This window comes from Tachyglossus aculeatus, chromosome 5 (genome assembly GCF_015852505.1).
Source record: "Tachyglossus aculeatus isolate mTacAcu1 chromosome 5, mTacAcu1.pri, whole genome shotgun sequence".
In the NCBI taxonomy this organism is placed as follows: Eukaryota; Metazoa; Chordata; class Mammalia; order Monotremata; family Tachyglossidae; genus Tachyglossus; species Tachyglossus aculeatus.
In genome coordinates this window covers 74,538,460-74,608,715 of record NC_052070.1, presented here as the reverse complement: position 1 = coordinate 74,608,715, position 70,256 = coordinate 74,538,460, and the positions used below count along the sequence as shown (strand labels likewise).

Here is a 70,256-nt window from a genome sequence, read left to right as displayed (position 1 = left end):
ACCCTCTTTATCCCCATTTTACAGATGAGGCCCAGAGAAATTAAATGACTTGCCCAAGATCACTCAGCAGATATGTGGTGGAGCTGGGATTAGACGCCAGGTCCTTCTGACTCCCAGGCCTGTGCTCTATCCACTAAGCCATGCTGCTTCCCTCACAGAAACATGAGGCAGGGAAGAGTGGGAAGAAATTTGGCCTGAAAGTTTCCATGCATTTCACCCACTTCCACTGAGGGTGAGGCCTAGTTTTTGAAGAGTTTTCCAGTAGAAAATTTGCTCCTTGCCCAAATCTGCATTGGCTAAACCTTACAGTAAACCTCAACTTAATCTAATGAAAACTATGCCACACAGAAAGGACATCAGATACCTCTACAGCAACCTCCAAACCCACAAGAAACTCAGATCACCCAACAGGCTAGTCTAACTCCTAGCCCTGCTCTTCTCTGGTCAATAATCAATCAATCAATCAGTAGTATTTATTGAGTGCTTACTGTGAGCAGAGCACTGTACTAAGCACTTAGGAAAGTATAAACTAACAAGTGGGCAGCTTCCAGTGTCCTGGCACAAAGGCAATTGTGTGCCTCGGGAACCCCTACGCAACACTGGATGGAAGCAACTTGGCTTAGTGGACAGAACACAGGCCTGGTAGTCTAATCCCGGCTCTGTCACTTGTCTGATGTGTGACCCTGAGCAAGTCACTTCAATTCTCTGAGCTTCAGTTCTCTCATCTGTAAAATGGGGATTAAGACTGTGAGCCCCATGTGGGACAAGGACTGTGTCCAACCCAATTTGCTTGCATTCCCCCACAGCACATAGTACAGTGCCTGGCATAGTGCTTAACAAATACCACAATTATTATTATTATTATTATTATTATTATTATTATTATTATTATTATTATTAACACATTATTCAGCAGACTCCTGGGCCAATGCAAAGAACAATTGAGGATGCAATCTCATGGATGAATAAGCAATTGCACCACCTTGAATGAATGCTCAAGAGCCAAATTGCTACAGAAAGGGTTTTATCAGTGCCCCCTAACAAGCTGGACCAATGAGTTGGCTCGACATCATGAAATGTTTGCAACGTGCCCATGCAAACACCCCCACTTTGAGACCAGGCCTTCCTGGCCAGAACCAAAGTGGTGTTTAAAAAAAGACTTAGCCACCAGGACTATGCAGCCATGAATCCTAAAAGTAGGAAAGTCAGAATGGGATATGTATTTGAACTCCTGCTTCTGGACCTTTTTAGAACTTTGGAACATATAATTTGGAACCTTTGAAACTTTCCATAGAGAGAAGCAGTGTGGTTTAGTGAGAGAGCATGGGGCTGGGAGTCAGAGGACCTGGGTTCTAATCCCAGGTCTATATATTGCTTGCTGTGTGACCTTGGGCAAGCCACTTAAATTCTCTGTGCTTCAGTTTCTTCAACTGCAAAATGGGGATTAAATCCAGCTCCTTCCTACTTAGACTGTGAACCCCATGTGGGACAGGGACTGTCCAACCTGACAAACTTGTATCTACCCCAATGCTTAGAACAGTGTTTAACAAATACCATAATAACATGAAAGATTTTGAATTTTGTGTTGATTCCTAGATTGAAAATCCAATTTAGTAGCTATAATTTCATTTCCACTGTACAATTCCAAGTGCCCAGTATAGTGCTTTGCACTAAATTGATGCTTAATAAATACTAATGATGATGATGATGGTATTGTTGGTCCAAGTGCATTTTAGTGTCAGTGGGAAGCAATGTGGCCTAGTAGAAAGAACAAAGGCCTGAGAGTCAGAGGACTAGGGCTCTGATCCCAGCTCTGTCACTTTCCCTCTGGGTGACCTTGGCCAAGTCGCTTAAATTTTTGTGCCTTAGTTACCTCATCTGTAAAATGGGGATTAAGCTTGGGAGCCCATGTGAGACAGGGACTGTGTCCAACCTTATTAGCTTGTATCTACACCAGTGCTTAATACAGTCAGCCAGTCAAATGTATTTCTTGCGTTTTCTTTTCTTTCTTCCTTTTTTTTTATGGCACTTGCTAAGTGTTTACTATGTGCCAGACAATGTTCTAAGCACTGTGAATACAAGATAATCAGGTTGGACACAGTCTCTGTCCCACGTGGGACTCACAATCTTAATCCCCATTTTACAGATGAGGTAGCTGGGGTCCAGAGAAGTGAAGTGACTTGCCCAAGGTCACACAGCAGACAAGTGTCAGAGCTGGGATTAGAACCCAGGTCCTCCTGACTCCCAGGCCCATGTTCTATCCACTAGGCCTCGCTGCTTCTGTATTAAGCACTTTATTAAGCATTGGGAGAGTACAATATAACAATAAAAAGACACACTCTCTGCCCACAGTGGGTTTATAATACAGAGTTTACAGTCTAATACAATTCCCGGTGCCTAGTAGGTGCTTAACAAATACCACAAAAAGAAAGACTGGGCTGGAAGTGAGCCTAGGCTAATCTGGAGGACTCAGGTATGATTCCAAGGAGAGCTATTGGGCTGTAAAATGCTGGTAATAATAATAATGATAATAATGGCATTTGTTAAGCGCTTACTATGTGCCAAGCACTGTTCTAAGCACTGGGGTAGATGCAAAGTAATCAGGTTGTCCCACATGGGGCTCACAGTGTTAATCCCCATTTTACAGATGAAGTAACTGAGGCACAGAGAAGTTAAGTGACTTGCCCAAAGTTACACAGCTGACAAGTGGTGGAGCTGGGATTAGAACCCATGACCTCTGACTCCCAAGCCCATGCTCTTTCCACTAAACCACACTGTTTCCCTGATAAACCACACTGTTTCCCTGAATAGCAACACATCCCACAATCTAGGGGTCAGGCTTGTCCGTGCGTCACTATGGAGTATGCAAAGCCTGAAGCCACCAAGCCATGGGCATGAAGAGCAGGGCTGAGGGAGCTCAGGGATATCAGAAACTGATTCAAATCAACATAGTTTGGCCATGGGGTTACCCAATCCACCTCCACACTCTCAGAACCTGGAGTGTCAGTCAGCTGCACCTGACCTCATTGGTGCCCTGTTCCTCTGGTAGCGCCCTCCCTGCTCATCCAGTGATTTCAAACCTGAGGGATTGCCACTTGTAATCCTCTGGGAAAACTGTAGCATTGAGATGGAAAATTCAAGCCAACTCATTTAATCAATCACTATTCAATCAATGGAATTTACAGCGTGGAGTACTGTTCTAAGCACTCGAGAATACAATACGATTGGTAGACAAAATTCCTGCCCTCAATCTTTCAGTTCATCAATCAATGCTATTTATTGAGTACTATTATGTGCAGAGTACTGTACTAAACACTTGGAAGAGTAATAGTAATGACAATTATAGTATTTTTTAAGCATCTATTATGTGCCAGGTGCCGTACTAAACGCTGGGGTGAATATGAGCAATTTGAGTTGGAGACAGACCCTGTCCCACATAGGTCTCACAGTTTCAATCCCCATTTTACAGATGAGGTAACTGAGGCACAGAGAAGTGAAATGACTTGTCTAAGCCACACAGCAGACAAGTGGAGGAGCTGGGATTAGAACCCATGACCTTCTGAATACCAGGTCTGTGCTCTTCTGTTTCTCATGTATGTATGTATTGTATGGTATAATACAATACCATTGGTAGATATTATTCTTGCCCTCAATCAGTCAATTAATCAATCAATTGTATTTACTGCACACTTACTGTGTGCAAAGCACTGTATTAAGCACTTGGAAGAGTACAATACAATTGTGTTGGTAGTCATGATACTTGTCCTCAGTCAATCAATTCATCAATCAATGGTGTTTACTACGTGCTTACTGTGTGCAGAGCACTGTAATAAGTGCTTGGAAAAGTACAGTATGGTAGAGTACTGCAGAGTCCAGTGGATGTTCTCTGAAACCATGCTACAGTGTATCCTTTGGAGAGTTAGACCTGATTCTGATTCCAAATGTGTTCATCAGTTCTCTGTTGGGAGTCACTACATAAACATACAGGCCCTGGACCCTCCAAACATTTCAGTCTTTTCTGTCTGAGCTCAAAGAAACACACTTGAAGTCTTAGCAGAAAGATTTTAATTAGAACCACAATTTAGTTAAATATTTATTTAATTCTGTGGCAGTAATTATTTTGGGGGAAAATCCAATAAATCAAGACTGGAGACTTGGCAGGAAAGCAGCAACCTGTAGCCATTTGCTGGGGGCAATTCCAGAGAAATTTCCTGAATGGTTTAATTGAGCTAGACATTATTAATAACTCCAAATCAGGCCCATTATATAGTCTCTACATTTTCCTTTGCTTAATTTGCTTGATGTGCTTAATATGGCAGCAAGACTATCTATTTTCATAAAAATCAGGGATGGTACCTTTTGTTACTATGCTTGAGGGAAGCAGTGTGGCCTAGTGGATAGAGTATGAGCCTGGGAGTCAGAAGGATCTGGGTGCAAATCCTGTCTCCACCACTTGTCTACTGTGAGACTTTGGATCTTTTCACTTCTCTGTGTCTCCATTACCTCATCTGTAAAATGGGGACTGTGAGCCCCACCTGGGATGGAGACTGTGTCCAACCTGATTAGCTTGTATCTTCCCCAGCACTTAGTGCAATGTCCGGCACATAGTAAGTGCTTAACAAATACCATAAAAAAATGGGAAATGCCAAGATTTTCAATTAATCCATCATTTGATTCTATTTACTGAGTGCCTACTGTGTGTAGAACACTGTTCTTAGCGCTTGGGAGAGTACAATAAAGCAAAATTGATAGACATGTTCCTGCCCACAGTGAGCTTTTTACTGAAGAAATATTGCTCTTATTTAGCCTTTTGCCTAAATACATTTATCAACAGTTACTCCCTATCATGCATAATTTTGTACTGGGGCAAGTTTTACCATCTTATTCTCAAGGGCCTGATTTTGTTTTAGACAATGTATAGATATTTACACATACTATAAATAGAAGCAGTTTTAGGCCCACAGAGCACAACGGTAAGATTCTGGTAGGTTCAGACCCCACGCTGTGACCCCTATGATGTAAATGTTCACAACAATCCCAAATCCACATGCTGTTTCCTCCCAAAAGCAGTGGAATTTATATGGACAGATTATTCACACTCCCTCCAATGCAGCACCGCCATCATGAAATCCTTCTGGGGAAGCCATCTCAGTTCACTAGGGATTTTCATTCCATTATGAGTATGGATCTACACAAGCTAAATATCTGGATAAATGAAGCTTAAGAATACACTTGGCCATGTCTCCTATGGGCAGAATGAAATGGAACACAGGTAGCTCTGCACTGGAATTTACATCGAGGGCAGTGAGCCCCAGCCAGGCTGACTGCAAATTTTTATGATGGCATTTATTAAGCGCTTACTATGTGCAAAGCACTGTTCTAAGCGCTGGAGAGGTTACAAGGTGATCAGGTTGTCCCACGGAGGGCTCACAGTCTTAATCCCCATTTTACAGATGAGGTAACTGAGGCACAGAGAAGTGAAGTGACTTGCCCAAAGTCACAAAGCTGACAATTGGCGGAGTCGGGATTTGAACCCATGACCTCTGACTCCAAAGCCCGGGCTCTTTCCCCTGAGCCACGCTGCTTCTCTCAAGCAGCTGCAAATTATGATCATATGGTCAGATCCACCAATAAATTCGATCAGAGCTTGCTTTTTCTAAGTGTCAATTACTGACTAGGGTGAGTGGCACCAAGACCTATGAAGACAGAGACAAGGCATGTCCAGATAATCCAGGCTCCTATGTCTACACTTTGGCCTCACTTATGTGGCTCTTTCAGGTGGGTGAGTTTGTCCGGGGCCATGGGCAGCTGGCCTCCTGTTGAACCTCTGTTCCCTGCGATCCTGACGATGTCAGTTTGCAAGCTGCTTTTCATAAGCGGTGTAGAACACAGTTCTTTCCAGAACTTCAGACTGCAGTTTTTGCTCCTAATGTTGGGTTCAGCTGCTTTTATGATTGGATTCAGTTTTGTGATCAGCCCAAGTAATGGGCATGGCCCAAACTCACCAATCTGAACATCAATTAGGGTATGGGACAGTGGCACAGTCAGAGAGCTAGGTTGGGTTCTTCCTGGGATCTCATCTAAATGAATCCTTCTGGTCACATCAATCAATCAATCAATAGTATCCACTGAGTGCTTATTAGGGGCAGGGCACCGTACTGAAATTCACCCCATTTCCCCTTGTTCCATCCTGAAAAATTCAGAATTCAACAAAATGACCTTTGGGTTTCAAAAGGAAACCCTGCACAAGGCTATAAAATTCATGTGCTGTATGCAACAGACAGAAATAAGCAGGCTTCAGAGTTATTTTGGGAGTAACGGAAGCTAATTAATTTGTTATTTATTAACATACACTCCAGAAGAGTCCCAAAACCATCACAGCAAATCCATAATGCTTCACACTTTTCACTGGCAAGAAAGTATGATGGATATCTTCAGTTTATTGGTTAAATGTTTTAACACATGAAAAATGTTTATCTTGAAAGGGATACACAGGAATTTTTTTATGGTATTGGTTAAGTAGTTTCTATGTGCCAGGCACTGTGCTAAGTACTGGGGTAGATACAAGATAATCAGGTCCAAGAAGCAGCATGTCTCAGTGGAAAGAGCCCAGGCTTTGGAGTCAGAGGTCATGTGTTCAAATCCTGGCTCCACCAATTGTCAGCTGTGTGACTTTGGGCAAGTCACTTCACTTCTCTGGGCCTCAGTTCCCTCATCTGTAAAATGGGGATGAAGACTGTGAGCCCCCCATGGGACAACCTGACAACCCCAGTGTTTAGAACAGTGCTTTGCACATAGTAAGCTCTTAATAAATGCCATCATTATTATCATTATTATTAAGTCTCACATGGGGCTCATCTGTGAGCCACAATGAGCCCCATTTTACAGAAGGGGTAATTGAGGCCCAGAGAAATTAAGTGACTTGTCCAAGGTTACAGAGCAGACAAGTGTCAGAGCTAGGGTTAGAACCCAAGTCCTTCTGACTCCCAGTCCTGTGCTCTGTCCACTGGGAAACACTGCTTCTCATTCACAATAATTCACAAAGCATTGCCATTTCAGTGAGTTTGTCCATTAAGAAAACAGAAAAATCATCAAGTACACTAAACTAAAGCAACTCTTAAAATGTGATGAATTGGTGCAGCCCCGGAATGTAGGCTCTGCATGGCAGGAGCATATGGGTTGTGCATAACCTTGAAACCTGGGACTGCAAGGGAACATGGAAGGTCATCTCATTCATCCCCCAGCCTTCAGGCAGGACCACGGCTAAGTGACCCCGGGCCAAGACATCACTCTCCTTTTTAAAGACCCTTCTCCTTTCTCAGAGAAGGAGTCATCCAGGGTACTGTTTAGTCACACATATCAGGGAATTTCACTTGAACAAGCACAGAGAATTCAGCCTCCAAGCTATCTTTCAGCATTTAAATCTTTCTGATCATAGAAGTCTTTCTGGGCACAGCAGGAACTCAGGGTCCTGTAACTTACTTCCCCTCTTCCCTCCCCACATTAAGGAAGGGACTGAGGCCAAGTCAGCCCCCTCTCTATTCATATCTTCTCCCCAGGGGCTTTCCCACTGTGGGGGCACGGCAGGGCAGGGCAGGGCAGATTCCAGGCTCCCTGACTCCATCCCTCTGGCCTGGGTTCTGAGACCGCGGAGCTGGGTTTGCACAGCAAAAAGGGAGGGAAGGGAACACAATTTGACTTATTGAACTTATAACAGTCTCCCAGCTCCTCTGGGTCCTTCTTCTTAAAGGACAACATCCTAATGACGCCATCTTCCCATCTTCTTTTGAAATCTACTTCCTATATCTGTGCCACTGATCACACCCTTTCATTCCTTTATTAAAAACATTTTCCCCTTCCCTAACCACCATCTTCAACTGCTCACTCTCAGAGGCTCCTTTCCCTCTGCTTTCAAACTTGTTCATGAATTCCTTATCCTCAAAATACTGGTCTTGACCCCTACCCTCCTTTTACTGCCTCATCTCCTTCCTACCATACTTTACTTAACTCCTCAAGCAAGTTGTTTACACTTACTGCCTCCACCTCCTCTCTTCCAGCTCTCTCCTCACCTCTTGGTTTCTGTTCGGTCAGACTCAGCTTCTTATAGTTGTACAATTTAATTTTTTAGCTGTGGGTAAGGAAGTTGCCTCATTTGCATATTACTTTAAGCTAGTCCTGGAGCTTTTTTCAGGTGTGATGACAAAACAATTACAGCATGAAAAGTGAATTTGCCATGGAGTCCCACAGTAACAGATGTGTAGGGGTTCTGGATGCCCCCGCTTATTCAGTTTCCTGGTGGCAGTTTCCTCCTATCCTGCCACTCTCTATTCATCCCTTCTAGACTGTGAGCCTACTTTTGGGTAGGGACCGTCTCTATATGTTGCCGATTTGTACTTCCCAAGTGCTTAGTACAGTGCTCTGCACACAGTAAGCTCTCAATAAATACGATTGAAATGAATCCTCCTTTTGGGATTTGTGTGGTTGCAACCAAGGCAATCCCTAGACTGAAAGTGTTTCTGGGTCTCCTGTTCCTTTCCCTATCCTGCCACAGGTTCTCCAACATAGCTGGATGATTCCTTTCTTGACTTTGGCTCTGAGGTCTGGGCTGTTGTCTGGAGGGCAGCATCTGGAAGCCCAAGCCGCCAGCACTCACAAAACGTGTGCTTCTAGAAGGCCATGCCCAGGGCTTCTAGAAACCATTGAGCAAGGCTGAGGACCCAATCCAGCTGGTCCCAGATGGCCCTCTCAGAACAGTGCTGCCCTTGGAAACAGAGCAGGACACAGACCGTCTCCTCACTCCACCCGACATCACAGGCAGGCTTTAAGCAACTTTGTCACCTCTCCCTCCCCTACCAGGACCAGTGCCTGGTTCACTGTTGAGCAGTGGCTTTTGGAACAGGAAAGGGTCCCCTCTAGGTCACTGTGTCCAGCCTCCTGCCATCATCCACACCTGAACGTGGATATCTACCCTGTTTCAAAAGATGTTCCTTCAAGTTGATGGTTCTTGTCCACTCAGGACCATTCATTCATTCATTCAATTGTATTTATTGAGCCCTCACTGTGTACAGAGCACTGTACTAAGCACTTGAGAGAGTCTTCTATTTCAAATGCTTTCGAGTCATTTCTGAGCCATAGTGACTCCATGGACACATGCTCTCCAGGCACATTCCCTGCCCGCAGTGAGCTCCTCTGTTAGAACAACTGGTGATTTGGGTGCTCACTGGGAGCTAAGCGGTGCTCACTGGGAACTAAGCTGGGAGGATGAATCAGTTAACTGCAGCCCAGCCCACAAGCCGGTTGCTCCAGCTGGACCTGGGCGGCTGCTGCTGGCCAGAGGAGATCAAGGAGGGGCTCCTGTTTTGACTCCACCGGTCCCTGGGCAGAGCTGACATGGGGGAAGGAGAGGCCAAGGGAACAGAAAGAGTTGTTTATTTTGACTCTGAGTCAACATTCACCAAAAGTATACAGTGCATTTAAGGACCGATTAGAATGGATTCCATGTTGGAAATCAGAACGACCGGCAAGAAAAATGGGCTGGCAAAAGAAGAGTGAGCTTTTTGAGGCTGTTTCCCAACCACCCACTTCCACCTATTGATCTCACTGCTGTTTTTCTCTGCCTTCCTCTCATCCTTCATGGGTTATGCAAGCCCGGCACTGACGAGGTCAGACTTAATAGCACACAGGCACTGAGCTTTAATAAGCCCAAGAAGCAAATGCGAAGGTCATTTCCTTGCAGTCTAAATAAACAGCGAATAGAGACAGAAGAGGCTGAGAGGTGTCCCTGACAGAGAAAAATAAATACTTCCTGTTCCCAGCTGGCTCTGGAGATAAGGAGCCACTGTGAGGAGATGGTTCTATATTTCACATCCCAGATGCGTGGCGGCAGGGAGACCTGTCTTCCAGACCACCCCTTGGAAGGGCATTTGTCTCAAAGGCTGAACTCAGACACCACAAACCACCAGCTGTCTCAGAAAGCCCCTGTCAACAAGGTTCCATTTTTTATGGTATTTGTTAAGCGCTTACTAGTGTCAGACACTTTCCTAAGTTCTGGGGTAGATACAAGCAAATTAGGTTGGACACAGTCTGTATCCCACATGGGGCTCACAGTCTTAATTCCCATTTTATAGATAAGGTTACAGTGGTGGAGCTGTGATTAGAACTCAGGTCCTTCTGACTCCCAGGCCCGTGCTCTATCCACTATGCTGCTTCTCAAGGCCTTTCAGTGGTCTCTGCAGACTTGTATTTATATATAACTGGGGCTGTTCACCCCAGGAAGGAAGTTATCTCTGACTCTCAGAGGGAGAGTAGGGGAGGAATAAGGCACCACCACACCCAGCACTAGGAACAGAACCCCAAATCCTGCCTTCCACAGGCCTGGTGCTGTCTCCCCCAGCTCCCCTCTTGGAGAGTGGGGTGTAGTAGAAAGAATGTAAACCTGAAATCAGGAGACTTGGGATCCAGTCTTGGATCAGCCACTTGTCTGCTGTGTGACCTTAGACAAGTCACTTAACTGCTCTGTGTCTCAGTTTCCTCAACTGTAGAATGGGGTTTAAAAACCTGTTCTCCCTCCCCCTCAAACTGTGAGCCCTAGCTGGTAAAGGGACTGTACCCGATCCGTTTACTTTGCATCTACCCCAGCACTGGGCACATAGTAGATGCTTAAACAATACCACGAGTGTTATTACTACTATTATCAGCTCCAAACCCAACTTTGAATCCTAAGAGTTGTTAAATGGGAATGGATGCTGAAAAGGAAACAACCTCCTCTGAGAGATGAAAAGTCTGCACAGAGACCACGCTCTTGCCTTTGTCCCCTACTCCCTGTTCATAGGGACAGGGACTTCCCCACTCAAGAGCGAGGCAGAGAGCCGGGCGCTGGGGTCTGCCCATCTTTCCAGTCCATGGAGGAAGATATCAGGGCCTAGGAGGCCTTGGGTTGTATTGAAGGACGGAGAGAGACCTCTCCTGGACAAGCAGGGCAGCTGCAGGTTTGCGATGGGGTCCCTCCTGGGCCTACTTGCTCCTGGTCCATTTAAGGAGTCTCTGGCTGCTGTTCACTGACTCTGACTCCCCCAGAGTCCAGAGCCCAGAAAAGATTTCCGGGGGAGCCCTGGCAAGGAGCAACAGTCAGGAGTGGGAAAAGTAGTCTTCTGCACCCGAGGAGAAGCTCTGTGGTGTCTGCAGCGGCAGTGAGTTAGCAAAGTCAACTCTGCTCAGCTCCTGTGAGATGGGAAGACTCTTCCTTTGGTTTGGCTTTATCAATCAATCATATTTATTGAGTACTTACTATGTGCAGACCACTGTACCAAGCGCTTGAGAGAGTACGATATAACAATGAACAGAGTTGGTAGATATGTTCCCTGTCCATGACCAGCTTAAAGTGCACTTGGGGCACTTAAAAGGCACTTAGATCTATGACCTTTGGGCATTTGATATTGGCCCCACCCCAACCCCACAGCCCTAATGTACATATCTTTAAATTATATATTATAAATTACTTATATTAAAGTCTGTCTCCCCCTCTAGACTGCAAGCTTGTTGTGCACAGGGAACATCTCAACTAACTCTTTTGTACTGTACACTCCCAAGTGAATAGTATTGCTCTGAACATAGTAAGTGCTCAGTAAGTACCACTGATAGATTTATTGAGTGCTTCTGCCCACTCAAGCGGCTACAAGCAGATTGGCAGACCTTTCTCAAGCCAAGAATGGGCTATTAAAGGGGGCTTTTTCCACAGGGAGGGGTGGTGAGGAAGAGTAGAAAGAGGAGAGGAGAAGATGGAAGGGAGCAGGGGGGAGAGGAAACATGGGGGGCGGGAAAGGAAGGAGCACAGGAGGAGAGGAAAGGGAGGGAAGGAGGAAGGGAGGAGGTGGTGACCATTTGTTCTGTTTTATACTGGAGAGGCTTTCAGCCACTCTGTCTCATGGTCAGCATGGATGCAGCACTGGGCATCCTATGTCTGGTATTTTTATTTTCAAAGCCCAGTCTTCCTCCCCCTCAGCTCCTGTCACTGAGTTCCATGACTTGGAAGCAATGCTCAGGTTCACAGGGTCCTGGGAGGAGAACACAAGGACACTGGAGCCAGAGTAGGGAGGCAGAAGGCCTCCACTAGAAATGGGCTAAGTTCATGTGGCCTTGGACAGACTTCCACGAATTGATGTGTCTGTCATCATCACATTTCCCTGCCGGGTCCAGGCGGGCTAACCTGGGGAGGTCAGAGGGTTGGGGGAAGCAGTAAGGAGGAGAGCGGCTAGTGGGAAGGAAAGGAAGAGTAGCAGGAAGTGAAGGGAGGGGGATGGAGGGAATGAGGGCCTAGTTGGGGAAGACCTTTTGGAGAACATGTGCCTTCAATAAGGCTTTGAGTAGGGGGAGAGTGATCACCTGTTGGATATTAAGAGGGAGAGCATTTCAGGCTGGAGGCAGTAGGTGGGTGAGAAGTTAGTCATGAGATAGATGAGATTGAGGTATAATGAGTAGGTTGGCAGTAGAGGAGCAACGTATGAAGGTTGGGCTGTAGTAGGAAATCAGGAAGGAACAAAGGTGATTGAGTGCTTTTAAGCTGATGGTAAGGAGATTGGTTTTATGTGGAGGTGGATGGGCTGGAGGTCTTAAGTTGGGGAATGTGGACTGAACAATTTTGTAGAAGAATAATCTGGGTAGCAGAGTGATGTATGGACTGGAGTCAGGAGAGGCAGGGGGCAGGGAGGTCAGCAAGGAGGCTGTTACAGTATCAAGGCTGGACAGGATAAGAGCTTGGATTAACATGGTAGCAGTTTGGATGGAGAGGAAAGGACAGATTTTAGTGATGTTGTGAAGGTTGAATCGACAGAATTTGATGACAGATTGAATATGTGGGTTGAAAGATAGAGATGAATCTAGGATAACAAAGGTTACATGCTTGTGAGACAGAGAGGATAGTGGTGCTGTTTACAGTGACAGGAAAGTTATGGAAGGACAGGGTTTGAGTGGAAAGATAAGGAGCTCCGCTTTGGACATGTTATGTTTGTGGTGATGGTGGTTCTGCACATAGTAAGAGTTCAGTGAATACAAATGAATGAGTGAATACCCAAGTTGAGGTGTTCTGAAGGGAGCAGGAAATGCAATACTGCAGAAAAGGATAGAGATCAGGGCTGGAGATGTAGATTTGGTACTCATCTGCATAGAAGTGGTAGTTGAAGCATTGGGAGCAAGTGAGTTCTCCAAGGGAGTGGGTGTAGAAGGGGACCCAGACCTCAGTCTTGAGGGGCACCCAGTTAGGGGGTGAGAGGCAGAGGAGGAGCCTAAGAAAGAGACTGAGAATGGGAAGCCAGAGAGAAAGGAGAACTAGAAGAGGACAGGTGCATAGTCCATTTTCTCCTTCACTGGAAGTTTGCAAACTAGCCTTGGTGTGGATAACTGGGGTCTGGATATCCACCTTTACATGCTATTAGAGAAAGGCTATTGCTGAGGAGAGGGCCCATAGTTCACACTCAATGGTAGACTAAGGTAGAAAGGACATAAAAAACTTTATTGTAAAAATGGAAGCCTGCTGAGAATGCATTAGGGAAAACATCATGGCACTCATTTTAGCAGAATAAAGATCTCAAATTAATCAGTTTCTGAAACCTAAAGAGAAGCCAGTTAAGCAGGTAGATGAGATTGCTATAAATCAGGAACTCTGAGGGGAGCGAAGCCTTTTCCTTCTGCAGGAGAGCTCTGTTGCCACACTTCTCATTGGAGAGTTTTTCAGCAAGGTATTGTGCATCTCCACTCATGTGTTGGATCAGAGAGGCATGGGGAGCCTGGAAGCTAAGGCCTTTGAACTATTTTCTGGCATTGCCATCTTAATTAAAATGAAAGAGAACAGAGCAAAGGACTTGGTACCCAATGGCCAAAGCCATTTCTATTGAGTAGATTTTATTCTTTGTTTTCAGCAATAGGCCTCAAGCATTTATGAAAAGTTGGGGTTTGCTAGGATAATAATAATAATAACAATTATGGTATTTGTTCAGCGCTTACTATGTGTCTAGTACTGTTCTATGCACTGGGGTAGATGCAAGGTAATCATGTTTTCCCAAATGGGGCTCACAGTCTTAATCCCCATTTTACAGATGAGGTAACTGAGGCACAGATAAGTTAAGTGGCTTGCCCAAAGTCACACAGCACAAATGGTGGAGCCAGGATTAGAACCCATGTCCTCTGACTCCCAAGCCCATGCTCTTTCCACTAAGCCATGCTAATTTTAGGCACAACAGTTCTAGGCTGCATCAGAGATGGATTTTTCTTTTTGACTCAACTAGAGTTGTTGTGCTATCTTGGGTCAGTTACTTCACCTCCCTGATCCTGCATTCCCTCTGCTTATAAAATACATATGTCCTCACAGAGACGTAGTAGGGCTGATGCTAGATGAAAATGCGCCTTGCAACAAGCTGCTCCTTGTGGTTTGAAGGTATCGCTCTCCAGGTGGAGAGGAAGGGGATGAAGTGGCCTAGGGCAAGAGCAGGTGAAATGAGGTCAGGTGACATGCCAGGGGAATTTGCCCTGGGCAAGGGAGTATTGTTGGTGTCTGGGCTCTAAAGCAACTTGGAATTAAGCAAACTGTTGTTAGAACAGAAGATGAGGAAGACTCATTCTGGCAGAACAGAAGCTGGGGTGAACCTCAATGCTCAGGGTGGACACACACCCGCACACACACACACACACATCATGCACAAGGGGTACTCTGGGAAAGTGTGGTGTGAGGAGGTTCTTACTGTGATGACTGTCTGGAGCTGATGGTTGACAATAGATTACAAATCAGTGAGGGGAGACAGAGCACTTTACAAGACAAGATGCCCTGATCTTTTTGTGTGTGTGTGGTGTTTAAGTACATACTATGTGCCAAGCACTGTACTAAGCACGGGGGTAGGTAAAAGATAATCAGTTTGGATACAGTCCCTGTCCCACATGGGGCTCACAGTCTTATTCCCCATTTTTCAGATGAGGTAACTATGGCACAGAGAAGTTAGGAGACTTGTCCAAGGTCACACACAGACAAGTGGTAGAGCTGGGATTAGAACCTAGGTCCTTCTCCCAGGCCTGTGCTTTATCCACTAGGCCAGATGGCTTCTCTTGTATTGACCCCAAGCTTTAGCAAAGTGCTGGGATCTGGGCTGGGTCTGGATCTGGAGGGAGAGGATCTGAGCATTGGACTGGGCCTGGAGGAAGAGGTTCTGGGCCTTGGTCTGTATCTGAAGGGAGATTATGTGGGTCTGGGACTTGGCCTGTAGGAAGAGCACCTGGGCCTGGAGCTGAGAACTGCTCCTGACTCAGCAAGGGTTGGAGAGGCACAGCCCACCAGGCTGCAAAAGGAGAAGGTCCTGAGTGGATTTCCAGATTCCTGCTGAGCCCCCACAGGGCCTGGACAGAGAACCTGGAGCTGCCCCGATGCACGTCTCCCCAGGTAGGTCCTGACGAACACCTCTGGTTTGCAGTTCCTCGCTACGGGTACCTCTTTGCAGAATAAGGGCTGGGTGCCCAAGAACCCAGCGATGGGCATATGGAACTGTCCCAGACTGCCAGGGCCCTCTGGATCCTCAAGGGAGATGGGGCATTTGCCTGACTGGAGCTGGAACTTGGACAGGAAAGGCCTGGGGCCAGAATGGAGGCAGCAGAGGGATTGCTGCAGATCTGTCTCTAGGGTGACGCCTGCGAAGAGCATGAACTCCAGTGGCTGGTTAGTCCCTAGGAAGCCATTCTCTCCACTCGGGGCTGTCCGCTGACCAATCTTCTGGGCTGTATGTGCAGCTAGACAGAGACCGAATCAGGAGTGGAATGGAGCTCTGGGGAAAGGGGGAGAAGACCCAGGGGAAGCCAGCAGGGTCAGCCTGAGAAGAGAGAGTGATGAACATTCCCACTGGGATCACCATGTCCCAGGCATAGGGAGCTCACTGAGTCTCTCTGAAATATGCTCTAGCAGAGCACAGAGCCTCTCAGTGCCCCAGGTCACGTCAACACAGTAAGTGCTCTGCACACAGTAAGTGCTCAATAAATACAACCGACTGACTCCCGAAGATTTCCAAGCACCTTACAGGCAAGATCTTCCAAATCCTCATTTTGTTTGCAGAGGGAGGGGCCTGTTTCTTTCGTGTGTGTCCCCCGCTCTCCCAAGTCCAGTGCCCCATACGCAGGAAACTTTCAGCAATACTGCGGTGGCCAGGATGACTGCTCTCCCTCCACTCCAAATGGACCCTCTGAACTAGAAAGCTGGTTGTGAGGAGTGGGTCCCAGACATAGGGGCTGGACCCGAGGCACATCCAAGCAGCAGCAATGGCACAACAAACAAACCTTTCCTCTGGGAATGATCTTTAGTGTCTTCCTCCTCGAGTTAGCAAGACCAAGTGGGATCGAGGCATCTTGGTTTCCTGATTGTCACAAGCAGGAGTCCACCTGGAAAAGTCCATTTCTCTTCGCCAAGGCTGTGGGGCCTTGGGTTGCCCAGCAGAAAGGCCCAGGCTGGTGGATAGGTGCTCTGAGATCTGTCTGAAGCTGCGTCAGGGGCCTGGAGCCACCCGAGTGAGGATTGGAGCTTCTGGAATCCAGGATAACCTCTGGAATGCTTTGGAGGTTGAAGAAGATTTGAGACAAATGCTGGCTCCACTCTTTCTTTTTGAGGGGATGCTGACCATTTTCAGTCCAAGGGAAGGTGTACGGGTCCCTATATTCTTTTCTGTGGACCTGAGAACACCTGTTCCAGCTCCTGAATCTGGACCTGAGGTTCATTCAACCATTCCAAGTTAGGAATGAATCGCAGGGTCCAAGGGACACAGGACTAGAAGGGCAGGGGAAGGGGTAAGACAGTGAACAGAGTGTGAGGGGAGAGAGATTAGGGAGAGAAGCCTAAATGAAACCGAAGGCCTTATTGGTACCCTTGAGGTTATAGGTCAGAGCAGTTACAACCAGCAAGGCTGCCCTTCTCTCAGGGAGTCCTATCCTGCTGGCTGCAGAGGACTCTTGGCTGCCTGGCACGGATCTACACTTGACAACCAGCTCTGCTCTCTTGGTGTCATGGAAAGACAAATGCTCAAAATCTTTTTCTAAGGGGTTCAGCCTTGAACCTCGAGGCATTTATTCCAAGTATTAATTAGGCCTGGTAAAAGTCTGATTGGTCCTTTGCAACTGCTATGAAGGTCAATAGAGAGAAGGTGGTGCCCGCCCCTCCGCTGAGGGAACAGGCTGCTCCACCTGGGGCTTCAGGATTGGTCCAGTCCAGGCATGTGTAGTATGATCTCTCCCTTAAAACAGAGGATTACTAAAGAGAAAAAACAACAAAAAACAAGAGTAAAACTTCTAGAGCCATGGGGCAAGGGACTACCAGCCATTCAACTTTACTCCAATGTGGCTTTGATGGGACAAGAAAGTGGGATCAGTCTCACTTTTTCTTTTTTTTTTAATGGTACTTGTTCATAAAAGTGCTTACTAGTTACTGTACTAAGCACTGGGGTAGATACAAGGTAATCAGTTTGGACACAGTCCCTGTCCCACATGGGGCTCACAGTCTAAGTAGGAGGAAATAGGATTTAATCTCCATTTTATAGATGAGGAAACTGAGGCACAGATAAATTAAGTGACTTGTTCAAGGTCACACAGCAGGCAAGATGCGGAGCTGGGGTTCAGTGCCCTTCTCAGTGGAGAGGGCTGAGCGTATGGAAATCTCCCTGGGTGGGCTGAGGGAGGGGATAAGAACATAAGTGAATAAAAGCAGACCCTAGCTCAGCTCACTCAGATGTGGGATTTAGTACCTATTTATGATGAGGGAGTTCCCTGTCTGCAGTTGCTAAATTTAAATCCAACTGGAGATAGAAGACACAGTAGAGAGGTTAGGGAATAGCACATACTCTAGGTGCTAAAAGCAGATCCAGTAATAACACCATGGGGCTTCAACAGTCTAGAGCAAAATCCAGGCCCTTTCTGCCCCTTGGCATTCCTGGCCAGCTGCCTCTAGGCCAGCGTTTTCCTCTCTTGGAAAGCCAACCCACCTCTCCCTGTAGAAAATGGGGCTCCTGAAGGCCAGGGTTATGCCAGAATTCATCAAAGAGTGGGCTGCCTTAGAACATAATGAGTTTGTTGGGCTTCCTGGGTCATGGGGTCGGTGAATATCCAACTCAGAATGGGGAAGAATGGGGAAGCAAATTTTCCATAGCCATATAAGCAAAAAAATGGCTCAGCTGGGAATGGATCCTCGAAGTCACGGCTGCATCTCTGGCCCAGGGTTCACTCTCTATTATCCCCTGTTCCTAGCTGGGCTGGTCCCAAGGGGTGTCTGCCACGCTGGCTCCCCTCCCACTCTCTTGGGTGGACCCACGGGGCCAGTGGTCTGGTATCATGGACTGGGTGAAATAGGCTCCTTCCCCAGCCTGGTATTCTTGGATGGTGGCAGAGTGGAGGGCCAGGGCCTCTGCCTCAGAAGGTCTTCTTGACTGGTGAAGTTTGATGGTACTGGGGGTGGAGCTTTGACCCACCATGGGCGGAGGGAAGATGCTCTCTCTCACTTCTGCACTTAGAGCAGGTTCACAAGGGAGAAGAGTCATCAGGAGCTCTGGGGAGCTTCTCAGACCCTGGGGCTGTGTTGATGCAGTTGACAGATTTAGGGATTCTGGAGGTTTCCAGTGAGGGCAGAGAGGAGCCAGCAGTCGCTTCACTGGAAAATATCATCAGGGGATTCCAGCCAGGAGCATCAGAAGCAGAGAAGGTGTGAGCTGGGGAAGCGGCAAGGTGGACCCTTGGGGTGTGCGTGACCAGTCCACTCACCACCGTGTCATCATCGGTGTCCTCGGAACTGCTGATCACCACAATAGGATCTGCAATAGAAGTGGGCCGTCAGGTGGGAGGGCCAGAGGGGAACTTGCGTGTGTGTGTCTGTGTGCACTCGTGCACATGCACCTGTGAGTAGGAGGAATAATTGTGGGATTCAATGGGTTTTGACTCAAGGACACCTTGGTGGAGGGAGAAAGCCTGGGTCGAACTTGGGGAGCTCTGTACTGTTAGGGGACATTGGGATCAACTTGCTGCTTGGACTGGGTGTGAGCCCCTGGGCCAATCTAGAAGGGAGTCTAGGGCTTCTACCAGGGAGCACTGCTTTGCCTGAGCAGTTGTGCAGTTGTCACATTTAACTGAGTTATATGGCTGCATTATACTTTCCCAAGTGCATAGTACAGTGCTCTGCACACAGTAAGGGCTCAATAAATACAATTGACTGATTGGTCTTTGCAGACAATCACTATTGTGACCACATAGGGCTTTGCACTTTGTGGGTGCTCAATATTAAGCAAAGGATGGCAGGACACAAGGCTCCATACTGAATGTAGGTTGGCCAATGACAGCAGGTGTACCCATGAGATAGAAACTGTGTCAACCTGGACATGTAGTATATTGTGAAGGATGAAGACTGTATTTTGTAGAAAACTTCTACACCTAAAGCGCCTCATTGAGGGGAGAGGTGTGAGGACTCCAGACTCATCCCGTCCTTACTCGCTCCAGAATCTTTGCATTTTCCTCTCAGGTCCTTTTAAACACAGGTAATAGTAATGAGAATAATGGCATTTATTAAGCACTTACTATGTGCAAAGCACTGTTCTAAGCACTGGGGAGGTTACAAGGTGATCAGGTTGTCCCACGGGGGGCTCACAGTATTAATCCCCATTTTATAGATGAGGTAACCGAGGCACAGAGAAGTTAAGTGACTTGCCCAAAGTCACACAGCTGACAATTGGTGGAGCCAGGATTTGAACCCATGAGCTCTAACTCCAAATCTGGTGTTCTTTCCACTGAGCCATTCTGTATCTCCTGAGCCACGCAGGTATTGCTTCTGAGCTGTGGGACTTAGCAGCAGGACCCAAGGGAGAGGCAGACTAAGTATTTAAAATAGAAATACTTGTCACAGAGGCATCTACTGCTGAATTCACACTGGACAGGGGAAACTAGACTAGGTGTCTGGCCAGAAACTAAGGGGAGGCTAAACAGGTGCCCTGCATTTTATGAAAATGTCTACTAGATGGTGACCTGTCCACAACTAGTACCCAGGTAAGAGGGTATAGAGGAGAAGACCTGCTCAGTTGGCCTTCAAAGGACCTGGGGCTCTAGGGCCCAGGTGGGCTAGAATTCTGAGGGTACTACTAAGTATGTGTGAGTTCTCAAGCCATGGGTCCTCCCGGCAATAATAATAATAATAATAATAATAATAATAATAATGGCATTTATTAAGCGCTTACTATGTGCAAGGCACTGTTCTAAGGCAACGCAAGGGGATCTGCCCCAGCCTGAGCACGGTGGCCCCACCGGGTGTCCTCCCTACCTGATTCAGAGAAGTCAGAGAGGTCTGTTCACCTGGAGACTGCACAAGGGAGCCCTGGCCTGGGCTGAGCGGGCTGTTCTGGCTCTGCCGGGGTATTGGCTGTGAGCTGCTGGGGCCAGGCTGCTCCAGGGAGTCTTCCTCCAGATCGTCATTAGTCGTTTTCCAATGTCTGTCCCCAGACTCCTCCTTGATGGCTTTCCTGGGGCCATGGAAGGAGATGCTGGTCTGCACTGCTTTTCTCTTTAGAGTGGATGAGCTAGATGGGGCCTGAGAAAGAGGAGCAAACACTTTATACAACAACAGCAATAACAAAAATGATGGTGATGGTATTTTTCAGTGCTTACTGTGTGGCACGCACTGTGCTAAGTGCTGGGGTAGATACAAAAGAATCGGATTGGACAGAGTCCCTGTCCACACAAGGGCTCACAGTCTAAGGGGGAGGAAGAACAGATGTTTTAACCCCATTTTACAGATAAGAACATTGAGGCACAGAGAGGTTAAGGGGTTTACTCATGGTGCCACAGCAGGCAAGTGGTGGCTGGATTAGAACCTTGGTCTCTTAGCTTCCAGTCCTACGCTCTTGCCACTAGGCTTTGCTACCTCCCAGAACCAAGGTTCTTTGTGTTATCCAGGACTTTGGCCATGATCTATGAGCTCAGAAAATGTCCTCTCTTCATTCTCAGAATCCCTCTGGTTGAGGGGAGTTGCCTCCTGTTGGACTGTGTGTGTGTGTGTGTGTGTGTGTGTGTGTGTGTGTGCATATGTGTGTGTGTTTTTCTGTATGTGGAGGGGGCTGGGGGTGGGGGAAACTAGTGGACAGAGATGGCCACGCCAACTCCTGACCTAGGAAATGGAAGCTTAGGAGAGAAGACAGGGGGCAGAGTTTGGTGGGAAGGTGTGACCAGACGTGGCTCTTACCAGTCTGTCATCCAAGCTGAAGGTGAACAAAGGTGTGGAATGGCCTTGAATCTTTGGCTTCCTGGACTCCTCATGCTGCAAGGTGACACATAGAAGAGACAGAAAAGGCCAAAAAAATGATACCAGAGCTAGCCCAAGGTGCCACCTGGTGGAGAGGGGGATGATTTCTGGGCTACAGCAACCCACGCCAAGTGCAATACAGCCAAAGGACCATGAAGCCCCAAATCAAGGAGCTCAGTGGTCCTGCCCTTTCCCCTGGACCAAACCATTGCCTGCCCTGGGGAAGGGGAAGAAAGACCTTAGCCAGGGCTTTCTCTTCCTTCTGTCCAGGGATGTTGGGACAATCGATGAGACAGTATTTGGGCAGGGTTTGGAGCTTTTCTACAAGGGGTGGGTGCTACAGCCCTTCAAGATCTTAATGTCGCTATCCATTACTAACAACTGACAGAGGTTCATGGGCATTTTCCCATACAGTGACAAACCCCTTAGTCCAACGATGAAAATAGGCACTGGCCCTCCAGTAAACCGGGACAGGCCCAAAAGGTATCAGACAGGTAACCTCTGTGGAACCAAACAAGCTCTACTCTTCCAGAATCAGACAGAGAACCTCCATGGAACCAAACACACTCTACTGTTCCTTTCTATTGACGTGTTAAATACCGTCACAGGCCTGGTTGGCTGGGTAAGCATGGGGAGCCTGGTGGCTGAAAGCAGACTCTTGGGGTATTTGCTTTTTTTTTTTTTAATGGTATTAAGCACTTGAGAAGCAGCATAGCCTAGTGGATAGAGCACAGGCCTGGGAGTCAGTTCTAGTCTCGGCTCTGCCATTAGTCTGCTGTGTGACCTTGGGCAAGTCATTTCATTTTTTTATGTCTCAGTTACCTCATCTGTTAAATGGGGATTAAAACTGTGTGCCCCATGAGGGACATGGACTGTTTCCAACCTGATTTCCTTGTACCTACTCCAGCGATTAGAACAGTGCCTGCTACATAGTAAGCACTTAACAAATAACATTTTTTAAAAAAGTGCTTACTATGTGCCAGGCACTGTATTAACCACTGGGGTAGGAAAGGAGGGCTTAGTCAGGGAAGGCCTCTTGGGGGTGATGTGCCTTCAATATGCTTTCAAGATGGGGAGAGTAATTGTCTGTTGGATATGCCGAGGGAGAGCATTTCAGGACAGAGGGAGGATGTGGGTGAAATGCTGGCGATGAGATAGACGAAACTGACGTACAGTGAGACGTACGTTAGATGTACATTAGCTTTAGAGGAGTGATATGTGTGGGCAGGGTTGTAGTAGGAGGGAGCAAGGTGACTGAGGGCTTGAAAGCCAATGATCTTCTTTGAGCACTTGGATCTGTGGCCTAAGGGCATTTGGTGTTTGCTCCACTCTCGGCCCCACAGCACTTATATACATAGCTATAAATTGTATATTACAAATTATTTATTTATATTAATGTCTGCGTCCCCAGCTCGACTGTAAGTTCAGTGAGGGCAGGGAATATATCTACCAACTCGGTTATACTTACTCTCCCAAGCACTTAGCACAGTGGTCTGCACATAGGAAGCACTCAGTAAATGCCACTGATGATGATGACAAAACTGTTGGAATTCCTTCTTGAGAGTAATGAATTTCAGGTCCAGTGTTTATCCAGATCCCCCAATTTCTTTGGGTCAAGCAATAACTGAGTAAAAGCCCTTTCCTCATCAGCCAGGGACCAATATGGCTGAGAGTCCCATTTCAGTGTGAAGCACTATGAACATGAAGGCAGCAGGGATCTGACAGAGAGACATGGTGTTGGGGAATCCTAAAGTCCCACCTCCACCTGGGACTAATAGTTCGGGCTTGAAGCATGTCTGGTGGGAGCTAGGAACTCTTCCAAAGTGCATGGTCCAAGTCCTGAACCAGAAAGTTAGAAGTTCTGGACTTTTCAAGGGCAGGATGCCACTAGGTAATGAGAACCCCTGTTGCTCCTAAACCCAGGGGTCATAAGGCAGTTTTTCTGGTTGCTTCTTATGGGAGTCCTGCCTCTCTGTCCCATATAGTGTGGTTGCTCTCTTGAGGGTTGGCCAAAACTGGCTTGTCCTGTAAAGCCCCCGTCCATTCACCCAACTATGGCCTGGTGGAAAGAGTATAGACCTGGGAGTCAGAGGACCTGGCTTCTAATCCTGGCTCTGTCATTTTTCTGCTGTTTGACCTTGGGCAAGTCACTTAACTTCTTTGGGCCTCAATTACCTCATCTGTAAAAATGGGGATTAAGACTATGAGCCCTGTGTGGGACAGGAGCTGTGTCCAAGTTGATTATCTTGTATCTACCCTAGTGCTTAGTACAGTGCCTGGCATACAGCAAGTGCTTAATAAGTACCATAATACTGCGGCCACTACCATCTTGGGGGGGAATTCTAATGTGACCTGTAGAACCCACCATGGTGCTTTGCTGACTGAATGTCTCATGCACTGACACTTTAGAGCCTTCAAGGAGAGATCAATCAATCAGTCATATTTATTGAGTATCTTCTGTGTGTAGAGCACTGTACTCAGTGCTCCGGTGAGCACAACTGAGATAGTGGTCACGATTCCTACCCTCAAGGAGCTTACAATCCAGTGACATAGACAGACACTAAAATAGATCACAGGTAGAAGGAAGCCACAGCATACAAACATACATATATAAGTGCCATGGGAGTGTGTGAGTACCCAGTGCTTAGATGATGCAGAAGCACTGAAGTGGAAGTTGGGGAAATGAGAAAGAGTAATCAGGGAAGGCCTCCCAGAGGAGATGTGATTTCAGAAGGGCTTTGACAATGGGGAAGCAGTGACCAGCCTGTTGTGGAAATGGAGGGAGTTCCAGGCAGAAAGAAGGATGTGAGCAACAGGTTGGAGGCAGGAGAGATGAGAACGAGGCTCAGAGAGTAGGTTGGAAGCATGCAAGCAAGGAGAGGAGAGGGGAGGAGTGAGGATAAGCAGGTGGGGGAGAGCCTTAAAGCCATTCATTCATTCAGTCAATTATATTTTTTGAGCGCTTACTGTGTGCGGAGTACTGTAGTAAGCGCTTGGAAAGTACAATCAGCAACAAAGAGAGACAATCCCTGCCCACACGGAGCTCACAGTCTAGAAGGGGAGAGACAGACATCAAAACAAACAGGCATTAATAGCATCAATATAAATAAAGAGAATTAAGGATATATATACACATCAAAACAAGTAAACAGGCATTAATATAAATAAATAGAATTATAGATCGGTACATATATACACAAGTGCTGCGGGGCCAGAGGGTGGGTAGAGCAAAGGGAGCAAGTTCGGGAAGTGTCGGGTAGGAGGAGCTGAGGAAAAGGGGCAGTTAGTCTGGGAAGGCCTCCTGGAGGAGGTGAGCCTTCAGTAAGGCTTTGAAGGGGTGGGGGAAAGTGTGATTGACCTGGAGTTTCTACTTGATTTATAGAGGAATGGGCAACCATTGGAGGTTTTTGAGGAATGGGGAGGGCTTTGCAGAATGATATAAAAAATGATCCAGGCAACAAAGTGAAGTATGGCCTGGAGATATGAGAAGCTGGAGGCAGGGAGGTCAGTGAAAAGGCTGACACAGTAGATGAGGCATTATATGATGAGAGCCTGGATCAGGATGGTGGCCATTTGGATGGAGTGAGGTCTTGTCAGGGGATTGGTGGGACTCTCAGCACCTTCCTGAGAGTTGAAGGCTGAAGCAGAAGACTGGTGTTGTCTCCCAATTTGACCTTGGATGGTGGACCTTGGACTAGGCTGGGCTTAGTTGTTCATGGTGCTCCTGAACTTGCTTGCTCTTGCTGGGCTTTGAAGCGTTAAAAGGAAGCAAACTCCTTGAAAAAATTCCTCCTTCACCTTGGAACTTAGAGCAAGTTCTTCTCCTACCCGAGCTGGGGGCTAGGCCAGAACAACTGGAGAGCAGAAACCCCAGAAGCCAGGGGTGCGTCACAGAAGGAGATCACTGGGGGATGGTGGGAGATAGGGGGATGATGGGAGATGGGGGCAAGTCCCCAGGGGAGGAACTGAGTTTCTTGGAAAAAAAGCAAGGGAAACAATTTCATCATACGCCTGATCCCCTCAAAACTGATTGTTGAATGAACAAAATAGTAGATAGAGCCCAGGCCTAGCCTGAGTTCTAATCCCAGTTCTGCCACTTGTCTGCTGTGTGACTTCGGGCAAGTCACTTAACATCTCTATGCCTCAGTTATCTCATCTGTAAAATGAGGATTAAAACTGTGAGCCCCAAGTGGGACAGGAACTGTTTCAACCTGATTATCTTGTATCTACCCCAGTGCTTAGTACAGTGCCTAGCACATAGAAAGCACTTAAAAATACAATTTAAAAAAGGCAACAGGGTGGAGCAGATTGTGGCCAGAGGAATCCCTTTCCCGGTTGCCTCATCAGAGCTCTAAACCTCAGACAGGAGCGGGGCCTGACCCAAGGGCTCCTCAACTGTTGGCTGCTTCAGAACCATGTAGGGAGAGGTTACCCAGTTACTCAGTTCCTCTTGCACCCGTTACCAGGCTGCTCCTGATGGCCTGGTGGACCTTTTCTGGAAAGGAGGAGGGGAAGGGCTGGTCAAATCACCTTCCCCTGGCAGCAGGACAGAACTGGCCCAGGGCACAGAGAGCCAGCCACCTCACTGGGGATGAAGCCCATGAGCTAGACTGTAAACTCACTGTCATCAGGGAATGTGTCTACTACAGTGTTATTTTGTACTCTCCTAAATGCTTAGTACAGCGCTCTGCACACAGTAAGTGCTCAATAAATACTATTAATTGATTGTTCTTAAAGGTAAAGGACTTCCTGGTTCTCGGATTCTGACAGGCCCAGAGACTAAATGACACTCATCAGGGCGGGCGGGCGATAGTTGAGGCTCATCCCATACTTTACGGTCAGGCTAGGGCAGTAGACTTTAGTTGGAGAAGCATGTTTTCACCTGGCCACAGGGTTCAGAGGGCCCTAACTGGAGGTGGAGGCTGCTGGGGTTGGGGATAGGAACAGGTGGGACCCGTGAGGGGTTTGTAAACAGAGCATAATTTCCACGGCCTAGTGAATTTTGAAATACACTAGCCAGCCTGTTCTAATTCTTATTCCTATCTCACCTTTCCCTATAGAATGGACCTTAACTAGCCCAGAGAGGCAAAGACATGATCCCTAAAAAGAAGATTTCACAACTTCTCAGAACAAGGCATTTCAGAATTTCACAACTCCAACAATCTCTAAATCCTTTCTTTAATAATAATAACAATAATAATAATAATAGTATTTGTTAAGCACTTACTATGTGCCTAGCACTGTTCTAAGCGCTGGGGGAGATACAAGGTAATCAGGTTGTCCCACGTGGGGCTCACAGTCTTAATCTCCATTTTACAGATGAGGTAACTGAGGCACAGAGAAGTCAAGTGCCTTGCCCAAAGTCACACAGCTGACAAGTGACAGAGCTGGGATTAGAACCCACAACTTCTGACTCCCAAGCCTGTGCTCTTTCCACTAGGCCACACTGTTCCTTTAACTTACCTTGACTTCCTCCTCCTGCACTAACCTGACACTCTTGCAATGCTTTTTCACATATCCTTTTCTTATTATTGTGAAGCAACAAGCAGGAAAATGTATATTTGCTTTTCTTGGAGCAATCCCTAACCTTTTGATCACCCAAGCTTCTTTCCTGCCCCCACCCCCGGACTCCTGGCTCCCCGCTCCAATTTCCCCAGACATTTCCAAGTTCAGAATCCCAGCTCACCAAGTTGCTGTCCGTGGTGATGACAGTAAGTCCCCCAGAGGCAGCATGATGAGTGCTATCTGGGTCAGCAGCATCTGCCAGGATGAAAAAGAAGAGGGTAAATAGGGGCTTGTTCTTGACAATAATGATGGTATTTATTTCTCGCTATGTGCCAAGCACTGTACTAAGGGCTGGGGTAGATACAGATCATCAGGTTCCACATGGGGCTCACAGTCAAAGTAGAAGGGAAAATGGAAATTAAATTCCCATTCCACACCTCCTGCCTCTGGCCTGGAACACCCTCCCTCCTCAAATCCAATAGACACTTACTCTCCCCTCTTTCAAAGCCTTATTAAAGGTGCATCTCCTCCAAGAGGCCTTCCCAGACTGAGCCTCCCTATCCTCTTCTCCCACTCCCTTCTGCATCACTTTGACGTGCTCCCTTTGTTCTTCTGCTGCTCCCTTTGTTCTCCCCCCCCCCCCCCACAGCTCCACAGCACATTATTTATTTGTATTAACATCTGTCTCCCTCTCTAGACTGTAAGCTCGTTGTGGGAAGGGAATGTGACTGTTATATTGTACTCTCCCAAGCGCTTAGTACAGTGCTCTGTACACAGGAAGTGCTCAATAAATACGATTGAATTAATGAATGAATGAAAGATGAAAGAACTGAGCCACAGAGAAGTGAAGTGATTTGCCCAAGGTCGCACAGCAGGTGAGTAGCAAAGCCGGGAATAGAACCCAGATCCTCTGACTCCCAGGTCCATGATCTTCCATTAGGCCACAGTGCCTCTCTTGCTCTTAAAAAATGGCTACCACTTGCAGTGATGTTTCTTGTGACTGTCCAAGAGTGAGACTGGGGAAGGAGCCCTGGATGGGAAGCTGGGAGCTGGATGGGTGCTGGTTTTAGACCCGTTTTGCTGGCCTTTGGGGAGTCTTGAGCAAGCCACTTAACTTACCTGGGCCAGATTTTTGTTTTTCTTTTTCAAATGGCATTTGTAAAGGGTTTACTAAGTGCCAGGCACTCTAAGCACTAAGATAGACATAAACTAATCAGGTTGCACACAGTCTGTGTCTCACATGGGATTCAGTCTCAATCCCCATTTTACAGATGAGGTAACTGGCACAGAGAAGTGAAGTGACCTACCCAAAGTCACACTGCAGACATGTCAGAACCAGAATTAGAACCCAGGTCCTTTTGATTCTCAAGCCCGTGCTCTACCCACTAGGCCACACTGCATCTCAATTGTCCCCTGTAACCTCCTGCAGGGCAGGAACCATTTCTATTCTAGGCTTGTGAGCCCCACTCTCCCTCCCCAGGAGTGCTCTGCCTTTGATGAATCCTCAATAAGTGGTGGACAGACGGGCCATTCGCTCTATTGTCATAGCTTGAAGAGAGGTGACCTGCTAACCCAAACCATTAATCAATCATTCCATGGTATTTATTGAGCATTCACTGTGGGTGGAATACTGTACTAAGTGCTTGGGGGACTACAATACAACAGAGTGGTAGACACATTCCCAGCCCTCAAGGGGCTTACAGTCTAGACAGGGAGACAGACATTAATATAAATAAATTATGGATAACTGTAGGGCTGAGGGTGAGTTGAATAAAGGGTGACAGAAGGGAGTGGAAGAAGAGGAAATGAGGACTTAAACGAGGAAGCCCTCTTGGAGGAGATGGGTTTTTAATAAGGTTTTGAAGGTGAGGAGAGTGAAAGACTCCTGTCTTACCTCTGTCCTCAGTGACGCGGGCAAAGAGGGCCTGCAGTTCAGCTTTACACTCTTCAAACTCCACCTGGACCGCTGGTCTCATATCCATGGGTATCTCTCTCTGGAGCCCCTCTAGGGCCTTTTGGATGAAAGGGTACATCTCCAGGACCTCCTGATCCGAGGCATAGAGCTGCATTTTCTCCACTATCAGCTCACCGGCCCGGATCCTCTTCAACACAGCATCTGTGTGTGCCAGCTTCCTCGCCATCTCCTCATAGCCAAGGCGATACTGTTGATCCACCATCTCCAGCAGCTCTCTCTCTTTGTCCTGGATCTGTTCTATCATCAGACGGACTTTGGAGCGGATCAGCTCCTGGGTCTCCAGCTGCACCTGACTCAGGCTGGCAGCTGCAGACTGGAGCTCCCTGTGGGCCACGTCGAAGAGATCCCTCTGGTTCCTCAGGGTCTGGGTCATCTTCACCAGCTCCTCCTGCTTCAGCTGGATCTCCACGCTGATGGCACAGTACTGGTCCTTGTGGGTGCTGTCCAGGAGAGCGCAAGAGCAGCAGATGGGCTTCGAGCATCCTCGGCAATAAATGCTGTTGAAACAAAGGTGGTTTCTCTCATGCCCAGCTGGCGATTTAGAACCGCGTTTCTCAAGCTGCGGGCCAGAGTCCCCAAGAGGATTGTGGGAGACTTCTGAGGAGGCTGCCATCACTGGGACTACAAAGGACTTAATGGCTAGTACCTATGTGGGATATCTGAAAGGGGTGGACCAGCCTCCTTTCCCCTGCCCAAGTCCCCATGCCACCCTACCCTTTTTTTGGAAGGGGAAGGGATGTAGAGATTAATATGGAGCATGAGGGGTGGTGGGAATCCTTGGAGGGGCTCAGGTCTGAGAAACCAAATGCCTGGCACAGGGTTCTACCCCTCAAGGGAGCTCACTAAATAGTTGTGAACTGAACTGCTGGCCTGGATTCTAGTATGGACTCTGGGCTTTCAAAGAAGGCCATGTGGCCTTCAGCTTTTGTCTGCAGCTGTCCCCAAGTGAAGGGCTGAGGCATATATGTGTTTGGGAACAGGGGGGTTGGGGGGGCTGGTCTGAAGGTTCAAGGCAATGCCGCTGCCCAGGGAAGCTGAGAATAGGCCCATGTCTCCTGGAGGCAGGAGCTCAAGGACAGTTACAAGAAAGAGTAGTCAAAGGACGCTCCAGCTATTAGCAGGCCCAGGGTGTCCCAAGTTGCCACTCTATTCAAGGCTATAGGCTCCGCACATATAGCAATGCCATAGAGCAACATGGTTTAATGGATAGAGCACAGTCCTGGAAGTCAGAAGAACTTGGGTTCTAATCCTGGCTCTGCCACTTGTCTGCTTTGTGACCTAGAGCAAATCACTTCACTTCTCAGTGTCTCAGGTACCTCATCTATAAAATGGGGATTAAGAAAGTTAGCCCCAGGTTGGACATGAACTGTGTCCAACCAGATTAGCTTCTATCTGTCCCAGTGCTTAGTACAGAGCCTGGCTCATAGTAAGAGCCTAACAAATTCCATAAAAAGGAAAGAAAGGAAAAAAAAAACCCTCCCATCAGGGGGACGCAGGGGCAGCCCCTCTACCTCGCTCTCCATGTTTGCTGCTACATTGTTAACCCCGAGGCCATTCTCCCATTACACTCCATGCTCCCCAAGGGCGGGGATGAGGGTCAGTCTTCCTCATGGGCCCCAGTCCACAATCCAGTCCTGGGCCCCTGGAGGGGCACCCTGCAAGATCCACTGACTAACGCGACCGCAACAGACAAGATCACCTGGTCAGGATGGGCACCGGGTGGGGGTTGGGACAGAACAGGTTGTTGGTCTTCCGGGTAGCCTCCAGGAAGTCCTTGGCTGACTCCCTCCTCAGATCCTCCATCTTCCGGGCCTCATGCTTCAGGAACCACTTGTGGGCCTCGAAGCACTTGCTGCAGATGAGCTGCTCGCACTCGAAACACCAGAAGTCAGCCGACTGCTTGCAGCAGTCACACACCGCCTCCTGGGTGCCAATGATCTTGCGGTAGACATCGATCCGGCGCTGCAGGCTCTCAAACAAGAGGTTGTTGGTCCCGAGCGGGAGGGTGGCGGAGCAGACGGGGCAACAGCTTTTGGGGCCATTTGCCTCCAGGCAACTGGAGCATAAGGTGTGCATGCAGGAAAGCAGCTTGGGGCAGGCGCCTTCGGTCTGGCAGTTGCTGCACCTCAGGAACTGGAACTCCTCTTCCATGACCTGGGGGGACCAATCAATCAATCAATCGTATTTATTGAGTGCTTACTGTGTGCAGAGCACTGTACTAAGTGCTTGGGAAGTACAAGTTGACGACATATAGAGCCAGTCCCTACCCAACAGCGGGCTCACAGTCTAGAAAGGGGAGACTGAGACAAAACCAAACATATTAACAAAATAAAATACATAGAATAGATATGTACAAGTAAAATAAATGAAGAAATAAATAGAGTAAAAAATATGTACAAACATATATACATATATACAGGTGCTGTGGGGAAGGGAAGGAGATAAGGGAAGGAGATAAGATGGGGGGAGAGGAAGGAGGGGGCTCAGTCTGGGAAGGCCTCCTGGAGGAGGAGAGCTCTCAGTAGGGCCTTGAAGGGAGGAAGAGAGCTAGCCTGGCAGATGGGCAGAGGGAGGGCATTCCAGGCCAGGGGGATGACATGGGCCGGGGGTCGACGGCGGGACAGGTGAGAACGAGGCATGGTGAGGAGATTAGCGGCAGAGGAGCGGAGGGTGCGGGCTGGGCTGTAGAAGGAGAGAAGGGAGGTGAGGTAGGAGGGGGCAAGGTGATGGAGAGCCTTGAAGCCGAGGCTGGGGAGTTTCTGCCTGATGTGCAGATTGATTGGTAGCCACTGGAGATTTTTGAGGACCAGAAAATCATGGAGCAGGGAGGGACCCTCAAGGTGTCGTCCTTGCCCAGTCTTTTGCCTCCAGGCAGGCCACCTCCTGACCACCCTAGGCAGACTGGTGCTAAAAATGTCCTATGGCAAAGATTCCCCCTACCCAAAAACTCTCCAAAGCCTAAGATCATAAAAGCTGTCCAATAGGCCATCCAGCCTGGTGATAATCAATCAATCGAATATACTGAGTGCTTCCTGCAGGCACAGCACTGTACTAAGTACTTTGGAGCGTATAAAGTAACAGAGGTGGTAGACACATCCCCTGCCCACAAGGGGTTTACAGTCTAGAAGGGGAGACAGACATCAATATAAGTAAATAAATTACAGAAATGTACATAAGTGCTGTAGGTGGTCGGAAGAACTTGAGAATGGGGATGCATCTTGATAACAATTCAAGTATTTATGGGTGGACCATCTGAAATCCCTAAAGTTTCACCTGAGTCCAATCCACAGTATTTACTGAATGCCTCTTCAATCAATCATATTTATTGAGTGTTCACTGTGTGCACAGTACTGTACTAAGCACTTGGGAGAGTACAATATAACAGAGATGGAAGACATGTTCCCAGCCCACAGTGATTTTACAGACTAGAGGGGGTGACAGACATTAATATAAATAAATTACAAGTATGTACATAAGTGAAGTGGGGCAGAGGGAAGGGTGAATAAGTGCCAAGTGCCGCTGTATGAAGCCCACGCTTAGAACAGTGCTTGGCACATAGTAAGCGCTTAACAAATACCATCATTATTATTACTATAGAGGTGAAAGACATAGTTTCTGCCCTCAGGAGCATTTGAGCTAAGGGGAAAGGTATGCAAACACAAACGAGTTTTATTTAGTGGGAAGAAAAAAAAGAGTAAGATGTCAACAGAATAGCAAAATGAAAGATGGGAAGAGGAACAAATACGTGTATAGGCACAGAATGTAAATATATATCTATATATACATGAAATGCTAAGGTTGGCTGAGAGTGCAAAGGGGGGATGTATCTTGGTGTCATCCTCGACTCCGCTCTCCCATTCACCCCTCACATCCAAGCCATCACCAAAACCTGCCGGTCTCAGCTGCGCAACATTGCCAAGATCTGCCCTTTCCTCTCCATCCATACCGCTACCCTGCTCATTCAAGCTCTCATCCTATCCCGTCTGGACTACTGCATCAGCCTTCTCTCTGATCTCCCATCCTCGTGTCTCTCTCCACTTCAATCCATACTTCATGCTGCTGCCCGGATTATCTTTGTCCAGAAACGCTCTGGGCATATTACTCCCCTCCTCAAAAATCTCCAGTGGCTACGAATCAATCTGCGCATCAGGCAGAAACTCCTCACCCTCGGCTTCAAGGCTCTCCATCACCTCGCCCCCTCCTACCTCACCTCCCTTCTCTCCTTCTACAGCCCAGCCCGCACCCTCCGCTCCTCCGCTGCTAATCTCACCGTACCTCGTTCTCGCCTGTCCCTCCATCGACCCCCAGCCCACGTCATCCCCCGGGCCTGGAATGCCCTCCCTCTGCCCATCCACCAAGCTAGCTCTCTTCCTCCCTTCAAGGCCCTGCTGAGAGCTCACCTCCTCCAAGAGGCCTTCCCAGACTGAGCCCCTTCCTTCCTCTCCCCCTCGTCCCCCTCTCCATCCCCCCATCTTACCTCCTTCCCTTCCCCACAGCACCTGTATATATGTATATATGTTTGTACATATTTATTACTCTATTTTTTATTTATTTTACTTGTACATATCTATTCTATTTATTTTATTTTGTTAGTATGTTTGGTTTTGTTCTCTGTCTCCCCCTTTTAGACTGTGAGCCCACTGTTGGATAGGGACTGTCTCTATATGTTGCCAATTTGTACTTCCCAAGCGCTTAGTACAGTGCTCTGCACATAGTAAGCGCTCAATAAATACGATTGATTGATTGATTGATTGATCTATATTAGATGGGAAATGTTGGGATTGTGTGATCTGTGGTGGTGGAGTTTAATCAGGGAAGGCTTCCTGGAGACAGGGGAGAGTTGTGGGCTGGCAGATTCAAAGGGGGAGTTTCAATCAGTCAATCAACCAATGTTTGTTTTCGATAAACTGTTGTGTGTAGAGCACTGTACTGAACACTTTAAAAAAACACTCCAATGGTATTTAAGTGCTTACTGCATGTACTAAGCGCTGGGGTAGATTCGAACTAATCAAGCTGGACCCAGTCCATGCCTCGCCTGGGGCTCACAATCTTAATCATCATTTTACAGATGGGATAACTGAGGCATAGACAGGCTAAGTGACTTGCCCATGATCACGCCGCAGACAAGTGGTGGAGCTGGGATTAAAACCCAGACTCTCTTAATCTCAGGCCCATGCTCTTTCCATTAGGCCACACTGCTTCCCAGAATTTGTAGGCATAACTCCCACCCTCAAAGACCTTTCAATCCAGTTGGGAGGGGGACAGACACAAAAATAAATTGTAAGTGGGAGGAAGCAATAGAATAAAATATGTACACAGGCACTAAAGGGGTACAGGATGGTATGAGTATATAAGTACCTAAGTGATGTGGAAGTACTGAAGTGGCAGTAGGGGGAAAAAAGGGTGGGAGAGATAGGAAATTAATCAGAGAAGACCTCCTGGAGGAAACGTGATTTTAGAAGGGCCTTGAAGATGGGATGGGCAGAGGTCTACTGGAAAGGGGGAGGGAGTTCCATGCAGAAAAAGCCTGAGCACGACAGCAGTGGTGAGAAACAGTGTAGGCTAATGGATAGAGCACGGGCCTCAGAGTCAGAGGACTTGCGTTCTAATCCTGGCTCTGTCATTTGTTTGCTGTGTGACCTTGCTCAAGTGACTTAACTTCCCTGTGCCTCAGTTACCTCTTCTGTAAAATGGAGATTAAGACTGTGAGACCTCTGTGGGACAGGGCCTGTGTCCAACCCGATTACCTTGTATCCACCTCAAGCACTTAGCACAGTGCCTAGCACAAAGTAAGCACTTAACAAATACCATAAAAAAGAAGTGATGAGAATGTGGTACAATGGGTGGATTAGCTTGAGGAAAGCATAGCATCAAGCTGGGGGAAGACAAGCAATGATAAGTAGTGGGGAAAGAGTTGATTGAGTGTCTTGAGTGCTGTTCGAAACATTTAACTCCCTCCTCAAACCCTCTGTCCCCCTACCTCTTCCATCTCTTGTCCCTAATGACCTGCCCAATAGATGTGATTTCCCTAAAATCTTCCCTGTTCTTCCACAGTCCCTCCCTCCTTCTGACCCTCCTTCAACTCTCCCATCTTTCACAGCAGTATCTCAAAAAATCTTCTGCCTTCTCCCAAATCCACCCCCTCTACCTGTGCATACCATCCCATCCCTTCACACCTTATCAAAACACTTGCCCTCTCCCTTCTTCCTTCCCTATTGTCACTGTCTTCAACTGTTTGCTCTCAAATGGCTTTTTCTCCACTGTTTCCCCTACCTTAAAAAACCCTCCCTTCACCCCCCAACTCCCTCCAGTTATGACCTTATCTTCCTCCTACCATTCCTTTTCAAGCTCCTTGAGAAAGTTGTCTACACCTGCTGTCTGAAGGTCCTCTCCTCCAATTCTCTCCTTGCCCCCCTCCAATCTGATTTCCATCACCTTCACTCCACAGAAACCACCCTCTCAAAGGTCACAAATGATCTCCTTCTTGTCGAATCAAATGGCCTTTACTCTATCTTACTCCTTTTTGATCCCTCACCTGCCTTGAACAGTGTTGACTACCCCATTCTCTTGGTAGCATTATCTAACCTCAGCTTCACTGACACTGTCCTCTCCTAGTTCTCCTCCTACCTCTCTGGCTGCTCATTCTCAGTCTCTTTCATGGGCTCCTCCTCTGCCTCCTTCCCCCTAACTGTGGGTGTCCCTCAAGGTTCAGTTCTAGGTCCCCTTCTAATCTCCATCTACACTCACTCCCTTGGAGAACTCATTTGCTCCCATGGCTTCAACTACCACCTCTCTGCAGATGATTCACAAATCTACATCTCCAGCCTTATTCTCTCTTCATACAAAAAGTGCTTCACACAGTACTCAGCACACAATAAGCCCTCAATAAATATGACTGATTGAATGATTGATTGTGAAGGATGAACTGAAAGGATTTGGTGACAGACTGAATATGGGAGTTGAGAGAGAGAGAGAGAGAGAGAGAGAGAGAGAGAGAGAGAGAGAGAGAGAGAGAAAGAAGGATAATGCCAAGGTTGTGGGCTTAGGAAATGTAGTGCTGTCTGTAGTATTGGGAAAGTGAGTTGGGAGGAGAGGATTTGGTAAGGAAGATATGTAACTCATTTTTGGACATCTTGAGTTCAAGGGGCTGGTAAAAGGTCCATGTAGCAATATCCTGGAGGAAAGAAGAGATGTGAGATTGCACAGAGAGAGGTTGGGGCTTGTGAGGTAGATTTGGGTGTTGTCTACAGAGACATGGTAGTTGAACCATTAAGTACAGTGAGTTTAGACTGAGAAGAAAAGGAAACTCAGAACTGAGTCTTGAGGAACACCCATAGTTAGGGTGTGGGGGACAAAGGAAGAGCCCACAAAAGAGACTGAGAACAAACCGCCACAGAAATAGAAAGAGAAACAGAAAAAGTTCAGTGTCCAAGGCAAGGTTCAAGGAGGATTAGGACAGAGTAGAATCTGTTAGATTTGCTGAAAAGAGGGGGAGGGAGGGAGGGGGAGAGAGAGAGAGAGAGAGAGAGAGAGAGAGAGAAGTGTTACAGTGGATTGAAGGGGAACATTAGATTGTAGAAGGTCATGGAGGGAGATGGACGAGAAGAAATGGAGTCAGTGGGCATAAACAACCAACCAAAAGGCTTGATCAGCAAAAGAAGGAGGGAGCTGGGGTGATAACTGGAGGGTACAGTGGAATCAAGATAGGGTTATTTTTAGGATAGGGGAGATGTGAGCATATTTGAAAATCAAGGGGAAGGAACCGTCAGGGAAGGAACCATCAGGGCATCAAAAGGTGTGTGTGTGGGGGGGGGGGGTGTGTGTGGGTGTGTGGGTGTGTGCGCGCGCGGGAAGGGGTCAGTAAGGGAGGGTAGAGGAGGCACAAAGTCTTTTGTAAGTTGTGAAGGGATGGGGCTGGAGGTGCAGTTGGTAGGGAGTAGATTTTAAAGGTGGGCAGGAGATCTCCTCAGAAGAGATGGCTTAGGAAAGGTGAGAAAGTGGATGGGGCAGGGGCTGGAGGGGGAACTGACAGGGAGTTGGGGCAGGGGAACGAGGGAAAGATTTTGGAGAGCTCATGCCTTGTGGTTTCAATTTTGTCTTAGCTATGGACTCTGGTGGGCTATCGGGATGGGCACCCCCCTCCTCTTCACCTTGCAGAGTCCTGGATCCCTACTGCCGCCGCCCCCGTCTTTCAAATGATGCACCTGGGGCTGTGGGCATGGGGAAATGAGGGAAGGGAAGAGAAGTGGGGGGAAAGGAAGATATAATCTCCTCTCCCCTTTCCTTCTTCCCTCTTCTCCTTTTTTCCTTTCCTTCTTCTTTGTCCCTTTTTCTCCTTCCTCCATTCTCAGGACTTCCCTGCCCCCTTCCCTCCTTTGTTTCCACAGTTCTCCTCTTTCCCAATCAGGCTGGTCCTGTGACTAGGCTGGTCCTGTGACTAGGCTGGTTCTATGACTATCACCAGTCTGGGCCCGCAACTTTATTGCTTTTTCTTTTTATCTCCCCACCACTGACACCACCTGGCCCTTCCTTGGCTTGCTGCCCCCAACCAGCTCCCAGGACTGACGATGCTGTGGGCCAGGCCAGAAGCGTCGGGATGAGGGACAGTGACGGTGGTTCCCTCCCACACCTTCTTTCTTGTCCAGGCTGGTTCCAGCTCCTGCTTTGGCAGTGCCAGGAGCCAGTGAGGGTTGCAACTCAAGGAAGGCATGGCAGGAGCAGAGAGACGGTTAGAAAATAAAGCAGTGTAGGCCAAGCTGGCCCAGCTGGGAACCACGAGGACAGGAGAGGAGAAGCAGGTACGAGGCCATCTCATCCTGGGAAGTCTCTCACGCAGGACTCATGACCACCAACTTACTGCAGAGCCTCTCCTAACCCCGAGCACGCTTCTGAAACGTGAAACTCTGAGACAGGAGCTGAGAAGGACTGCTGAAAATAAAAATACCAGGCAAGGAGTTCAGTGTCGTATCAGCCCTCACCATCCTACTCACAACTCTGTGAAGATTTTCTAGTCAGATCTGCCAATTATGAGGTCAAAATTATTAGGTAGATTGCATTTACCGTTTGTATGTACTCTAGTATTCTCGCCACAGATTCGGTTTGATTCTAATCAAACTTCCCCTAAACACACTTTATGGCACTATCACATGGTACCATTTGTGGGCGTATGGCCTATGGCTTCTGTGCCCTCACCTGCCACCCCAGGGTGGGCACCACTGTCCGAAACCAGCCCTCGGCACGAGGCACTTGAAGCTGGAAGTGTGTCTTGGGGACTTGGTGCTTAGTATAGTGCTTTGCACACTGTAAGTGCTCAATAAATATGATTGAATGATTGAATGACAGGGGTTTTCACACTCGCACCCATGCGGGGTTGTCATCTTCGAGCACGAAGGAAACCTATCTCTCTCTCTCTCTCTAATATACTTATGGGTATACATACACAGATGCAAACGAATCAACCTAAGGGAGCATGGTGTGCCAGGGCTGCAGCTGCACTGTGGGGGAACCCCCGGCAGATGGGCTAACGAGGTTCCGAGGCCAGAGCCGGGGGCTTCTCGGGGAAGGGAGCCTGGGTCCGCGGTGGGAAGAAACCCCCTCACCCCGGGCCCCTGCCTTCCTTTCCTTTCCGAGGCCCAACCTCTCCCCCCGCGCTGGATCCCCGGCGCTCACCCTGAGCGCTTTCGGGGCCAGAAAGGGTCCTGCCCCGACGCTCCGAGGCGGCTCCCCGGGCGGGTAGGGGCAGGGGCAGGGACAAGGAATGAGGCAGGGGCAGGAGAAGGGCAGGGACGGGGCAGGGACAAGGGCAGGACAGGGGCAGGGGAAGACGGAGGGCAGGGGCAGGACAGGGGCAGGAGAAAAGCAGGGGCAGGGACAAGGGCAGGACGGGGCAGGAGAAGGGCAGGGGCAGGACAGGGGCATGGAAGGGGCAGGGGCAGGAGCAGAAGCAGGGCTGGAGCTGTCGAAGGGGAGAGAGCAATGTCGCCTTGGCATGGAGCCGAGCCAGGGTTGAGCTGGGTGCCTGCTGGCTCCCCGGGCCCTGCCCCAACCCCTGCTCCCGCTCTTCTCCTCCCGCGGCGGGCCGGGGGCCCCGGGCTTTCCCGGGCCCCGCACGGGCCTCCGGCCTCCCCGCACCCGGCGGCGGGACCTGCGGGGTTACCTGCGGCGGGACCGGCGGCGGGACGAGAGGCAGAAGAGGAAGAGGCGGCGGCGGCGGTTCGGGCCCGGGGGATGCAGGCGGGTTCCGGGTACCGGAGGGCGCACACAGTTTCGTTTCTGGAGGCTGACGCCGAACGGGGAGCCCGGCAGCCATTGGGGGAAGAGGGGGGCAGGGGCGGGGAGGGGCGGAGCGGGCCCGGGCACCGCCCCCACCCCCCAACCCCCCCGGGGTCGGTCGGGTCCGAGGGGCGGGGCTTCCCCGGGTCGCGCTGCTCGCGCTGGGGACCCCCGGGGGCAGCCAAGGGTCGTGCTGGTCTCTGGGGACAGCTCGGGGGCGCGCCGCTCCCCGGGGGTAGTAGTCATTCAATCGTATTTATTGAGTGCCTACCGTGTGCAGAACACTGTACTAAGCGCTTGGGAAGTACGGTAGTAGTAGGGGCTGTGCTGCTCTCTGGGGACAGCTGAGGGACGGGCTGCTCTCTGGGGACAGCTGGGGGCGCGATGCTCTTTGGGGACAGCCAGGGGTTGTGCCGCTCTTTGGTCTTAATTGGGGGCGCGTTGTTCTCTAGGGACAGCCGGGGCAGTGCTGCTCCCTGGGGACAGCCGGGGCAGTGCTACTCTCCAGGGACAGCCGGGGCAGTGCTTCTCTCCGGGGACAGCCGGGGCAGTGCTGCTCTGCAGGGACAGCTGGGGGACGCGCTGCTCTCTGGGGACAGCTAGATCACTGCATCTGCCTCTTTGCTGACCTCCCGACCTCCTCTCTTTCTCCTCTCCAGTCCATACTTCACTCCGCTGCCCGGATCATCATTCTAGAGAAACGTTCAGGACATGTCACCTCCCTCCTCAAAAATCTTCATTCATTCATTCATATTTATTGAGCTCTTACTGTGTGCAGAGCACTGTATTAAGCGCTTGGGAAGTACACATCGGCAACGGATAGAGACAGTCCCTACCCAACAACAGGCTCACAGTCTAGAAGGGGGAGTCAGACAACAAAACAAAACAAGTAGGTAGGTGTCAATACAGTAAGCGCTCAATAAATACGATGGAATGAATGAATAAATACCATCAGAGTAAACAGAATTATAGCTATGTACACATCATTAATAAAATATAGTATATATGTACAAATAAAATGAATAGAGTAATAAATATGTACAAATATATACAAGTGCTGTGGGGAGGGGAGGCAGTAGGGCGGAAGGAGGGAGGGGGGTGATGGGGAGGAGAAGGAGGAGAGGAAAAAGGGGGGCTCAGTCTGGGAAGGCCTCCTGGAGGGGGTGAGCTCTCTGTAGGGCTTTGAAGGGAGGAAGAGAGCTAGTTTGGCGGATGTGTGGAGGGAGGACATTCCAGGCCAGGGGAAAGACGTGGGCCAGGGGTCAACGATGGGACAGGCGAGAATGAGGCTCAGTGAGGCGGTTGGCAGCAGAGGAGCAGAGGGTCTGGGCTGGGCTGTAGAAGGAGAGACAGAGGTGAAGTAGGAGGGGGCAAGGTGATGGAGAGCCTTGAAGCTGAATGTGAGGAGTTTTTGCTTGATTCGAAGGTTGACAGGCAACCACTGGAGATTTTTGAGGAGGGGAGTGACATGCCCAGAGCATTTCTGTACAAAGATAATCTGGGCCGCAGAGTGAAGTATAGACTGAAGCGGGGAGAGACAGAAGGATGGCAGATCAGAAAGGAGGCTGATGCAGTAATACAGTCGGGATAGGATGAGAGAATGAACCAGAAAGGTAGCGGTTTGGATGGAGAGGAAAGGGTGGATCTTGGTGATGTTATGGACGTGAGACCGGCAGGTTTTAGTGACAGATTGGATATATGGGGTGAGTGAGAGAGCAGAGTCAAGGGTGACACCAAGGTTTCAGGCTTGTGAGACGGGAAGGATGGTAGTGCCAGTGGTTGCCTACCCATCTCTGTATCAAACAAAAACTCCTCACCTTTGGCTTTAAAGCACTCCATCACCTTGCCCCCTCCTACCTCACCTTCCTTCTCTCCTACAACCCAGCCCACATACTTCGCTCCTCTGGTGCTTACCTTCTCACTGTGCCTCCATCTCGCCTGTCTCGCCCCTGACCCCTAGCCCATATCCTGCTTCTGCCCTGGAATGCCCTCCCTCCTCAAATCCCACAGGCAATTACTCTCCCCTTCTTCAAAGCCTTACTGAAGGCACATCTCCTCCAAGAGGCCTTCCCAGTCTAAGCTCCACTTTTCCTCATCTCTCAAGCCCTTCTGGGTCACCCTGACTTGCTCCCTTCATCTCTCACACCTTTCTGGGTCTCCCTGACTTGCTCCCTTTGCTCTTCCCACCTCCCTCAGCCCACAGCACTTATGTCCATATCTGTCATGTTTATAGACTGTGAGCCCGTTACTGGGTAGGAATTGTCTCTGTTGCCTAATTGTTCTTTCCAAGTGCCTAGTACAGTGCTCTGCACGCAGTAAGCGCTCAATAAATACGACTGAATGAATGAATTTGTATTGATGTCTGTTCATTCATTCATTAATCGTATTTATTGAGTGCTTACTGTGTGCAGAGCACTGTACTAAGCGCTTGGGAAGTACAAGTTGGCAACATATAGAGACGGTCCCTACCCAACAGCAGGCTCACAGTCTAGAAGGGGGAGACAGACAACAAAACATATAAACCAAATAAAATAAATAGAATAAATATGTACAAGTAAAATAAATAAACAAATAAAGTAATAAATATGTACAAACATATATATCTATATATATTTACAGGTGCTGTGGGGAGGGGAAGGAGGTAAGGCAGGTTGGATGGGAAGGGGGAGTATGGGGAGAGGAAGGAGGGGGCTCAGTTTGGGAATGCCTTCTGGAGGAGTTGAGCTCTCAGTAGGGCTTTGAAGGGAGGAAGAGAGCTAGCTTGATGATGCGCTTTGCACATAGTAAGCGCTTAATAAATGCCATTATTATTATTATTATTATTATTATTATGTGCGGAGGGAGGGTATTCCAGACCAGGGGGAGGACGTGGGCCGGGGGTCGACGGCAGGACAGGTGAGAACGAGGCACAGTGTGGAGGTTAGCGGCAGGGGAACGGCGGGTGCGTGCTGGGCTGTAGAAGGAGAGAAGGGAGGTGAGGTAGGAGGGGGCGAGGTGATGGAGAGCCTTGAAGCCGAGGGTGAGGAGTTTTTGCCTGATGCGTAGGTTGATTGGTAGCCACTGGAGATTTTTGAGGAGGGGAGTAACATGCCCAGAGCGTTTCTGCATAAAGACGATCCGGGCAGCGGCGTGAAGTATGGATTGAAGTGGGGAGAGACAGGAGGATGGGAGATTGGAAAGGAGGCTGATGCAGTAATCCATTCGGGATAGGATGAGATAGGATAGGATTTATATTGACGTCTGTCTCCCCCACTCTGGACTGTGAGCTCTTTGCAGGCACGGATGTGAGAAAACGTGAGAAAGAGCCAGCAGAAAAGGTTAGGCGAGGGGAAAAGGGTAGCTGAGGGGGAAAGGTTAGTTGAGGGAAAAAGGTTAGGTGAGGGGAAAAGTTTAGGCTGTTGTAGTGTACTTTCCCTGGGCAGGGTTCGTCACTCTTTATTGTTGTATTGTACTTTCCCAAGCGCTTAGTACAGTGCTCTGAACTCCGTAGGTGATCGATAAATGCGACCAAATGAACAGTACAATGGACTGGCTGTCAGGGTTCCCGACGGGGTAAAGCCCTCCAGATTCCGTCCTCACCCGGGAGGGTCCAGTTCATTATGGGAAGGTGTCAGGCCTGCTTGGGAAGGGCCGTGGCACCCTGCCGTCCTGGGTCCGCCCAGACTAGAGGGAGCAGTGCTCCCGCCGGTGCCCAAACTCCTGCAGGGCTTCCTCTTCCTCCTCCAACCTCGCTCAGCCTCCCGGCTGACATAAGAGCAGGGCAGGGCCACTCCCAGAGGAGGGGGCGGGAGGAGCGGCTGGGCTGCGGGGGCTGCAGGGGAGGGAACGGCACCGCGGAAGGGGCTTTTACCCCCAGGGCAGGAGGAGGAGGAGAGAGGAGGCCCACAGCACCTGGCAAGCCGAGAGGCCGGGAACAGCCGGACCAGCTGAAGCCGCCAGCTTCAGCTCCAGCCGCAGCCCCAGCCAGGTCCCCGCCTCCAGCCGCAGCCCATCCCCAGCCCCAGCTGAAGCCCCCAGCGCCAGCTCCAGCTCCCTCCCCACCTCCAGCCGCAGCCCAGTCCCAACCCCAGCTCCAGTCCCCTTCCCAGCCCCAGTTCCAGCCCCCTCCCAAGCTCCAGCCGCAGCCCTCTCCCCAGGCGCAGCTCAAGCTCCAGCCCCAGATCCAGCCCCCTCCCCAAGCCCCTCTCCAGCACCCCGGCAGCCCCCTCCCCAGCCGTAGCCCCCTTCCCCAGGCCCAGCTCCAGCCCCCTCCCCAGCCCCGGCTCCAGCTCCGGCAGCAGCCGCAGCCCCCTCCCCAGCCGCAGATTCAGGCCGGGATCCCGGAAAGCAGCGGTCGCCCGGCCGATGGGGGTGTGGGGGCTGAGCCTGGCTCCTCCCCGTGAGGACAGACAGCGGGTGTGAGCGGGAGGCCTGGAGGGCTGGGGGAGGGGGTCTCAATCGTCTGCCCGCCCAACAGACCCGAACCCCGGCAGGGCCCAGGCTGGGGGCACCCTCCCTCCCCCGCAGCCGGCAGCTCCAAGCTGTTCCCTGCGGTGAAAACTCCCCTCCCGGTCGCGGGAAATTAGGGGAGCCGAATGAGAGGTGTACCCAGGCCTCTCGGCTTGCCCTGCCTGGGGCTTGGGACCTTCTGGTCAGGGTAATCGGCTGAGGCTGGCTGCAAAGGGCGTGGAGCTACAGTCCGATCGAGAGAGCCCGCCCACCTGGAGGGAAGGACGAAGCGGGGGTCTTGGCTAAGATTTGCTTTGCCGGAGAAAGAGCGGCTTCTCAGTCCTTCCCAACGCGCCTAGCAACGGCGCCCTGCCATCAAGAGAGCATCCGTCGCCGTTTCCCCGGCCCGGGTGGGGACTCCGCGGACCCGGCTCTAGGCTGAGCCGGCAGGCCCGGTCCAGGACGCTTGGTGGGAATTGGAGAGACCCCCTGAAGGGAACCCCGGAAGGCGAGCGAGCCAGAACAGTGCCCCCGCTCAAGGCCCGGCCGGGCCAGGCTGGCTCACCATGTTCAGTAGGTCGGGATACCAGGCTCTCCCCTTGGGCGATTTTGACCGCTTCCAGCAGTCCAGTATTGGGCTCTATGGATCTCAGAAGGGCTTCTTCTCCCTGGGGCAAGGGCAGGATCCGATGGGCCACCTGCAAGACGCCGGTGAGTGTCAAGGGGATGGAGGAGGGAGGGATCACGAGTCGAGCCATAAACCCTCAGGAGGGGACAAGGTTTGGGGCGGGGGTTTTTCACCAGGTGAAGGCATCTCCAGGACATCCCCTCCTGTCCTTTGGACTGTAAGCTCGTGGTGGGCAGAGAAGCAGCATGGTTCAGTGGAAAGAGCCCGGGCTTGGGAGTCAGAGGTCATGGGTTCGAATTCCAGCTGTGCTACTTGTCAGCTATGTGACTTTGGGCAAGTCGCTTAACTTCTCTGTGCCTCAGTTCCCTCATCTGTAAAAATGGGGATTAAGACTGTGAGCCCCACGTGAGACAACCCGTCCAGCACTTAGAACAGTACATGGCACATAGTAAGCGCTTAACAAATACCATCATCATCATTATTATTATATTGTGCTCTCTCAAGAGCTTAGTACATTGCTCTGTGCACAGTAAGCATTCAGTAAATATGATCGACTGACTTGGGCCTCCCAGGGGTGGGCACAGGGCAAGACAAAGAACTAAAGAACTCGGGTCTGATTCTGGTACTGGAGGAGGAGTCCGCTGCTGAACTTCACTGGTCACTGTTCTGATGGGAGATAGGGCCTGGTGCACATGCCCAAGAAGTAAGTAGTTGTTTTCTGAGTTCCTCTAGAACGTGTCTAGTGGGAAGACCATGAGTCCCAGAGTCAGGAGACTTGAGTTTCAGTTCCAGTGTTGCCATTTGCCCATTGTGTGACCTTGGGCATTCCATTTAACTTCTCTGTGCCACAGTTTCCCCACTGGTAAAATGGGGATAAAATAAATGCCAGCTTTTCCTCCCTTTTAGATTGAGCCTCATGTGGGCTAGGATTGTGTCCCATCTGATTGTCTGATTTCTACCCCAGTGCTCAGCCCAGTGCTTGACTCACTAAATACCCTCATTATGTGAGAGCCTTGTGGGTAGGGAGCATCTGTTATAATGTACTTTCCTAAATGCTTTAATACAGTGCTCTGCACAGAGTGAGCCCTCAATAAATAACATTGATTGATACCCTCAATAAACACCCTCAATTATTGCACCCTCAATAAATACCATTGATTTCCTCATCAGAGTGTGTGGATGGTCTTGGCCTAGCCCAGACCAGCCTCTCCTGCTGCAAAGGATCACACTGGGTAATATTGTTATTATTATTATTATGGTATTTGTTAAGTGCTTACTGTGTGGTAGACACTGTACTAAGCGCTGGTATGGATACAGGCAAATAAGGTTGGACACAGTCCCTGTACCACGCGGGGCTCACAGACTCAATTCCCATTTTACAGATGAGGGAACTGAGACACAGAGAAGTGAAGTGGCTTGCCCAAGATCACACAGCAGATGAGTGACAGAGTCGGGATTAGAACCCGTGGCTCCCTGGCCTATGCTCTATCCGTTGTGCCACGCTGCTTCTCCAGCGCTTAGTACATGGTCCCTGGCATATAGTAAGTGCTTAACAAATACCACAATTACTATTATTATTATTCTCCATTGAGTACCCATTCTAACAGCCCCAAAGCCAATATGAGGGCATCAGATTGTGCTTATTTTGATCTTATTGGTCCTCCCCACAGTCTTAAGAGAAACCATTCAACAGCTAAGGCACAGGGAGGCCAGGAGGCTTTTATTTAATGTTTCACTGTCCATCAGGGCAAACTCTGGAGTAGGACTCAGGTGTCTTTATTTGGGGGCTACAGCTCCTCCTACTAGGCAGTCCTGTTCTTGGTCCTTCAGGCTCCAAAGCCCCAGTACCTGGATCCATCGCTATCCCTTTGAGTCAGCAGGATGAGATGCGATGTGCTGCCCTTGTAGCTGTAAAACTATTTGCCTCATCCCAGAAGTGGCTGCATCTTCAGGTGAAATGAGCCAGAAGCAGTACCTGCTGTTTCTGCAGCTCACTTGGGAAAGTGGTGAGTCCCATGAGGGACAAGGGACTCATGTCTTATTTCCACCTGTTTATCATCTCCCAGCAGTCTGCACACAGTAAGCGCTAAATAAATGCTGCTATTAAACCTGTAGCATTTTATATCTGGGGGTAGAGTATTGCTGATGGAGGTAGAGGATTGTTCAGAAGGCAGTTCTGCACATAGTAGGTGTTAAATAAATGCTACTACTACAACTTTAGCATTTTATATCTGGGGGTAGAGTATTGCTGATGGGTTCAGAAGGAGGTACTGAGCCAGCTCTGGAAGACAGAGGGATTGAGGTTTGAATAACTGGTTGGAGAAAAGCCAGTTTCCATCACTCAGGCTGCATAATCCAGGTACCCCAAGTTAGAGGGATAACCTCTAGCCCCCCATCTCACTGTGGCAGGGCAAAAAACTACTCAACCTGGTTTTCTGGTGGCATCAAGTGTATAGTACCTAAAATGTCTGCTGAGTTTCCTATCCTATTTTGTGTCTCCCTCAGCACTTAGTATAGTGCTTGGCACAGAGTAAGTGCTTAACAAATACTATATTATCACTATTTTTATTATTTGGGAACAAGGGGTCTGTGGAGTAGACTGACCCCAGAATACTAGTTTCTGGATTCCAGCTACCTTTTTTCCAGGGTTCTGAAAGAGTAACAGATCCCATTTCCTGGGTGACTAGGGTGCAGTTGCCCTGAGGGAGTCCTTAGGAGAGGCAGAGCTATCTCAGATGAGCTGATTTCCCCTCAATATGTTGTCACCAGTCATCCAAGCAGAAATGACTGCAGCCCTTTGTCTTGTACTTGAGGTCAGGGAACATAGTACCATGCTGGGCATCTGAAGGGAAGGTTAGGGGCCGGCACAGGGGAAATGCAAGTACAAATTCTATCACCTGGAATTACATAGGGAAGAATCTCACATTAAGGAAAACTCACCCTAAATTGCTTACACCTTGAATGATAGTACTTGCTGAGGGACACTGTCATCATCATCATCATCGTCATCATCAATGGTATTTATTGAGCACTTACTGTGTGCAGAACACTTTACTAAGCACTTGGAAGGGTGCAATGCAATAGAGCTGGCAGACACAGTCCCTGCCCTTAATGAGCTTACAGTCTATTGGGGGAGACAGTCATTAGTATAAGGGTCTACATCATGCTGTATACAGACATACATTGCCAGAAGTTTGTCCCCTAATTTTACAGTTGCATTCTCTCCCAAACCCATAGTGAGAACTCACCTTGTAGGAGAAGCGACCATACCATGTTAGACATCTGAGGGCTAGGACAAGGGCTGGGTAGGATGGATGGGAGTATCCCACATGAGCAGAACAGTGATAAGTGATCGATCTCCCAAAGGTTTCCAACCATGATCACTCCAGAGAAGGTTGTATCTGGGAAAATCTTGAGCCCCTGAGATGAACAGTGCCATCCAAGGAGGATATGGTCTGGTTTAAGCAACTATTTTCCAGATAGTTTGGAAAATGAAAAAAAAACAACATAGCTTGGAAATGATTCTAAATGATTATAAAGTGGGAGCATAGCCAGAAATCCTGCCCCTAGACTTTCCTCCATCCTGCTACTCTCCCTGTTCTGCATCTCACTTGTCTTTGTTGTTATTTTTATTCCCTGGTGCTGTAGAAACCACTATCACTATAGTCAATTCCTCCGTGCAGGGTCTTAGGCCTGAAGTCTCAGGACTCAGGCTCATCCATGTACCTGACAGGAGACTCCATCATCCAATAGCAACACTGTATTTTTACCTAAAGAGTGTAAGCTCCTTATGGGCAGGAATATGTCCTTTCTTTATTCTGTTCTCCTAAGTGCCCAACATATATTCATTCAATCTTATTTACTGAGTGCTTACTGTGTGCAGAGAACTGTTCTAAACACTTGGAAGAGTACAACACAACAATAAATGGACACATTCTCTGCCCACAATGAGCTTACAGTCTAGAGAAGGGGAAGACAGACATCAATATAAATAAATAAATTACAGATATGTACATAAGTGTTGTGGGGCTGAAGGGGGGAAGAACAAAGGGAGCAAGTCAGGGCGATGCAGAAGGGAGTGGGAAAACAGGAAAGGGTGGCTTAGTCTGGGAAGCCCTCTTGAAGGAGGTGTGCCTTCAATAAGGCTTTGAAGAGAGGAAGAGTAATTGTCAGTTGGATTTGAGGAGGGAAGGCATTCCAGGCCAGAGGCAGGATGTGGGCTAGGGGTCAGCAGTGAGATAGGCCAGAATGAGGCACAGTGAGGATAGCAGTATGGTGCACTGCATAAATGGGAGCTAAGTAGAAACTGTTACAACAACAACTATTAATAGTACTACTAGTACTACTACTATTATTGCAAAAAAGAGAGAAAAGAAGGGAGGTGGGAAGAGTTAGAAATTTTTCTTTCCATTCATTCATTCATTCGTGTTTATTGATGATGCTGATGATGATGGTATTTGTTAAGCGCTTACTATGTGCCAAGAACTGTTCTAAGAGCTAGGGTAGATACAAGGTAATTAGGTTTTCCCACGTGGGGCTCACAGTCTTAATCCCCATTTTACAGATGAGGTAACTGAGGCACAGAGAAGTTAAGTGATTTGCCTAAAGTCACACAGCTGATAATTACAGAGCCAGGATTAGAACCCACAACCTCTGACTCCCAAGCCCGGACTCTTTCCACTAAGCCATGCTTCTTCTCTACTAAGCCACACTGCTTCTCTTCAGAGCACTGTATTAAGCGCTTGGGAGAGTACAGTCTAATAATAAACAGACACATTCCTTGTGAAAAATAGTGCTTGGCACATAGTAAGTGCTTCACAAATACCATTGTAAAAAACAGCTGAGTCTACAAGAATCAGCTCACCAGCAATCCAGGAAGTGATTCTTGGAGCAAGAGATTGTGATTGCTCAGTGGATTGTAGCACTTGACAATTCACAGCTTGCATGTCTCAAATTTGACTAGTTTTATTTTTAGCTCTGCTTGGCAGATCCTCTGAGTTCTACTTCTCCAACAGCTCATTTAGGCTTCGATCAAGGAATGGGGACAGTACTTCATCAGAGTTTTGGTGGCGTATCATTGTGGGTGGCTGAGGACTGGGGGTCAAGTGGATCAAATGCTGGGAGGAGCACTATTGGCAGGCGTCAGGATCAGGTGTCTGTGTATTTTTTGCTGAACACTAAACCAATGGTGCCTAGATCTGCAGGTTGGGAATTTTTCCCACAAACCAAATCTTTTTCAGCCACCCCACTTATTTTACCTGGCAGTTTAAGTTGTGTGAGACTACCAAACTGTTTAGCAAATATATTAGCATTTTATTGTTGGTGGTGTACTCCTCACCTCCCTCTCCCCCCACCCACCCTTGAGGACCAAACAACAGGAAATTGATTTTGAGCTGCAGCAAGAAGGATTGAGTTTAGATCTGAAGTATGGTTTTTAGACCCTGGAATGGGACACTGGAATGTTTGGAGTTTTCTTCTCTGGAGAGCATTAGAGTATTAAAACTAGGAGAGCTCTCATCTGGTTGCAGTAGTTTAGAACATCACAATGTTCCTTCCCAATTTAGGATTCTAGGAATCTTGGGTTGGAAATCTTTGGAAAATGTCCTTTGAACCTCACCTGGGGATGGGAAAGCTCTCATTGGACTCAGTCTTGCATGGTTCCAGGCCTGGCAGACAGTGTGTCAATTGATCAATCAATAGTTTTTACTGAGTGTCAGTTGTGTGCAGAGCACTGCAATTAATGTTTGGCAGAGTTCAATATAATTAGTACACATAATCCATGCGCTTAAGGGGCTTACACTCTATTTTGATAGGCAATAAAATAAATTACAGGTAGGAGGAGGCAATAGAGTATAAAAATATGTACACATGTGTCAAAGGGAGGTGGGGGCTAGTACCTAAATGTTTGATGTGGAAATGCTAAAGTAAAAGTTGTTGGGGGAATAAGGTGGGGGGATGAGCACTTAGTCAGGGAAGAATCTCCTGGAGGAGATGTGATTTCAGAAGGGCTTTGAAGGTGGATAGAGCAGGACACTCCTCTTCCTGCCAGATGTGGATGTAGAGGGGAAGCAAGTTCCAAGCAGAAGGGAGGATGTGAGCAACAGGATGGCAGAAGGAGGGACACTAACAAAGCTCAGCAAGTAGGTTGGCTTGAGAAGAGTGAAGCATTTAAGTGAGAGGAGAAGGGTGAGGATAAGTAGGTGAGGGAGAGCTGAATGAGGGCCTTAGAGTCCATGCCCCAGAGTTTCGGCTTGATTTATAAAAGAAGAATGGAAGGGCAACCATTGGAGGTTTTTGAGGAGTGGGGAGGGTTGTGCAAAGTGATATAAAACACAATCCAGATAGCAGGGAAGATGGACTGGAGAAGGGAGAGATTGGAGACAGAAAGGTCAGTGAGGAGGCTGATGAAGTAGTCGAGTTAGGATATGACAAGGTCCTGGACCAGTGTAATGGCAGTTTGGATGAATGTAGTCCTGTGACCAGGAATGGCTTGACCTTTGGTGAACAGTCAACTGACTTGGCCTAGCGGCCATTATATTGATTATGGCATTTACTAACCACTTACTGCCTGCTAAGCATGGGGGTAGCTTATGGAGTTAAGAGGTTGGACACAGTCCCTGAAAATCAATCAATCAATCAATCAATCAGTCATATTTATTGAGTGTTTACTTTGTGCAGAGCACCGCACCAAGCTCTTGGGAAAGTATAATACAACAGAATTAGCTGACACATTCTCTCTGCCCATAACAAACTTACAGTCTGGAGTGGAAGACGGACATTAATATGTCCTTCATGGGGCTCACAATCTATTTTATCCCCATTTTACAGATGGGGAAATGAGGCCCAAATAGGCCAAATGACTCTCCCAAGGTCACACGGCAGGCCAGTGGTAGCCTGGGACTAAAACTTGGGTTTTCTGACTCCCAGTTGTGAGGTCTTTCCACTGGGCCTCCCTCATTGCCTTCCAACTGCTGTTACTGCAGCTAATCAGACTTCAGACTTTTTGTACTTTTTCTCCTATCAGTCTTTGCTCTTGAAATGCAGCAAGTGGGCCACCTCAGAGCCAGGCATTGGCAGATTGACTCATGGGAATGTCTGTATAGAAAACCTGTGTTGGCCAAAGCAGTCTTACAAATATATACCAAGAATTTACCAGCCCTCGTGGCTGTGTCGCAGCCAGCCATCTCAGGGAGGGAGCAATACTAGTACTATTACTACTACAATTACTACTACTAATGACACTTGTTAAGTGCATATTATTTGCCAAGCACTTGTACTAAGCACTGTGGCAGATTCAAGATAATCAGATTCACACAGTCCCTGTCCCACCTGGGGCTCATAGTTCAATACTAATAACTAAATGAATGCTATCAGCATCCTTTCCCACTGATTTGACAGAAATTGTTACCTGCTCCAGGGAGGAGGTAAATGGCAATTTTCAATTGGAAGATGGGAAGAAAAACTTTCCTGGTGGATTTCCCTTCTGGATTTCCTGCCCCTAACGTGTCCTGCTCTTTATTTTTGATTTGCCTCCTGGGGTTTGAAGAAAGTTAGAGGATCTCTCTGACTAGCTTATCCACTCTAGATCTTATTTCCCCCGATGCATTTCTTTTCTCCTCGATCCTGTGACAGAGCATTTCAGGGCAAAGGGACTAGCTCCCCTTTTTGACTTCTCCTCTACCAGGTACAGAGGGCATCTAACACTCAGCTGATGAAGGAAAATGATTCTATGACTACAGTTTCAATATGTACCCACTGCTGAAACTTCGTGGGCTCTGGGTGCCACCAAACCACATCCATAGGCAACAACATATCACTGGCCAAACCCCAGTGCCAAGATGGGCATTGTACCATCTAGGCTGTGGGCAGTTTAGGAGCAAGTCACCTCCTTGGAATGTCTGTTAAGAGCTTACTATGTGCCAAGCACTTTCCTAAGTGCTGGGGTAGATACAATAGTAATAATAATAATAATGGCATTTATTTAGCACTTACTATGTGCAAAGCACTGTTCTGGTCCCACGTGGGGCTCACAGTCTAAGTTTAAGGGAGAATAGGTATTGAATCCCCAATTTTGCGTATTTATTGAGCACTTACTGTGTGCAAAGCACTGTACTAAGTCCTTGGAAGAGTACAGTATAATAACAAACACACACATTCCTGCCCACAATGAGTTCACAGTGTAGAGGACAGCATAAGCACTGTCTGGAAAGAGAAGACGGGAAAAACAACATGGTCTAGTGGTTAGAGCTGGGGCCTGTGAGTCAGGTGGACCTGGATTCTAATCTTGGCTCTGCCACTTCCTTGCTGTGTGACTTTGAGGAAGTCACTATGCCTCAGTTACCTCATCTGTAAAACGGGGATTAAGACTGTGAGCTCCATTTGGAACATGGATCGGGTCCAAACTGATTAGCTTGTATCTACCCCAGTGCTTAGTACAGTGCCTAGCATAGAGTAAGCCCTTAATATTATAAAAAATTTTAAAAATAAAAGAATAGGGACCAGCAGAGGGAAATCTGGGATGGTGGTGACAGCTGACAGGTGAAATGGGGCCAGCTTTGGAATATCCAAGTTAGAAGGCTGTATCAAATCCCCAGGACTGCTGGTGAGTTTTCTCAGGAAGCCTCGTCAAACAAAGCACTGTTCTAAACACTTGGAAAAGTACAACACAAATAAGACACATTCTCTGCCCCCATGAGCACTGAGTCTAATGTGTTTCCTCGAAAGCTCAGGGAAAACCACTTCCTCATCCTCTCTGTCATGACCCTCACTCCCTATCTTTCCCTCCCTCTTCCAGAATCCCGACAGGGCTGGTTGTCATGGATCTGCCATGGGGTTGTGAGCTTCCTGGTCTTCCTGCTGCTGATCGTAACGTTCCCCATTTCCGGGTGGTTTGCTTTGAAGGTAATAGCATCGGTAATCACAACCTCATCAAAACCACAGGTTGGGGAAGACAGGGTAAAGGTGGAGAATTTCCTCTCAGTGGTCCACCTTGTTTCCGTGCCAATTGGATTGCTTCCCTGTCATGATTGGTGGCCCATCTCTCGGGCTTCTTGGAAAGGATTAAAGGTAATGTTTTTAATGGTATTTGTTAAGTACTCACTATGTGCCAGGCACTGTATTAAAGTGCTGGGGGTAGATACAAGCTAATCAAGTGGAACGTAGTCCATGTCCCACATGATGCTCACAGTCTTAATCCCCATTTTACAGATGAGGTAACAGAGGCACAGAGAAGTTAAGTGACTTGTCCAAGGTCACACAGCAGACAAGTGGCAGAGCCAGGATTAGAACCCAGGTACTTCTAACTCCCAGGCCCGTGCTCTACTCACTAGGCCATGCTGCTTCTCAATGATCTCCTCCCTCAATAAACCATATGATAAGGGAACATAGAGGTTTTTCAGAAATTTCCTGAAGTGAATGAGCATTTACCCTGTACAGATATGACATTTGTCCCAACTACTGGACAGCAGTCAGGACACTGAAGAATGGCAATGCCCCTGGACCTGATGGCAGATCTCTGAATCTGTAAGCATGGAGGGGGTCACTCTGCTCACATACTTCTTCCTCAACATCCTGTGGAAGTGCCACAGGAGCTAAAGGATGCAACTCTCATTGTCATCTTCAAGAAGGAATCTCATTACTCTCCACTGCTGGCAAGATCCTCGCCAGAGAAATCCTGGATCAGTGACTGAAGAATATTGTTAACCAAACGCTCCAGGAATCAATCGTATTGGATCCAATACGATTCCAATCCAGGAATCACAGAGGGGCACAGCTGGCATGAAGCAGCATGGCCTAGTGGAAACAACATGGACCTGGAAGTCAGAGGACTTGGGTTCTAATTCTGGTTCCACCACTTCTCTGCTGTGTGACCTTGGGCAAGACACTTAATTTATCTCTTCCTCAGTTACCTCATCTGTAAAATGGGGATTTAGACTGTAAGCCTCATTTGTGACATGGACTCTATCCATCCTGTTAATTTTTTATCAACCCCAGTGCTTAGAACAGTGCCTGGCATGTAGGAAGCACTTAAAAAAGCCATTAGAAAAATAAAAGAAAAAATAATTTGGTTGCCTGTTAGACACAGGAAAACTGAAGGGAGCAGCACAAGCCCTCCCTTTGGTCTTCACAGACCAAAGAGTTTTCCATTACACAGAGATTTACAAGAACACCACCCCCGTGTTGTAGGAGAACTGGGAGTGCTAGGCTTTGGCAGTGCTGGGCTTTGGACTTGGGACAGGGGAGGAAGTGTAGGCTAGTGGAAGCTAGAAGATTTGGGTTCAAGTCTCCGCTCTGCCCTGCCCTACTATGTGTAGCCACTTAACCTTTCTGGACCTCAGTTTCCTCATCTGTAAAAAAGGGAGTAAGGTAGGTTGTGATCCCCGTGTGGAATAGGGCCTGTGTCTGATCTCTTATCCGCATAGCTACCACAGTACTAAGCACATAGTAAGTGATTAATAAATCCTGTAATTATTATCATTATTATTTTAATACATTTGCAGTAGGCTCTTCCAGGTAGTGTCTGAACAACCTTCAAACTTCCCCCTTAGCAGAATTCCTCCCCAAATCTATCAGTCCATCAACTGTATTTATTGAGCTCTTACTATGTGCAGAGCATTGTACTATGTGCTTGGGAGAGCGTGGTACAACAAAATTGGCAGACATGTTCCCTGCCTATAATGAATTTACAGTCTAGAGGGGGAGACAGGCATTAATATGAGTAAATAAGTAATTTATAATATACAATTTAAAGATATATACTGAGGTTGGACGTGGGGAGAATATCAAGTGTCCAAAGGTCACAGATTGATGTGCATAGATGATGCAGAAGGGAGAACGATTCAGGGAAAGGAGGGCTTAATTGGGGAAGACCTCAAGCTTCACACTTCAGATTTTCTTCCTTCCATCTACTCCCCCTTTTACCTGAATTTTCACTCGTTCATTCATTCATTCAATCATATTTATTGAGCGCTTACTGTGTGCAGAGCACTGTACTAAGCACTTGGGAAGTACAAGTTGGCAACATATAGAGCCAGTCCCTACCCAACAGTGGGCTCACAGTCTAGAAGGGGGAAACAGAGAACAAAGCAAAACATAGTAACAAAATAAAATAAATAGAATATGTACAAATAAATAGAGTAATAAATACGTACAAACATATATACATATATACAGGTGCTGTGGGGAGGGGAAGGAGGTAAGGCGGCGGGGATGGAGAGGGGAAGAAGGGGGAGAGGAAGGAGGGGGCTCAGTCTGGGAAGGCCTCCTGGAGGAGGTGAGCTCTCAGTAGGGCCTTGAAGGGAGGAAGAGAGCTAGCTTGGCGGATGTGTGGAGGGAGGGCATTCCAGGCCAGGGGGATGACGTGGGCCAGGGGTCAACAGCGGAACAGGCAAGAATGAGGCACAGTGAGGAGATTAGCTGCAGAGGAGCGGAGGGTTCAGGCTGGGCTGTAGAAGGAGAGAAGGGAGGTGAGGTAGGACGGGGCGAGGTGATGGAGAGCCTTGAAGCCGAGGGTGAGCAGTTTCTGCCTGATGCGTAGGTTGATTGGTAGCCACTGGAGATTTTTGAGGAGGGGAGTAACATGCCCAGAGCGTTTCTGGACAAAGACAATCCGGGCAGCGGCGTGAAGTATGGATTGAAGTGGGGAGAGACAGGACGATGGGAGATCGGAGAGGAGGCTGATACAGTAATCCAGACAGGATAGGATGAGAGCTTGAACGAGCAGGGTAGCGGTTTGGATTGAGAGGAAAGGGCGGATCTTGGCAATGTTGCGGAGGTGAGACCGGCAGGTTTTGGTGACGGCTTGGATGTGAGGAGTGAACGAGAGAGCGGAGTCGAGGTTGACACCAAGGTTGAGGGCTTGTGAGACAGGAAGGATGGTAGTGCCATTAACAGTGATGGGAAAGTCAGGGAGAGGGCAGGGTTTGGGAGGGAAGACAAGGAGTTCAGTCTTAGACATGTTGAGTTTTAGGTGGCAGGCAGACATCCAGATGGAGATGTCCTGAAGGCAGGAGGAGATGCGAGCCTGGAGGGAGGGAGAGAGAGCAGGGGTAGAGATGTAGATTTGGGTGTCATCAGTGTAGAGATGATAGTTGAAGCTGTAGTTGAATTTGTGGGAGCGAATGAGGTCACCAAGGGAGTGAGTGTAGATCAAGAACAGAAGGGGACCAAGAACTGAACCTTGAGGAACCCCCACAGTAAGGGGATGGGAGGGGGAGGAGGAGCCTGCAAAAGAGACTGAGAATGAATGGCCGAAGAGATAAGAGGAGAACCAGGAGAGGACGGAGTCTCTGAAGCCAAAGTTGGGTAGCGTGTTGAGGAGAAGGGGGTGGTCCACAGTGTTGAAGGCAGCTGAGAGGTCGAGGAGGATTAGGTAAGAGTATGAACCATTGGATTTGGCAGGCAGGAGGTCATTGGTGACCTTTGAGAGGGCAGTTTCCGTGGAATGTAGGGAACGGAAGCCAGATTGGAGGGTGTCGAGGAGAGAGTTGACATTGAGGAATTCGAGGCAGCGCGTTTTCACCCTGTGGCGCCACTGTTCTGGGTCAACTTTACCACTGTAACCAGTTGAATAACTTCCATCACACCAGTTGGCTTTTGGGAGTCATGTGGCCTGTCTTCAGCAAAGTGCTGTGTGTCCTTGGGGAAGGTGCTTATTTCTCTGTGCCTTACTTTCCCAGTCTGGAAAATGGGAAGGATCTGTTTGCTCCTTCCCTGATTCCCATGGAAGTTTGGGCTAGGAAGGAGCTGGTATTAGTGGCAAGAGTGCTTTGAGTTTCCTGGAAATTGGAGATCAAAAGATGAGGATGGTTATTGTCTGGGAAACATGGCTGTGCCCTGTGAGGCCAAGGGGAAGCAGATACAAGGATGAACCAAGGGTGGGCAAGAAGGAACAATTAGCTGCTTTTGGTGGGGGGCAGGGGATGCACTAAGCCGATCCCCAGTTCTTTCTGTTCTGTTCCCCATGTGTCATTTATAGATCGTCCCTACATATGAGCGGATGATTGTTTTCCGGCTGGGCCGTATCCGGGCCCCCCAAGGGCCGGGCATGGTCCTGTTACTGCCCTTCATTGACAGCTGGCAGCGGGTGGATCTGAGGACAAGAGCCTTCAGCGTCCCACCCTGCAAGGTGAGCTGTGCTGGCTGGAGGGGTTGCTCCCCCTCTGGGAGTTGGCTTAGGTCCCTGGGTGTGTGGGGTGGCCCAGTCCCTGGAAACTGGTGCTCCTGGAGCTTAAAGTCAGTGGGGAAAAGGACTGTGTCCATGCTCCACTGGGACAGGCTCGGGAGAGTGATATCAGCCAGACTCCGGCTGAAGGACACAGTCATTGAATAGCAAGAGAACTCAGGGTCAGAAGCCAATCTTCACTGATTCTATGAATCAATCAATGGTCTTTTTTGAGCACCTACTGTGTTCAGAGAACTGTTCTAAGTGCTTGGAGGAGTACCATATAAGAAAGTTGGTTGACATATTCCCTGCCTACCAGGAGCTTACAGTCTAGAGGAGAAGCCAGACACTAAAATAAATTATGGATATGCCACAAGTGCTATGGGACTGAGGGTGGGGTGGATATTAAGTGCTTCAAAGGGACAAATCCAAGTGCAAGGGTGACAGAAAAGAGAGGGAGTGAGGAAATGGGGAAGGCTTCTAGGAGGAGATGGGAGGGGTTGGTCTAGGAGAATCTGGCCCTGAGGACTTGGAAAATCCTGGCCTCTTCTTCTGCTCTGTCATCCCCCTTCCTGGCTCTGTCATCTTATTTATTCTGGACATAAGAAGTGAAGGCTCACCATGGAAACCTGGCAGAAAGCTGGGAAAATATCTCCGCACCTGCGCATGCCGAGGCGGCCGGACCCTGCGGGCAGCTTAGTATTGTGATTCTTGCAGGAGAGCAGGCAGGGGGCGGGGGTGGGGGGAGAGAGAGGGGGGAGAGAGAGAGAGAAAGAGAGAGAGAGAGAGAGAGAGAGAGAGAGAGAATGTGTATGTGTGTGTCTGTCTCTAGTCTGACTGCCCTCCATAATGACTGGGACTTGGTTGAGAAGGAGGTTGTTTGGGTGACGCTTCCTCCCACTCGCCCACCCCTCCCTGGGTCTCTCTCCCACTCCTGCTCCCCTGTCCCAAGGGACATGACAGAGGGAGAAGGGAGAAGGATCAAACTCGCTCATCTCTGCCCGGTCTTATTCATTCCCCTCTCCCGAAGGATTCCATCTATCAATTCCTGACCAAACTACTCTCCCATTCTCAGTTTACCCTGCCCCATCAGTATGGTCATCCTTGACCTTTGCCCAGGAGCGAGCAAAGTCTGTAGCCTCCCAGGCGAGATGCTGGCCAGCTGTCCTAGAAATGGAGTGGTCCCACTTTGACCCTGGCAGCTGACCTCCAAGGATGGAGCTGTGATCTCCATCGGGGCAGACGTCCAGTTCCGCGTCTGGGACCCAGTGCTGTCTGTGATGACAGTGAAGGACCTGAACGCGGCTACCCGCATGACAGCCCAGAACGCCATGACCAAGACCTTGCTGAAGAAGCTGCTACGGGAGATCCAGGCGGAGAAGCTGAGGATCGGAGACCAGCTCTTGGTGAGGTGTCCGTCGGCCGCCTTGTGCCCTGCCAGGGCTCCCTCCCTATCTTTTGGGCCCGCCTGTGAGTGCAGATCCTCTAACTCGCAGCCAAACCACAGGGTCCGGTGGGCAAGGCTAAGTAAACCAGTCATGCAGGGCATGGAGGGGAACTTTGCATAAGAGATTCTTGTCACATTCCTGAGACTTAGGGAATTGAAAGAAGACTCTACCTCAATTGGAGGGCACTCAAGCACCCAACAGTCCACATCACAGGCCTGGAAGGGAATTTGGCGGGGGTCAATCAGGCCAGCCCCTGACTTCCAAGCGGGACAACACCCCAATTGTTTTCCCCCTGAGTTTTCTATCCAGAACCAGAGTTGGAAATAGAGGGAACAGGGAAGTTGGGGAGGGTAGAAGAATATGGGGGTCCTGCCAAGATTTAACACCAGATATTGGCTCCCTGACCGATCATGGGCATTTTTTTTACAGGAAGAGGGGAAGGTCTTGCTGTCTTTGGCAAAGGAATTAGGGATGAAGCTAAGAGGTGAATCGAGAGCCTGTGACTCTGACACCCCCTTGCCCCCTCTTCAAAGGCCTGTTTAAAAGGGAAGACTGTGACCTCAGCTGTAACCTGCCCTCGATGCCTGGGCCTGCAGTCCCAGTGCCCAGGGTGAAGCCTGAGGTCCCCAGAAGGGAAGCCCATAGCTAGACCTGCTGAGCATTGGTGCCCAGGGCATGGAGGAAGCCCTATTTCACCATCTGGAGTGGGTGGTAGCCATTCCTGTCCTCCTCACTTCTCGCTTTGCCATCAGTTGGAAATCAATGACACAACCAAGTCTTGGGGGCTGGAGGTCGACCGGGTGGAACTGATCCTCGAGGCCGTGCTGCAGCCGCCCCAGGAAGGCCTCGCCACAAGCCCCTCACTGCCCGGACTGGATGGGCTGGACAGCGCCATTCAGCAGCTTGCCGTTCACTTCTTCAGTGGCAGTGCCTCTGTGTCTGGGGCCGCTGGACCCAGAGGTGGTCCTGAGGAAGGTGAGCTGCCCCTGGCCCTGTCTGCACCCACCCTGGTCTCAGCTACTCCTGGGGTGCTTTAACTGGGGAGACAGACACAAAAGTATTTACAAGTCAGGCAATCAAAATTAGTACTTGAATGTTCAGTTGAAAAGGCATATATACATGAGTGCTGAGGATGGGTATGAGAAAATATGTAGCTGATGGGTTTATATTATTATGGCTATTATTATATTTGTTAAACATTTACTATACGTTAAGCACAATTCTAAGTGCTGGGGTAGATACAGTTAATCATTTGGGACACAGTCCCTGTCCCACATGAGGCTTACAGGTGGGTTACTGGGAATTAGAAAAGACTTGTGTTTTGGGGGTTTTTTTTGGTAGGGTTTTTGTTATTTGTTAAGCGCTATGTGCCAGACACTGTACTTAGCACTAGGGTAGATACAAGCTAATCAGGTTGGAGTCAATCCATGTCCTACGTGGAGCTCACAGTTGTAATCCCCATTTTACAGATGAGGTAACTGGCACAGAGAAGTTAAGTTACTTGTCCAAGGTCACACAGCAGACAAGAGGAGGAGCTGCATTTAGAACCCAGGTAGTTCTGACTCCCAGGCCCATGCTCTATCCACTAGGCCAAATTGTGCCTCACTTGTTGGAGAAGGGGGGCTTCCAGGAGGGATTTGATTATGGGGAGAGCTGTGGTCTGTGGTTAGATTTAGGGCCAGAGGAAGTTCCAAGCAATGGGAATTGTGTGAGCTGGGGGAAGGAGGTGGGAGATTCAAGAGTGAGGTGCAGTTAGAAGCATGGCATGGGAGGAACCAAGAAAGTAGGCTGGGGAGCTGTGGTTAAAGACAGCAGCTATATCAGGTGGCGTGAGTTGAGAGAGAGCTCTGAAGCCGATTAGCACTGTTCTCACCTGAGAAACCTGCACTCTCTCTCCACCTTCACCCTTCTCCACCCTCTCCTGTCTCTCCTCTCTCATCCCCTCCCTCCTCTCCTGCCCTCTTGTCTTGTCTTTTCCTAGTGGATATGGTGGAAACGGTGAATGAAACAGAAACCCCGGCTCTTGTCATCAGCACCAACAGTAGCAGCAGCAGCAGCAGCAGCAGCCAGAGAAAGCCCAGCGCGGAAGAGCTGCTGTCTGCGGTGGAGCTTTTCCTGTCAGAAGCCCTGGTCGGCCAAGTGGGGGCCTCCTACCAGTTTGATATCCTTCTCCCTTCCAAAGCCAAGAGCACCTACTTCATAGATCTCACCTCAGGTCTTGGCTCTTTCCTGTGGCATTCTTTGTTAGGTTGGGCACCCTGGGCCTCACATAGCCCATCCTAGGGGGAAGTCATGTGAGAAGGGGCACTCCAGAGTAGGCCTTAGAGGTAGCTTGGAGGCCAAGGCCATGAAACTCCATCCTTAGGGGCAGAGGATTGTAGGGGTTCTGCTCCAGTCACAATTCCAGAAACCTGTCTAGTCTCTCTCCTACAGTGTGATGTCACTTGCCCTCATTGTCTCATTTGTCCTCAGACCATCCCTAGGAGGCAGGGAGTTTAGGGCATTGGACAAAGTAGGAAACAAAGCCCAGAGAGGCTATGTGACTTGGCCAAGACGATTCAGCAGGTTAGTGTCCAAGCTGGTTTTAGCCCCCTTCCTTCTTGTCCTCTGAGTTCTTGCTGTCTGGGAAACAGGTCCAGCTGTCCCTCAATCTAACTGCCCCGGCTTTCTCTCCTGACTGCAGGAGCTGGGAAGGCTGGAAAGGGAGTGCCTGAAGGCCCCCCAGATGTGGTCCTGGAGCTGGCGGAGGCAGACCTGCAGGCCCTGTTCTCCGGGGAGCTGCGGCCCCTAGCTGCCTACATGAGTGGCCGACTTCGGGTGAAGGGGGACCTGAACGTGGCCATGAAGCTGGAAGCGCTTTTCAGGGCAATGAAGTAGCATGGTGTGGCCATGAGCATGGCTTGGGTGTGTGTGTGCATGTCCTGGGGAGAAGGCAGAGCCACCCTGGGGCACCTGGTTGTCAGAGCCCAAGGCCAAGGAGGGAGATGGAAGGAGAAAAAGCATGGGACGGCCTCCTCTGACACGTGAGGACCCTGACAGCAGCTGACTCAGAAGCTGAGCTCTGCCTGTCCTTTGTGGGAAGGACTGCCTTTTGTCAAAAGGGCTGATGGAGGCAGAGCCAGATGGGAAGGGGGGCTCTGCAGCCAATGAGGCCCCCAGGGCAGGGCCCAGGTGGTGAGGAGCTAGGCCCACCCTGAGCCCAAATCAGAGTTCCCACCTTCACACCGAAGATGTTGTTATTGTCCGCTCTGTGCTGCATGCATTTGGTCCCCTCTCCTCCCCAGTAGGGAAGGGGCAGGGGGTATTTGTGCAGGCTTTATAAATGTTTTCCTTTCATATTGGACTTTGGAATTAAACAAGGAGCAACCTGAGACCAGTGGTTTATGCTTTTGCCTCACAGCCAGGCCCCAGGGGAGCTGAATGACAGACACTGGGGAGACGGATCCTTGATTCTCCATGACTCAGCCCTGCCTCCTCTCCAAACTACCCTTCATCACAGCGATGGGTGGGGGCTGTGATCGTACCCCCTTAGTCTAGGATCCTTTGACAGCACTGTGTTTGCTCTCTGGGAAGCCCAGGTGAATTAGGGGTTTACCTTCAGGGGACACTCATCTCTGCCCTGGGGACTGAAGGGACCTCAGAGCTATGTTGGGAGTTTGAACCATGGCTCAGTGGAAGCAGAACAGGCTTTGAAGTCAGAGGTCATGGATTCAAACCCCAGCTCCACAAATTATCAGCTGTGTGATTTTGGGCAAGTCACTTCACTTCTCTCTGCCTCTGTTTCCTCATCTGTAAAATGGGGATTAAGACTGTGAGCCCCCCCGTGGAACAACCTGATCACCTTGTAACCTCCCCAGTGCTTAGAACAGTGCTTTGCACATAGTAAGTGCTTAATAAATGCTATTATTATTATTATTATTATTATTATTATTATTATTATTATTATTATTTTAAACTCCATGGGGCCCAAAGGGGGCCCCTTTTCATAGTGCCAAACACAGGAAATTTTCCCCAGCTTGTGGCAGGGGTCCCACTTGACCCTTCTAAACCAGCCCAGGGAGGTGGGGAAGCCAAGGACAGTTATTGGGAGGTTGGTCAGACAGTCACCCGTGAGATCCATTGTTTCTCCCCCTCTCCTCCCCGACCTTGCCCTTGCCCTGGCTACTTGAGCCCCCCTGGTGCTTCGACCCTTAACAACCTCTCCTCAGTGTCTCAACTATTTCCCTCGGCTCTAAGCAACCTCCCTCATCTTCCCTCTCCATGTGCTTCCTACACACACTCCTTGAAGGATTGAAAAAATAATTAGAATAGCGACATTTAAAAATACACCTAAATAGTAAGTGTTGTCTTAACATTTGAATAAAACAATGTGTGGAGTGTGCCTGTGCTGTGAGTGAGGGGTAGCCCAGAATAGGGAGTTTTCACCTACACTGTCCCACGTGAGGTACCCTACAGCCCCACACACAGCCCTCCCCAACTCCCTTACCTCCCCAGTTTCCCCACTTTACCTGTCCTTTGGTCCTCCTCATCCTCCCTGTCCTCCACTCCCTTTCCACTCTCCCATCTCTCTTCCCTCCCATCCTCCTGCCTTCTCTGCCCTCCCAGCCCTCTCTCCAACCAACTCGAGGTAGTGCTCATAGCTGTTCAGCCCTTCTAGCCCTCACAGCGCTACTCAGCCACCTCCACAGACCCCTACATGGCTCTACACAAAACCTCACAACCTACACAGACTTGCGCAGCCCTACACAGCAGTCAAGACATAGTCCACACAGCTCTCAAAAACCTATACAACTCTACACACCCCTACAGACCAATATACAACACAAATGCCCCAGACCACTCTCATAACCCCCACAGCCCTCTGCAGCCCACACTGCCCCATTCTGGAATAAATGCTATTTCGTATGCTATGTCTCTTTCTTTCTTCCTCCCGCCACCTCCACACTGTAATATCATTGTGGGCAGGGAATGTGTCTTTTTATTTTTGTATTGTACTTTCCCAAGTGCTTAGTACAGTGTTCTGCACAGTAAGCATTCAGTAAATATGATTGAATGACTCAATGAATGCCCCTCCACTCCAAACTCCCAAGCTAAAGCCAGATTCCCCATCTCTGGGCTAGCTGGGGATGTTAAGGCCAGGGACCTCCCCAGCTGAAAGCTAAACTAGAAGTTTAAGTTTTGTGTGTGCGGTATTTGTTAAGTGCTTACTATATGCCAGGCACTGTACTAAGCACTGGGGTAGATATATATTAATCAGGTTGGACATAGTCCCTCTGTCACATAGGGCTTAGAGTCTTAATCCTAACAAAACTACATGCTAACAAAATAAAATAGAGTAATAAATATGTACAAACATATATATACATATATATAGGTGCTGTGGGGAGGGGAAGGAGGTAAGTTTGTACGTATTTATTACTCTATTCATTTTACTTGTACATATTTATTCTATTTATTTTATTCTGTTAATATGTTTTGTTTTGTTGTCTGTCTCCCCCTTCTAGACTGTGAACCCACTGTTGGGTAGGGACCGTCTCTATATGTTGCCAATTTGTACTTCCCAAGTGCTTAGTACAGTGCTCTGCACAAAGTAAGCACTCAATAAATACAATTGAATGAATGAATGAATGAAAAGGTGGGGGGGATGGGGAGGGGGAAAAGGGGGAGAGTGGGCTCAGTCTGGGAAGGCCTCCTGGAGGAGGTGAGCTCTCAGTAGGGCCTTGAAGGGAGGAAGAGAGCTAGCTTGGTGGATGTGCGGAGGGAGGGCATTCCAGGCCAGGGGGATGACGTGGGCTGGGGGTTGATGGCGGGACAGGCGAGAACGAGGCACAGTGAGGAGATTAGTGGCAGAGGAGTGGAGGGTGCAGACTGGGCTGTAGAAGGAGAGAAGGGAGATGAGGTAGGAGGGAGCAAGGTGATGGAGAGCCTTGAAGCCGAGGGTGAGGAGTTTTTGCCTGATGTGTAGGTTGACTGGTAGCCACTGGAGTTTTTGAGGAGGGGAGTAACATGCCCAGAGCATTTCTGGACAAAGACAATCCAGGCTGTGGCGTGAAATATGGATTGAAGTGGGGAGAGACAGGACAATGGGAGATCAGAGAGGAGGCTGATACAGTAATCCAGATGGGATAGGATGAGAGCTTGAACGATGGAGAGGAAAGGGCAGATCATGGCAATGTTGCGGAGCTGAGACCGGCAGGTTTTGGTGACGGCTTGGATGTGAGGGGCGAACGAGAGAACGGAGTCGAGGATGAAACCAAGGTTGCGGGCTTGTGAGACAGGAAGGATGGTAGTGCCGTCAACAGTGATGGGAAAGTCAGGGAGAGGGCAGGGTTTGGGAGGGAAGACAAGGAGTTCAGTCTTAGACATGTTGAGTTTTAGGTGGCAGGCAGACATCCAGATGGATATGTCCTGAAGGTAGGAGGAGATGCGAGTCTGGAGGGAGGGAGAGAGAGCAGGGGCAGAGATGTAGATTTGGGTGTCATCAGCGTAGAGATGATAGTTGAAGCCGTGGGAGCGAATGAGGTCACCAAGGGAGTGAGTGTAGATCGAGAACAGAAGGGGACCAAGAACTGAACCTTGAGGAACCCCTACAGTAAGGGGAAGGGAGGGGGAGGAGGAGCCTGCAAAAGAGACTGAGAATGAATGGCCGGAGAGATAAGAGGAGAACCAGGAGAGGACGGAGTCTCTGAAGCCAAGGTTGGATAGCGTGTTGAGGAGAAGGGGATGGTCCACAGTGTCGAAGGCAGCTGAGAGGTCAAGGAGGATTAGGCTAGAGTATGAGCCGTTGGATTTGGCAAGCAGGAGGTCATTGGTGACCTTTGAGAGGGCAGTTTCCATGGAATGTAGGGGACAGAAGCCAGATTGGAGGGGGTCGAGGGGAGAGTTGTCATTGAGGAATTCGAGGCAGCGCGTGTAGACGACTTGTTCAAGGAGTTTGGAAAGGAATGGTAGGAGGGAGATAGGGTGATAACTAGAAGGTGAGGTGGCATCAAGAGGGGTTTTCTAGAATGGGAGAGACATGGGCATGTTTGAAGGCAGAGGGGAAGGAACCAGTGGAGAATGAGCAGTTGAAGATGGAAGTTAAGGAGGGGAGAAGGGACGGAGCGAGAGATTTCATGAGATGAGAGGGAATGGGGTCAGAAGCACAGGTGGCCGGAGTAGCACTTGAGAGGAGGGAGGAGATCTCCTCTGAGGATACTGCTGGGAAGGATGGGAGAGTAGTGGAGAGCGTTGAGAGCTGGGGGGTTGGTGAAGGTGGGGGAGTGACTTTGAGGAGCTCAGACCTGATGGATTTAATTTTATTAATGAAGTAGGAGGCCAGATCGTTGGGGGTGAGGGAAGGAGGATGGGGAGGAACGGGGGGCCTGAGCAGGGAGTTGAATGTACGGAAGAGCTGACGGGGATGATGGGCATGGGTGTCAATAAGGGACTTGGACTTGTACCCTTCATTCACTCTACCTTCCGCCCCACAGCACTTATGTACATATCCATAATTTATATATTTATATTGATGTCCATCTCCCTCTCTAGACTGTAAGCTTATGTCGGCAGGGAACATGTATGCCACCTCTGTTACAGTGTACTCTCCCAAGCATTTAGTACAGTGCTCTACACACAGTAAGCACTAAATAAATGTGATTGATTAATTGATTGATTGAACCCTGACCTTGCCCAGACAGTGTCAAGAGCCCTGAAGTGGGAACATTTCTCCTGCTGAATCAGAGATGACACAGCCCACACCCCTACAGGGTGAGGTCTGCTGGCTTTGCCGCCAATTTTAGTTGCAGTGCTGTGCTCTGTCTTGGCCCCCGCAGAGGCAAGAAACAGGAAAAAAGGACAAGACCACTGGGTCTCTGGGACCTCTAGGATCTCTGGTCTGCTGGCCAATCTTCCTTCCCTGTAGCGGGGATAGCCTCTCTGAGACCTCCATTCTGGCCTCCCAAACCATCCTTTCCCAGCCATTTGGTTGCCAGTCAGGTCTGAGCTCCCCACAGCCCTGTGAATTCCTGATGCTTAAATGAAAAAGCAAAAACAAATCTTTTTGGAGAATACCTTTATTTCGGGAGCCTGAAAATAAACTAGATTGTTAGGGGAGAGTGAGGCAAATGGAGACTACTGTAATAAAGAAAACTAAAGATGGCAGCATGTGGCAGTGGAGAGAGTGCAGCTGGCAGTTTGGGCATGTGTGGTAGCCATCCTGATAAGATCTTTGGTATGACACCTCTGATGAGCCCCCAACAAGCTGCCTTATCAGTGACAGTTTTTGATCCCGCGAACAACAGGAAGAAAAAGACTCACGACAGCACTGATAGGCAGTACCTATGGCAGATGATTGCGAGCTTGTGCGGGCAGGGCAAGGAGGGAGGCGTGGCTTTCTCTCCCTGTTCTACCTAGTAACGGGCCTGGACCAATCAGTGCCTGCAACGTAAGCCACAGCTGCGATGCCTAAAGCAGATAAAAGGTGTTTGTTTTGGGTCACAAGGAGGCACGCAGAGGACAAGCAGTACGGAGGTATGCTGAAGAGCATGAGAGTAGCACTTGGAAGTAGAAAGAAGAAGCACTGGCAGAACGGGCTCCTTTGAACAGCAGACTGGTATTGGATTCTTGGTGGAGTGGGTGAGTGTGTGTATGTGTCACTCCCTTGCACGGTGGTGAAACTAAGTAAAAAAACTTACCACAGTAACCTTGGTAATCAGAGGTGTGGCCTGACTGTATTATATGTTACTGGGGCTCCCCTGGTCCAATAAGGTATTGGTTGGTATGAACGTGGAACTTGTGCCAACACCATTTTGAATCTTCCGAGTAGTTGCCATTTTAGGAGGGTTCAGAGGCAAACTCTGCCTCCCATTCTATGACAGTGTGAATTCCTCAAGGCTCAGTTGTAGGTCCCCTTCTATTCTCCATTTACACCCACACCCTTAGAGAATTCACTTGCTCCCATAGCTACATCTACCATCCCTACACAGATGATTCCCTAATCTTATACCTCCAAGCCTGGTCTCTTAACTTCCCTACAATCTCACATTTCCTCCTGTTTTCAGGACATCTCGACCTGGATGCCCTACTGACACCTCAAACTAGAAATGTCCAAAACTGAACTCCTTCATCTTCCTCTTTTTCCCCATTACTGTAGACAATAACAGTAATCCTCCCTGTCTCACAAGCCCCTAATCTTGGTATTGTCCCCCACCCATTTTCCTAATTACATCCACATATTCAGTGTCACCAAATCCTGTCCATCCCATCTTTACAAAATTGCTAAAAATCCACCCTTTTCCCCTCCATCCAATCCATTGCTCTGCTAATCCAAACATTTATCCTATCCTGTTTTGACTACTGCATCTGCATCCTCTCTGATCTCCCTGCTTCCTGTCTCCTCCCACTCCAGTCTATACTTCACTTTGTTGCATGGATCATTTTTCTTTAACAATGCTCAGTCAATGTCTTCCCCACTCCTCAGAACCTCCATCAGTTTCCCATCCACCCACATCATACAGAAACTACTTACTATCTGCTTTAAAGCACTTGATCAGCTCATCCTACCTCACTGATTTCCTACAACAGCCCAAGCTGCACACTTGGGTCCCCTAGCACCAGCTTACTCACTGTGCCCCCATCTCGTCTTTTTCCCTGACCCCTTTCCCATGTTCTTCCCTTAGCCTGGAATTCCCTCCCCCTCCCTATAGGCCAGACCACCATTTTCCCCAAAGTGTTATTGTCACATTGTCTCCAAGAGACCTTCCCCGACTAAGCCCTCTTTTCCCCGTATCCCTCTCCCTTCTATGTCATCTATGCACTTGAATCTCCCCTCTTCTAGACTGTGAGCCAGTTAGGTAGGGATTGTGGATTGTCTCTATTTGTTGCTGAATTGTACTTTTCAAGTGCTTAGTATAGTGGTCTGTGTAAAATAAGTGCTCAGTAAATGATTGAATGAATCTGTGACCAGATTGATATTTGCCCCACCCTCAACCCCACAACACTTATGTACATATATCTATATATTACAAATCACTTATTGTCTGTCTACCCCTCTTGACTGTAAGCTTGTTATTGAAAGGGAAGTGTCTGCCAATTTTGTTATATTGTACTCTCCCAGGCACTTAGTTCAGTGTTCTGCACATAGTAAACACTCAAATACAGTTGATTGATTGAAACTGTTGCCCCTGTTATGTGCAGCTTCTGGGTCCCAACTTGTGGGGAAGGAGAGGCCCTGGGAAGGGGATGAGAGGAGAGTGTATCACAGTGGCCCAGGAAGGAGATGAGGAAGGGGAACCAGGAGGAGAACTGCAGGACTCAGAAAAGTGAAAACCTGAGGGGGGTAACTTGCCTCCAAGGCTAATGCACCAAGTACAGAATCAAAACACAATAACTGGGGGAGTTTAAACCTGTGGGAGGCTGCTGTGACCAGGACTCTGATTTTGAACCAGTCACATCTTGCACATTTCAGTTGCAAAACCTTCATAGGGAGCGTGCCGCCGCCTCCTCCTCCTCCATACCTCTTCCGCCTCCTCCTCCTCCATACCTCTTCCGCCTCCTCCTCCTCCTCTTCTTCCGTCCTCCTCTTTTCTCCTCCATTCTCCTCCTCCTTCCCAGACCGGCCTCTTGTGGTTACAAGGTGGAACAGTTAAGAAAGGCTTTATATAGAAAAGCCTCAGAATTAAGAGTAGGGGAAAATTCTCCATCCTCTAGTTGTATTTCTCTGTTCTGTGTCCTCTATTCTCTCCATCTTGATCCTCTTCTTCCACCCTGGCTTCCCCTCACTGAGATACCCCTAGTATTTGTCTAATTTCCGACTTATAGCCACGATTTGGGTAGGGTCAGGGCCAAACCACCGGGATTTTCCTGATCCAGCCTGACACTCTAGCAAGTGACTAACGTAGCAAAGTAATCACGTGTATGATGGGACAGCGACATCCTGTGACTCTGTTTAGACGTTACAAGCAGCTTTCTGAGGCCCTGTAGCAAACGAGCTAGTGTAGGGAAGTGCATGCACATGATGGATATCTCAGGCCAAGGCCGATACAGTGACTTGATATTTAGCCGCAGAAAGAGTTGAAAGAAAACGAAGTCCTGTTATGTGGAAGGCAACTTCTGCTCAGTCATTAAAGACACCTGTAGTCAGAATGCAACTTTAAACTTCAAGCTGAATCACAGGGCGATCAATGGTAAAAATTGAGCACTTATTATGTGCAGAGAACTGTACTAAGCACTCTAGAGAGCACAATAAAATAGAGTTGGTAAACATAATTTCTGTCTACAAGGAGTTTATGGTTTAAGTGGCTACATTAAAATAAATTAAAGGTAGGAGAAATGGCAGAGAATAAGTGATGTGGGGCAGGAGATGGAGTATCAGAGCTCTTTAAGGGAAGGTGCAGGTGATGCAAAGGGAAGGGCGAATAGGGGAAATTAAAACTTAGGGAACTATAATAATTATAACTGGTATTTGCTAAGCACTGGGGTAGGTACAAGGTAATCAGGTTGTCCCACGTGGGGCTAAGTCTTAAATTGCCATTTTACAGATGAGGTAATTGAGGCACAGAGAGGTTAAG

General features: G+C 48.8%; 2 protein-coding genes across 6 annotated transcripts; one reads left to right on the top strand and one right to left on the bottom strand.

The window, feature by feature from the left end:
- Nucleotides 1–15,032: 15,032 nt before the first annotated feature.
- Nucleotides 15,033–39,024, bottom strand: PML (PML nuclear body scaffold). Of its 4 annotated transcripts, XM_038746636.1 has the most exons (8): nucleotides 38,926–39,024; nucleotides 30,469–30,923; nucleotides 28,689–29,266; nucleotides 26,976–27,049; nucleotides 21,230–21,304; nucleotides 20,344–20,578; nucleotides 18,769–18,818; nucleotides 15,033–17,269 (listed from the first exon to the last, which is right to left on the bottom strand). In XM_038746636.1, exons 2-8 carry the CDS (start codon nucleotides 30,918–30,920, stop codon nucleotides 17,267–17,269), a joined length of 1,467 nt encoding a protein of 488 aa, XP_038602564.1. In that variant the 5' UTR covers nucleotides 30,921–30,923; nucleotides 38,926–39,024; the 3' UTR covers nucleotides 15,033–17,266. The 4 variants fall into 4 exon arrangements, with proteins under 4 accessions (XP_038602564.1, XP_038602562.1, XP_038602563.1 ...); XM_038746634.1 differs by lacking the exon at nucleotides 15,033–17,269 and having other exon boundaries at nucleotides 17,552–18,818; XM_038746637.1 differs by lacking the exon at nucleotides 15,033–17,269 and having other exon boundaries at nucleotides 18,716–18,818; nucleotides 20,312–20,578.
- A 4,273-nt stretch (nucleotides 39,025–43,297) lies between these two features.
- STOML1 (stomatin like 1) lies at nucleotides 43,298–62,080 on the top strand. Of its 2 annotated transcripts, XM_038746885.1 has the most exons (7): nucleotides 43,298–44,180; nucleotides 52,892–52,998; nucleotides 57,074–57,223; nucleotides 58,462–58,665; nucleotides 59,460–59,682; nucleotides 60,689–60,922; nucleotides 61,391–62,080. In XM_038746885.1, exons 1-7 carry the CDS (start codon nucleotides 44,036–44,038, stop codon nucleotides 61,582–61,584), a joined length of 1,257 nt encoding a protein of 418 aa, XP_038602813.1. In that variant the 5' UTR covers nucleotides 43,298–44,035; the 3' UTR covers nucleotides 61,585–62,080. The 2 variants fall into 2 exon arrangements, with proteins under 2 accessions (XP_038602813.1, XP_038602814.1); XM_038746886.1 differs by lacking the exon at nucleotides 52,892–52,998.
- Nucleotides 62,081–70,256: the final 8,176 nt, after the last annotated feature.

Excerpts from the sequence above, each read along its gene's own strand:
- PML (XM_038746634.1), bottom strand. The coding sequence starts at position 30,920 with ATGGAAGAGGAGTTCCAGTTCCTGAGGTGCAGCAACTGCCAGACCGAA. Across the intron at positions 29,267-30,468 it reads CCGGTGCCCATCCTGACCAG|CATTTATTGCCGAGGATGCT; the intron begins GTGATCTTGTCT and ends TTGTTTCAACAG. Across the intron at positions 27,050-28,688 it reads CCGCGTCACTGAGGACAGAG|ATGCTGCTGACCCAGATAGC; the intron begins GTAAGACAGGAG and ends TCATCCTGGCAG.
- STOML1 (XM_038746885.1), top strand. The coding sequence starts at position 44,036 with ATGTTCAGTAGGTCGGGATACCAGGCTCTCCCCTTGGGCGATTTTGAC. Across the intron at positions 57,224-58,461 it reads TCAGCGTCCCACCCTGCAAG|CTGACCTCCAAGGATGGAGC; the intron begins GTGAGCTGTGCT and ends TGACCCTGGCAG. Across the intron at positions 60,923-61,390 it reads CTTCATAGATCTCACCTCAG|GAGCTGGGAAGGCTGGAAAG; the intron begins GTCTTGGCTCTT and ends TCCTGACTGCAG.